We start from the raw sequence: 72,089 nt of genomic DNA on the forward strand, positions 1-72,089 counted from the left end.
GACTAGCCCATGTCATTATGAGAAATCTTAGCAAACTTCTAAAGGGCGAGCACATTTTGGGACTAATGAATATTACTTTTGAAAAGGATAGAATGTGTAGTGCATGTCAAACAGGAAAACAAATTGGAATGCCACGTCCCACCAAAAACATCATGATGACAACAAGGCTATTGGAACTACTTCACATAGACCTCTTTGGTCCTATCGCTTATATAAGCATAGGCAGTAACAAATATGGTCTTGTAATTATTGATGATTATTCTCATTTCACTTAGTACTCTTTTTACATTATAAAGGAGAAACTCAAATAACATTCAAGAAATTTGTAGAAAGAGTCCAAAATGAGTTCAACTTGCAGATCAAGAAAATTAGAAGTGACAATGAGAGTGAGTTCAAGAACACTCAAATTGAAGATTTTCTTGATGAGGAAGGAATCAAGCATGAGTTTTTGGCACCCTACTCCCCTCAACAAAATGAGGTAGCTGAAAGAAAGAACCATACACTCATTGAGATGGCAAGAACCATACTTGATGGCTACAAGATCTCTGACCGTTTTTTAGCGGAGGCCGTAAACACCGCTTGTCACACAACAAACAGGTTGTACCTTCACCGGCTCTTGAAGAAAACACCACATGAGCTTCTTACCGCTAACAAACCAAATGTCTTATATTTTCATGTTTTCGGGAGTAAGTGTTTCATTCTCAACAAAAAGGAAAAATCCTCTAAATTTGCATCTAAAGTTGATGAAGGTTTCTTTCTTGGTTATGGATCAAATGCTTATGCATACTATATTTTCAACAAAACCACCAGTGCTGTTGAAATCGCACGTGATGTAACATTTGATGAAACTAACGGCTCTCAAGTAGAGCAAATTGATGCTAATGAACTAGGTAATGAAGAAATTCAAAGCAAAGTGATCAAGAGGATGACCATTGGAGAGGTAAGGCCACAAGAGCCCAAAGAAAACTCAAATCAACCTTCTTCATCAGCACAAGTGGAGCCTCCAATATCGACTCACGATCATGAAACCTCCAGCACTTCTCTAGATCAAGATAAAGAAGAAGATGAAGTTAAACCTCAATCACATGTGGCACACCCAAGAATACATCAAAGTGTACAAAGAGATCACCCCACCGACAATATTCTTGGAGATATAAATAGGGGTGTCTCTACTACATCTCTTGAACACACAGAAGAGCTGCGCATTTTTGTATTAGATAGAGAAATAATGGACCCGTACAAAGATTATCCCTAGGGGGAGAAGCAACACACAAACGCGTGCATGCACACACAGAGGACACACACTCTCTAATTATGCCAAAGCTCGGCTAAGCCTTTGGCACTTGCAGTACACCAGAGTGGGATTTCTTCTTTAATTTCATGAATGACAACCTGTGACCGAGGGGTTTGCCCATTGAATACACAGTCATTGCGGTGTTTCCACAACCAACATGCCCCAAGGATGACGAGAGAATTGAATCCCTTCCTACAACATTTGTCCACTCGAGGATGTGTCCAATGCCACCATTTTGAGAATATGGTATGCTCACTGGATGGTGCAAGGTGCTGCAAGTTCACATGGGAGAGAAGCTCAAACCAAACTTCCTATGAGGAACCATCCAAATAGGATTCTAATTAATCATCAGGAGGATCATTTGCTTCATCACAACCTTAATGATTAACCGAAATACCATTTCGGTAGTCCCGACACGTGTTTTGCATCCAAGATCACAGCACATGTTGTTCCAACATATAACATCACAACAAAACTTAAGAAAGAGCGAGTATTTAACATTAGACTACAAGTTCTTAAACATTCAATAATTTACAACAATTTACACAAAAGATTAGATCAACTACATACCAGAAACAAAACTATAGACAACAAAAGAAGAGTGGAGCCACATGCCCTTAGGCTCCACCCAAACGCTTTGCCACTCAAGAGTAGTTGCCTACTCAGGCCCGCCACCAACTTCAGCGGGTATGAAGTAGCCAAACACCGCTTCTTCCTCACTAGCAGTACCTGAAAAAGCAGCGTGAGTATGAAGGTACTCGCAAAACTTAATCCACATAGAGCACATATAAATAGCCCAACTCAAAGGATTATGCATTGAAATATTAGCAAGAAAAGGCCACATGATTAAGTAGAACATATGCGACCGCAACCTAAAGATATATGTGTGAGCACCTATACTTAACCAAACAAACCTTTTCAAACCTATAAACAACATGAACATAAATGTAAATGGAACCATATCATGCAATCAATGACCATTGACAACCATGCCCAACAAAAATATACCAACAATCCACATTTGTGACTCTACGACCGATGCAAATAGACATGAGCATGCTCATGACCGAGAGCGCGGCAATTTGAATTGTTTTTACACCCTAGAGGGGGGTACAACTTTACCCACATGACACGAGGGATATACGGCTTGAGTGATCATATAGGCACACCCAAGGTAGTACCCGTGTCACCCTTTATCATACCCAAAACCACCCACTTGCAATGCCCCTATGGCACCAGGGTTACCGCGAGCATGTCCCGGACACCTCTGACTCCCCACCATCTTGCTTCTCCTTTTCTTTTTCTCTTACGTATCAAAGGGCTGCAAGGAAAGTGTCAGCACGGTGTATGATATTCGGCTTACCTTACCATTAGATCAGCATGTGGTTAGTATGGAAAGTGATAGAGCCAACTGCACCGACAGACGATGCTTAAACGATGCAAATGGTCTATGGTGCCTAGGCTCCTCTCCCGAACAACCCCAAGGGACTCCTCCAGGGTAGAAGACACCCCTAGCACCGCCCACATCTCGCCTCAACCTCACCACTCATCCAACCATCAATATCATAAGTAATATTTTTGAACAATAATTAAGCCCTAAGCTCGTGAACAACGGATGAACCATTGCTCAACTTCTACCGAGGACCTATGCATTGCTAAGCATTTTAAATGACTCTTAAGTTAGACATCGGCAATATTTTCAAGGCTACAAGGATATGGATAATCAACAACTCAAGGTAGAGGTAATACATCAACATAAGTTCTGTCCATAGACATCTGATATCGGCTCACTGTACATGCAAACTTACATAAAGCATAACCTATTAAGTTAGACTCCATAATTCAATAAAAGGGTGCAATATGCTTAGATGCTTGCCTTGCTACTCTAGGGTTTGCCTGATACTTTCCACACAACACTCGCAAAACTCTGGGAGGTTGGCATCGCCTTCAATCGCTTGGATTATCGGCGCAACGCTTTCTAAATGAAATAAGAATGCATTGCATAAATAATAAACGATGAAAATGTGTGCACATGATGCATGCTTGAATAATACTAGAGCATCGTGCTTCAAAAATATTTACAAAAGATCACTACGTGATTTGGGTTTTGAAGTTTGAAACCCCAAATAAGCTAACCTAAGTCCATCTAGCTTTTAGAGGCTGGTGGTCAGACCAATATTGAATTGGCAGTCAGACCACCAGCATACAAAAGGTTTTGGTCTCTGGGGGCCATACTACAGGCGTGCTGGTGGTCAAACCGCTACATGGCAGTCAGACCGGCCCTAGTGGCGGTCTGACCCCTGTATATGGTTTTTAACTCGGATTCTCCAGCCGTAACTGGCGGTCAGACCGAACCTATCGGCTGTCATACCACCAGACCTTGCCAACAGTGTCTTTGCTTAGTCACGGGTGAGGACTCCGGTGAAACCTTCGATGATGAAGGTTACCGAAATTCTCTATGGGATTAGTGGAGTGCTTCTAAAGTGATTTGGACAACATTCACTGAGCTAAACTCAAAATACCCCATAGATTGGATCTAGGCTAGGTTGAACTTGGGTCTAAACGATATGAGGGTCAAATCAAGTTTGGAAACAATGGAGAAATGGTAGGGGTTGACTCACCTTAGTGTATGGCAGCTTCCTAGCGAATCAATCCACTCCGGAGAAGCTCTGGTTTGGAGATTGGGCTCTGGGGTGGGAGTGCCGGCTTGAGCCTGGACGAGCGTGCCTCTAGCGAGGGAGAAGGGAGAGGAGCTCGGTGAAGTCCTCCGAAAGCTTGGGGAGGTTCCCACCGCCGATCTCCAGTCATTTTGGACATCAAGGTGGAGTTCTCCTTCTCTCTCTAAGGTGGAGTGGGGAAGAGAGTGAGGGAGTGAGTATGAGAGAGAATGAGAAAGAGAATGTGATCGATTCACTTAAGTCGAGCATGTGCCATTTGGCGGTCAGACCACCAATACTCCTGGTCAGACCGCGGTAAGTCCACATGGCAAGCCCATGTGGCTGCACACTTGGCGGTTAGATCGTGGGTAAGCCTGGTCAGACCGCGAGGGTAGTTTTTGCTGAATTTTCCTTAGTGTCCCATTATCTTTACTCTCCACCTTTTTCTAAGTATTTGGGGCTTCTCCAAAGTGCTCTAAACCATCTCTAAATTACTTGAAACACATTTCAACTCAACTCGATAAACAAATACGTATAATTACATGCGATTATGATCATACATGCTTAATTACGTAATTAGTATTTTGGGACATGACACTTCCCTCGTTAGAACACAATCGTTCAAGATATGCTGGGCTGTTTCATCTTCTTGATCACAAAGGGGACACCGGTCAGCATGAGACAACCCTTAATGTGCCAATCAATCCAATGTCCAGCAACAATTGTGAATAGCTAGCCATAGAAAAATTTTGCACTGTAATGGTGCCCACGAATGCCACAGCTGCTTCCAAGGTTCGAAAGTTACGATGCTAGTAAAGTAAGCCTTGTATGTTGATTTAGATGAAAACTGACCATATGAAGTATGCTTCCAAATGCGGATATCTTCCATATCGGGCCTCAGCACCACCTCCTCTAATATATCCGAAAGATGCAGATAATCCACTATGACATCTACTGAGATTGCACCATGAATAACCCTAATCCAAGTACGGTCTAGTATTGCATGTGCCACTATTTGCCGGTTGAAAGCTCTTTTAGGAATTGTTGCGACCAATGAAGGAGCAAGCTCGAGTAGGGACTAGCCAAGGATCCACCGGTCAGTCCTGGATAAAGCATTTTTTCCATTCCCAATCTGAGTTGTTATCAAAATGGCGAACATGGACAGCGTGTTAGCATGGAAAGAAAGCTGCAGGCGATGCCAAGGAAGATCCGAATCCATCTTTTGGAACCACAACCACCTCATGCGTAGAGCCTAGCCTAGGATCTCCAAATTATGAATCCCAAATCCTCCAAGATTAAGAGGCCGACATACTTTATCCCATGTCACAAGACAATTTCCACCACTCACCTTATCGCGTCCCTTCCATAGGAAGGCCCTTCTTCTCTTATCAATTGCCCAAACAACCCATTTCGGAATGTCTATAGCAATGAGCACATAAATGCAGATGGCTTTGAGCACCATACGAACCATAATTGTCCTTCTGGCTTTGTTGAGGAGAGTTGCCTTCCATCCTAGCAACCTATCTGCTACCTTCTCGATCAATGGTAGCAGTTCAGAGATTCACAACTTTTTTCCGACAATGGCAAGCCAAGGTACTAACAAGGGAAAGTAGCTATGGGGTAAGGGAGAGCATCATCAATGATATCCATCTCACTCATTTCACATTGAATGGGGATAACCGAACTTTTCTGTAGATTGGTATGAAGGCTAGATGCATTACCAAAGAGCTCGAGCATGGACTTAGCGAGACTCATCTCCTCATGTGTTGGCTGAATAAAGAGTACCACATCATCCACATAAAGGGATAGCCTGTGCCTAGGAGCTCTGTTAGAGAGTGGTTTGAACAGCCCCAACTTACCCGCCTTTGTGATACATATTCAACACATCCATCACAATAATAATCAGCATGGGTGAAAGGGAATCCCCCTGGCAAAGCCCACAACGGTGCTTGATCACCTCACCAGGCTCTCCATTAAGTAAACCTGGGTGGTAGCCAGAGAGAGAAGGTGGGAAATGAGGTTACACAAGAGCAGGCCAAACCCCAAGAAGCGCAGCACCTCCAAAAGAAAAGACCACGAAACTGAGTCAAATGCATTTGAGATATCAAGCTTAAGGAGCAATCGTGGTTTCTTTTGTCGATGGAGGAGCTTCATTGTTTGTTGAACTAAGACAAATCTATTGTGTATACAACGACCTCGGACGAAAGCACTTTGATTTGGAGATACCAAGGAAGATAGCCAAGGGGCAAGACAGTTAGCCATGAGCTTCGCAGCCAATTTAGCAAAACTATGGATGAGACTTATTGGTCTAAAGTCCTTTGCTTCAAGGGCATCAACTTCCTTTGAAAGGAGGGTTAAGAAGGCAGAATTAAGTAACCCCAATTTGTGCCCATCTCCTTGATGTAACACTAACAGAGCTTCCATCAGATCAACCTTGATCGTCACCCAACAACAATGATAGAACCAACTGGTATAGCCATCAGGACCTGGGGCCTTGTCCATGGCAATTGTTTTATTGTATCCCACACTTCATCTTCAGAAAAAGGCACATCCAATGAAGATAAATCCACTGACTCTTTGTGGAAGAAATCGAGATTGAGAGTGCTTGCCCTAGGAACGACAGTCCCTAACAGTCCATCATAAAACTCATGAATGACCCAAAGTTTGTCCTCATGTGAAGTCACAATGTGCTCCCCGTGCCGAAGCTTAGCAATGAATTTTTTCTTTTTTTTGTAGGCAGCATGGAGACGAAAGAAAGAGGTGTTAGCATTCCCTTCTTGCAGCCAACTTATGCGAGAACGCACCTGAGCCATGGTTCATTCGAGGGAGGCAAGCCCGAGACACTGCCACTTCAACTCACTACGCAGCCACCTTTCATCTAGAGAGAGGCAACGAGAATCTTGCTCAATCTTGAGATGATGTAGAATCTCTTTATCAAGCTGCAATTGTTTCTTGATGTGCCCAACTTGCCAGTGGCTCCATGATTGTAATTCTCTAGACAACCTCTTAAGCTTAAAGGAGAAGTGCTTGAGAGGGCATGAAGCATCTACTGTTTCTTCCCATGACATTGCCACCAACTTATAGAACCCAGGTAGCTGTGGCCAAAAGCTCTCAAAAAGAAATCTTCTTTTCCCCTTAACCCCGTCCCTGAGCCCAAGGATGAGAGGGCAGTGATCTAAAATCACAGTGGCATGGCTTTGGAGGTGACAATTGGGCAATAACATATCGCAATCTGAGGTACACAGGACATGATCTAGCTTGACAAGTGTGGGAGCCTCTCGCTCATTAGACCACGTGTAGTGACGACCAATAAAAGGCACTTCTTTTAGCTCAAGCTCATCCATAAAATTACAGAAACATCCCAACATTGCCCTGTTGATGTTTGAATTGTTCTTGTCCTCAGATCGATACATTAAATTGAAGTCTCCAATTGTAGCCTAAGGGCCAATGCAATGATCTCTGACCTCTCTAAGATCCTGCAAGAAAGCTATTTTCTCGTTGTCTCATTGGGGACCATACACCCGTAAGCCACCAACTCTACTACTCTGATTGCTAATACGGATGCTAACTGATTGATGATCGACCTGGTGAGCCTCGACCTCAAGAACTTTTCCTTTCCAAGCCATGAGAACTCCACCCCTTGTTTCATCTGCCAGGAGAAACACAAAGTTATCAAAGTCGGAGCCCAAGATGGAAATGACATCCTAGTTAGATATATATGCCTGCTTTGTTTCTTGTAAACACACGATAGCAAGATGACAATCATTAGACACTCCTCAAACAACATCCCACCGCACATTAGAGTTAATACCGCGGGTGTTCCAGATCAAGATGTTGGATAAATACATTAAAAGGTGAAGAAAGAGCAACCGGTTGTGCCACAAAGGGCTACATTTATGCGGCGACTATGAGCTCTACCGGCCATGCCTGTTCTTTTGGTGGTGCAACCCAGTAGAATATGGCTGTAAGGGCCATGATGTGTGCATGGCACTGAAGGCTTGAGCATACTCCTCTAGTGCTTCTGGATTTTTTCACTCCCGCTCACCCAGGAAATCTAGAGTGCACATTACTTGCAATGCGACTGCTCTGTCTAGGGATGAAATCAGTTAGCAAGGTCTTCTTCCTTATCTTAGGCATGGATGGAGGGGAGAGCACTGCCAAGATGGGCTTCAAGATGTTGGCAAGGAATGCCTCAGGTGTGATCCTCCCTCACTAAACCTGAGAGCTGCTCGTGGTTGTCACATGTTGAACTCATCCCTCAGGCATGGCGGGCACTATCTGTGCATGCTTGCATCTGGAGAAGACGTGTTGTAACAAGGTCGGTGCGAGCAACGAGCCCACACCCCGTCTACATGGGGTGCAAGGCCACTGAGTGGAAAAAATTTATGAACATTACTCTTTTGTTTCTTCTATTGAGCTATTAAAGTTAAAAGAAGCTCTTGAGGATCTGGATTGGGTGATGGACATGCAAGAATAGTTGAACAACTTCACCCAAAACAAGGTGTGGTCATTGGTGGAAATGCCCAACCAAAATGTGATCAGCACCAAATGGGTTTTCCGCAACAAGCAAGAAGAGAACAAGATAGTGATGAGGAACAAGGTAAATCTAGTTGCACATGGCTTCAGACAAATCGAAGGTTTGGACTTTGGTGAGACTTATGCCCCCGTTACAATTAGAGTCTATTTGAATATTACTTGCTTTTGCTACTCACCATGATTTCAAGCTTTATCAAATGGACATGAAGAGGGTATTCCTTAATGGACCCATCACAGAATTGGTATATGTTGCGCAACCAACCAGTTTTAAGGATCTCAAATTCCCATCTCATGCCTATAAACTCCATAAGATTCTCTATGGGATTAAGCAAGCACCAAGAGCATGGTATGAGTACCTCAAGGATTTTCTAGTCAAGAATGGTTTTGAAATTGGGAAGTCGATACTACTCTCTTTACTAAGAAGCTTGATAATGATTTATTTGTGTGCCAAATATGTGTCGATGACATTATATTTGATTCTACTAACAAAACCTTTAGTAAAGAGTTTAATAGGATGATGACCAAGATGTTCGAGATGTCGATGATGGGGGAGTTGAAGTTCTTCCTAGGATTTCAAATCAAGCAACTCAAGTAAGGGACATTCATATGTCAAATGAACTACATCAAGGATATGCTGAAGAGGTTTGGCATGGAGAATGCCAAGCCCATTCGCACCCCCATGCAAGTAAATGGCCATCTTGACCTCAACAATGATGGTAAAGCTATTGATCAAAAGGTATACCATTCCATCATAGGATCTTTGCTTTATCTTTGTGCGTATAGGCCCAATATTATTCTTAGTGTGTGCATGTGTGTAAGATTTCAAGCCGCTCTGGCACCTAGTAGCCGTTAAGAGAATTCTTAGATATCTTATTCATACACTAAACCTAGGGCTTTGGTATCCCAGTGGTTCAAGTTTTGATCTCATTGGATATTCTGATACAAATTATGCGGGTTGTAAAGTGGATAGGAAGAGCACCTCAGATACATGTCAATTCATGGGTAGGTCTCTAGTGTCATGGTCTTCCAAGAAACAAAACTCCATAGCCTATCCACCGCAGAAGCAGAATATGTTTCCTCAGGTAGTTGTTGCGCTCAATTGCTTTGAATGAGGCAAACTTTGAAAGATTATGAAATTTATATGAACAAAGTGTCTCTCTTTTGTGGCAATGAAAGTGTAATTAAAATAGCCAACAACCCCTTCCAACACTCTCGAACCGAACATCCGACACAACTTCCTTTGAGATCATTCCACAAAGGGAGATATAGACATACAACACGTAACGATGGAAAAACAATTAGCAGATATCTTCACCAAGCCTCTAGATGAGCATAGCTTTTGCGAGTTAAGAAATGAACTAAATATCCTAGATTCTCGAAACATGGCTTGACTCCTTGCATACATTGTTTGTTTTTGCCTAGGTGTTTGAACTAAGATGGTGAACATATCTTGGTAACGTGTTGCTCTCTCAATGAGCAAACACAAAACCACATGGTGTGAATAAACTAGCATTTTTGCCATTAGGTGACCCTTGAGTGAGTTTCGCACAAAATGTGAATTAAAGTCCTAAGGAATCTCGTTCTAAATGAATCTTGGTCCTAGTACAATAATGGATTCATACAAGTCTGATTCCTTGGTCAAATAACCATTTTTTGTTCCATTTGCTTCATTTGTCGTGTGTTAGATTTATTGGTCTATTTTAATACCAATTTATCAATTTTGATGTTCAGATCATGTTGATTTGCTTGTGATCATTGCTTTTATTGCTTGATTGTTCACTGATCACAAGTGGAAAGCCATCCAAAGTGTTCGACTGATCAACCTTTCTAAAAATCCATCCGAATCTCAAGTTCCAAATCTCTCTAGCTACTGATCTACTGGAAATTTACGCATATCAGAACATCTAATCTATTGAAGTTCGCAGATTAATTCCTAGAGAAGTCATCCCATATCGGAACATCCGGTATTTCAAACTGGAACATCCGATCTTCAGCACATTCCTGGACATTTCTACTTATCAGAATTTTTGATCCCCAGATCGGAACTTCCGATGTGAAAAATTTTACAACATCTTTATCCATTGTGAAACATCTTTCTCTTCATTCCTTTCTTTTCACCGTCAGCCTCTCTCCACCTCTCGCGACTCCATCGATGACCGGACCTTCCGAGAGACTGGAAATCCAACCTTCCTCTGATTTGGTTATCCCTCAGTTGGATACTTTGATACCCCTTCAGATCAAAGTCCAACTTCACTTTTGGACTCTTTCAAGGTAAATTCATCTCAAGATTTTCTCCCTCCAAATCGTAGATATCTTATGAATCCTTTCGGTGGAAGTCTAGCATGTGGTTCTTAGTTCAGAGATTTTAGACCTCCTTTCAAAGTTATTCTCAAATCTTGTGGAAATCTTGATTTTGGTGGTAGGTCATGAAAATTGGAATATCCGATCGGGATAATCGGAAGTTCCAACCATATCATAATTTTTGGTTAAACAAATCGGAACTTTCGATGTTCATTGATTTCATCACTTGAGTTAGATTTTTGTGTTGATTTTCTTTCTACTTGATCTTAAGCACTTTCATATCATCATCATCTCAGGATCAGTGGAAATGGAAGAAGTACATCACTATGATAGGAGGACAAAGGCTAGGAACGATCCGAGTTTACAGGGAAGCTCAAGGGGTGTCAATATAAAGAGGACAACTGGCAAAGGCATGAATCCAAATCCCTTGCCCATTCATGGCTTGAGCGGAATGCTCAAATTGCAAATGTTGGAAGAGGTGATCCTTTACCACCTAAAAGTGGAAGAGCTCAAGAAAGTAGCTCAAGTGCCCAAGCTAAGATTGAGGCAGATGTGTAGATGGGAGAACAAGGGGAGATTGGACCCCTAAGGATGGATAGGTCCGAAAGGACAAATGATCATGAAAGGCGTGTCATCAACTACAGGGGCAAGGCTGTTGTTGTGAAGAGGGAAAGGGAATCTGATCTACAAGAGTATGATAGATTCTCCTCTGACAATCATTTTTGGAACTTCTTCTAGTAGGATTTCTATGAGACAATGATCCTTCCCAAAAAGTATCCTACCTCTCTCATGTAGCGGATTGACAACGAGGTGATAGCTTCAACGAGGTGATAGCTACTTGTGATAATCAGAATCTGAAAAGGATCATGGCTTTTGAGTATCCTTTGTGCAATGAGTTAATTTCTCAGTTCTATGCCACCATGTACATGGAAAGAATGCTGCATGAACCATTCACTGGATGACTAATGGCGTGCGGTACAAGATCAAGTACTCTACTTTTGCTAGGTTTTTGAGTTTCATAGCCAATGAGCATCACAACAAGGAGAGAATTCATAATGAGGTGGTCCTGTCCATAGGTGACATGGAGTTCATGTACAATGAAGATGAGGAATATGAACTTGGCACCACAAAAGGTCTTCTTCCTTTATATGCCTATTTTAATAGAATGTTTAGGAAGACCATTGCTCCAAAGGATGGAGAACACAAGGTAGTTTGACATGTTCAATTTCATTTGGTAAGAGATTCGCCTCACCTCCATTGATCTGAAGAGAGGTTGTGGATATGCTTCTTACATTATATTCATGATTGAGAAGGTCACCAACCTCACATTTCAAAAGGAGCATAGGCACATAAGGATGCATGTGAGAATTATTAAGCCATCGTCCAGGAGATCGCGAGCTTCCACCTCTAGGAGAGAGAAATCACAACCAGTTGAGTCTTCTTTCTCCTCCACCCTACGGATTCTAAAGTCCATCTTTTGCCTTTGCAAAAATACTTCTATGAGGGATGGAAGAAGCTCACTAGGAGAGTCAAGGAGATTCACAGGCATCTTGACATTCAGCCACCTTCCTCTCCCGATGGCGCTAAGGTAGAGGACAATGAGGAGGATGTGATTGAGGATCCATTCCATGAAGCTCTGGCTCCCGCTCACACCTCCGAGTCTAAAGAAGAAGAGGAAGAGGGCGATGAAGAGGAGGACAGCAATGAGTAGTTGGTTCACTTGGCTTTCTTTCTTCCTTTTTGGTGTCTTGATGCCAAAAGGGGAGAGAAAAGCTTAGTCACATATCTCAAGATATCTTCGTTTCCTTTCCTTTGTGATCAGTCAGATATTGAATTTGTTTTATTTGGTTTTTAATTATTGAACTTTGTTTAAATACTATAAGACTTAAGTTATGCTACTTTGTGATGTTTTATTTAATGGATGCTATCTTTATCTAGTGATTGTTTGTTATGCCATGTCATATGTCATTTTATTTCATATTCTTGTGCGATGATATGCTTAAGCATCCATTTTTTTTCTTGCTCTGATCATATTGTTCATAATTCACATATGCTTTACACCCCATGAATGCTAAGATGTAGGGGAGTTCTCACACAATTTCTTTCAAGATGTGCATTTGTTTCTCAAAACAAATTTCTTACAACGCACACCTTTAGGGGGAGATCACCATATATGTTAGCATTAAAAAAATTCATTTAAAATTCTTGTAAGCTTTAATCGAGTTTTCATCAATCACCAATGATGGCATCATCCTCCCTTTCTTGAATTGAAGTCGTCCTCGACGGTAACTCAGCTCCTTCTTACAAATATGGCTTTAAATCTGTAACATTAAATGTGGGACTAACCCTAAAATCTACACGCAACTCAAGCTTTTATGTATTATCTTTAATCTTTCAATAACTTTAAAAGTACCATCAGCTCGAGGCATCAATTCAGATTTTCTCAAATCAGGGAATTTATCCTTTCTCAAATACAACCAAACAAGATCACTAGGTTCAAAAGTAACATGTTTCCTTCTCTGATCACCAGCAAGTTTATACCTAGCATTACTCTATATTATCCTTAGTTGTCTCATGCATTTTTAAGATCAATTTAGCATGTTGCTTAGCATCATAATTTACCTTCTACGAAGATGAAATAGGTAATAAATCAATTGGAGCATGAGATACGAAACCATAAACAATATGAAGAGGGCACATATTTGTATTAGAATGCAGCCAACGATTATGAGCAAAACTCAATATGAGGTAAATATTCTTCCCACATTTTCAAATTCTTTTTCAACATAGCCCTAAGCATTGTAGATAATGTTCTATTAACAACTTCAGTTTATACATCAGTTTGAAGATGACAAGTAGTAGAAAATGATATCTTAGTCCCCAATTGTCCATAAGGTTCTCCAAAAGTGACTAATGAATTTAGCATCACGATCTGAAACTATAGTATTAGGCACACAATGCAAGAAAACAATTTCACGAAAGAATAAATAAGCAATATTTGTAGCATCATCACTCTTATGACATGAAATAAAATATGTCATTTTAGAAAATCGATCCACAACCACAAAGATACTATCCCTCCCGTTCTTGTTTCTAGGAAATCCTAAAACAAAGTCCATCGATATATCTTTCCAATAAGTAGTAGGAATAGGGAGATGCATATATAAACCATGCGGATTAAGTCATGACTTAGCTTGATAACATGTAGTGCATCGAGCAACGAATAGCTTGACGTCCCGCCTCATCCTCAGCCAGAAGAAGTGGTTAGCAAGTATGTCCTCCATCTTCTTAACACAGAAGTGTCCTATCAGCGCACCACCGTGCACTTCCTGTAACATCAAAATACGAACAGAGCTATCTGTGATGCATAGCTTGTTAGCATGAAATACAAATTCTTCATTGATGAAGAACTTATTCTAAGTCCTTCCCTCTTTACAGTTTAGAAAGATATCATTGAAATATGCATCATGGGCATATTGATCTTTAAACATTTCAAGTCCAAAAATCTTGACGCCATGTTGTGAAAGCATGGTATGTCGATGAGACAATGCATCTGCAATAGCAGTTTATTTACCCTTTTTTGTGTTGGATGACATAGGGAAAAGACTCAATGAATTCAACCCACTTAGCATGTCTATGGTTTAGTTTGCTTTGACTTCTAAAATGCTTCAAAGACTCATGATCAGAATGTATCACAAATTCTTTAGGCCAAAGACAATGTTGCCATTTTTTCAAAGCTCAAACTAAAGCATATAATTCCTTATCATAATTCGAATAGTTCAAACCAGGCCTACTTAATTTCTCGTTGAAATAAGCTACTAGTTTGCCTTCTTGCAATAAAACACCACCAAGTCCCATGCCACTAGCATCACATTTAAGCTCAAATATCTTATTAAAATCTGGAAGCTGCAGCAAAGGAGCGTGTGTCAACTTATCTTTCAATATCGTAAAGGCTTCTTCTTGTGTGCCACTCCAAATGAATGGAACATCCTTCTTCGTAAGCTCATTCATAGGTGCAGAAATTGTGCTGAAATGCTTCATAAAGTGATAATAAAATCCAGCCAGTCCTAAAAAACTTTGCACCTAGGTGACCATTATTGGGGTTGGCTAACTCTGAATAGCTTCGATCTTGGCTTTATCAACTTCAATTCCCTACGGGGTCACAACATAGCTAAGAAATGATACTTGATTTGTGCAAAAGATGCACTTCTCGAGGTTACCAAACAAACGTGCATTTCATGGAGCATAAAAAAACAGCACATAAATTGTTCAACATATTTGCCTATAGATGTACTATATATCATAATATCATCAAAGTATACTACCACAAATTTGCCAATAAAATCACGCAAAACTTTGTTCATCAACCTCATTAAGGTACTAAGGGTGTTAGTCAAACCAAATAGTATAGCCGGCCACTCATATAACCCAAACTTACTTTTGAACGTTGTTTTCCATTCATCTCCTAATGTCATGTGAATTTAGTGATAGCCACCATGCAAAACAACATTAGAGAACACAACAGAGACACTCAATTGGTCAAGCATATCATCGAACCTAGGAATAGATAGGCTATAACAGATAGTAATATTATCGATAGCTCTCCAATCTACACACATACACCATGAATCATCTTTTTTAGGAACAAGAATCATAGGAACATCAAATGGGCTAAGTGATTCATGCACGTACCCTTTATCAAGAATCCTTTGTACTTGGCGCTGAATCTCTTTGTTCTCCTCTAGATTGGTTCGGTATGGTGCATGGTTGGGCAGCAAGGCACCGGAGATTAGATCAATTTGGTGCTCAATCCCATGTATCGATGGTAATCCTGGTGGTGCTTCTTTTGGAAAAACATCATTGTACTCCTACAAAATGTTAGCGACAAGAGGAGGCAAAAAAGAAATCGTATTCTCAAATGAAAATGAAGCTTCTCTGCACACGAAAGCATAGCAAACAAAATTACTAGCATCAAATTCATGCATATCAGATTTGCTAGCAAGGAAACTCAACCCTTTAAGTTTAGTCTCTTATTTACTAGTTGTAATAGGTTTATCTTTCTTCTTATGTTGCTCAAATTCTCTTGCTACAATCTGATTTTTACTTTTTGATGACTCCTAATTCTTCTCCCTACTAGCTCTAGCAAGATCATCTTTAACAATCGGTTCAAGAGTCATAGGATGTAACATAATTTTGTGTCCTTGATGCATGAGAGATTTTTATTAGTTTTATCATGATGCACACGATTTGTATCATACTAGCATGGCCTACCTAATAACATAGAAGAAGCTTGCATAGGCACAATATCACAATCAACCAAATCATGATATGAAGCCAAAGCAAAGTGTACTCTCACCGTTCATGTTACCTTAATCTTACTACTGTCGTTGAACCATTGAATGTAGTATTGATGCGGGTTTTATCATGTAGGCAGCGCTAACTTCTCTACTAAATCGATGCTTGCCAAGTTGTTGCAACTTCCTCCATCGATAATGATCTGAATCGAACGTTCCTTGATGACACCCTTGATTTGGAATAGATTGTGTCGCTGATTTTTCTCCGCACGTCTTGGTTGAGCACTAAGTACTCATTGTGCTATAATGCTCAAATATCAGTCGGCATCATCGACGTGGATGTGTTCCACATCATGATCAGTATTGTGACCTTCTTCTTCATTCGCAGCAAGCATCGCATAAGTTTCCCCATCAAAATTTATTGTTGAATCATACTCGCCATCTTCACGAATACTCATTACTCATTTACTTGGACATTCCCTCATCGTGTGACCGAAACCTAGGAAGCGACAGCATTGTGTTTCCTTTGTCTTCTCAGTAGAAGCAATAGAGGATGAAGAACTCTTGGCTGGTGCTACGAAAACACTTTTTGTCGGTGTTGATGCTCTTTTCTCTGGAGTGGTTGTAGAGGGAGATGGTTTGCAGTCTGTAGCATTTGATGTCATGGTACGATTGGACGGAATAACGGAACTGCTAGAAGTCTATGGCATACTCCGACCTACATAAATATTAGTTCGATTCTTGTTTTGGTGTCCCTGCACTTCAAGTTCAGCTTTACAAGCAAGATGGAACAAGCGGGTGATATTATTATATTCTTTAAAATCTAATATGTCCTGAATTTCACGTTTTAAACCACCCATAAAATGAGTCATCATTGCATCTTCAAATTCATTAAGACCATAACGAATCAAACCAATTTGCAACTCCTGATAATACTCTTCTAGAGAATTAGTTCCTTGATTTAATCATTGCAACTTATTTAGCAAATCACGAGCATGATAAGAAGGCACAAACCTATATCTCATTTCTTGTTTCAATCCTTCCCAAGTGGTAGGAATAGCATTAGGGTGTGCACAACAATGTTCACACCACCAAACAGATGCAAAGCTTGTAAATTCACTAGTGGCAGCTCTAACTCTTCTATTATCAGAGTATTCATGACAAATAAATTTTTGATCAACTAGAAGCTCCCAACTTAAGTAATCATCAAGGTCATACTTGCCATAAAATGGAGGCATTGTAAATTTTACCTTAGCAGAATCATCATTGTTATGTACCTCTCAACGTGGTTGTTCTCGTCCCATACCATGGTGATTTAAATGTAGCCTTCGACAATCACGATCGTTGTCCAAGTCGATGTCTTCCTCCTCCTTCGAATCTTTGACATATTCAACAGAGTTATCTCCTTTTTGCTCATCTCCTAGCACGCCCAAAGTGTTGGGGTTAAAGCTTTGTTGGATGGTCCATCATGGTGGTAGTTTGGAGCACCAGGGTAGTATGGGGAACTCAACAGGATCGCTGAAGAGGTTGTCCAACTGGTATAGAAGGTAAAGCAACCTGAGATCCTCCTGTAGGCACAGGTAAACGAGACAATATAGCTTGATGGGATGCATTAGTTGTGTTTTGAGAAGCTTCGATTGCATTAAGTCTATCTTCCTGCAAGGACAACCGTTCGTTGGTTAAACAAACGTCCTTTGTAAGGACATGGTGATCTTCATTTGACACTGAAAATGTGATATTATTCCCTTCGTCTAGGGTGAATGTTGTCGTGGATCCTCATCACCTGACATGGTTAGTAGAAACAAGAAAACAAAATAGCTAGTGTATTGTTCTATGTACTACAGTTGTGGTGTCAAGTTGCTCAAACTCTCAAGCTATTCACAAATTCTTACAAGTTCTTACCAAGCAAAAACAAGGGGGTGACAGCCGTTGGTGGTGTCAAAGTCCTTCCGAAGATTGGATAAAGTGATTGCCTGATGACTGAACAATCCATATAAGGTAGAATTTTGAGTAGCTAGGACAAGGCTTTCAATATGTAGCAAGGATTAACAATATTCAAATCAGCAATGCACGTTGAGAATCAGCTCAAAGTACTAGTCAAGCTTGCTGATCCTAAGCTAAATTGTGCTAGAGACGGGAGCCTAGACACAAATGATATAACGGTGTGACACGGCCCAAAAGAAGGCGACAATTTAGATTGTGGCAATGGTGTGAACAAATGATGCGAAAAGATGGTAAAACGTAGCATGGGGCAATCTGCACGATAAGGAGTGGAGGCACTTTCCAAACATATTACAACTCAAATTTTCAAACCTATTCGGATTCTCCTTCTTTTCTTTTCTTTTCTTTTCTCTTTTTTGTTTTTTGTTTTTCTCTTCTTTTTTTACTCTGAAACAAACTCTTTCCTTTTTTTTTTCCTTTTTTCTATTTTTATTCCAAAACAAATTATTTCCCCCTTCTTGTGCACAATATGATCAAATGAATAGCAAAGCACAAACAAGATGAGAACAGCAAAGTGTGGAACAGATTGTGTTGGGCGTTGCGCAGCAAAGATGTATGAGCGGAAGCAAACTTTAGAGTGGTGCGTTGAAGCGGTGATGATGGCGTGTGTAGCAGCGATGTGATGAAAATGTGACAAGAACTCAAAACTCTAAAGGCTAGACACAAAGACTAGTGACATGACACGACGATGCAACAAAAGTTCAACAATGCAACAACCAAAACAAAACTTCAAGACACAAAGGGTTAGGACTGCAGATGATCTAACACTATGTATTTTTGTTGGGCTTTTTCTTTTTAGACTGTAGGTAAAATAACAAACTAATTATGAGAAACAAAAATCTCTCACTGATTAACCTAGAAATTTGATACCACTTGATATGCGGATGGGTATCCTGATCTTTCGATGAGAAACATAAGTCGGTTTGGTGGAGATAACTTTGATGATCTAGCTACACTTGTACGATGATGGAGTGCTTTGGCAATCGCTAAACCAACTCCTAGAGGTAACTGATCTTGCCGTAGACACAATCAGTTTAAACATGAAGTTTTTATCCCTGCAAGCAACCCAACAACAAATGAGAATAATTGAAGGTGATCTGAAATTGCGAATATAGATGAAGAGCGATATATGGATATGGTGGAGTTATGTAAAAGTAGTCAACTATGTTATCGCAAGACACAACTAGAGACTGTGTTATTTGACCCTAGGAAAAAACTATATTTTAACAAAACTTTTGACCACACTTGGCCTCTATTTATGGGCATGTAACCCCTCTAGACGCTACCAAACAAACTAGGAAACAAAAAACGACTCTAACTCCGACAAGCTTCCAATAAGCTCTGCCAAGCTTCGACAATCACTGATAAGGGTTCCACTTGAGATGTCTTCTGCCATATTTCTAAGTAACAAGACATCATAATAATTATTTAGTAGCATCTCATCTTCATAAGTATGGTTACGAACACAAAGGAATGAGCTAACCTAATCATTTAATTGGCGTGCACGAGACCGTGTCTTAGAATCTTGCAGTAGCACACTAACAACCGATTATTGATGAGTACTTAGTACACGTATACATAGTCCTCATTCATGATCCAGGGACAAAGATGTGGCGCCCAATGTTGAACTAATGGTCGACTCCTTTCTCCTCACACCAATTTTATCAGGCTAAAACAGATAATTGGTATGTGGATGTGCACATGAGTATACACAAATAGAACAATTGGTTCCTGAAAATATAATCGCATAACTGGGGTCATAATTTCTTATTGCAGATTATCTAAGCATGCGGCTGAATCAAGGGTCCCGAACTATGCACTGACCGAGATCCCTCTTGCTTATGTGCAATCGGATGATCGGATGAACTGTGATAGCGCAGGAAATAAATTCTCAACGAAGAAATACTTTCGACAAACAGTAGGATCTCCTGATTGCCCAAATCCAACTCCTGAAACTAAATTTAAGAACCAAACATTTTGAACTCCTCGGCCCAAATCATTGCTCGTCCACAATCCACAAAATCCCCCCCCCCCCCCCCCGTCCATCTCACTGAAACTGAACTCCATCGAACAGGGGAGGGTTTGCGGATCAGTACACCACAACCCAATCAACCCACTCAACAGATCGAAGGATCTAACCATCCGCACCAAGTTCACCGAATGATCTATCACCCAAGAAGGGTAGAATGCAAAAATAATAATAATCAAGCATTCATTACACACATCACCACCACCACCGCATGACCCCAAAAAATCGCAGAACAAAAAAAAAAACAGGCTAACATGCCCCCGACACAAAGGTTGAAAGGCAAAGGCAGAAACATTTTGGCATACCAGACGACAAGAACTCCGACGATCAGCAGCAGCGGAAGTAGACGGCCGATCTTGCCGATGCTTCCCTGGCCCCCGGCTATATAATATATATACATGATGAGGAGGCAACACGAAACGGAAGCACGTGCCAGAGACGACCAGGGCCAGGAGGAGGAACGCCATGAGGAGGTGCATCTCGTGACGACGGACTGCATGGGCGGCAGCCATGGCACCGGAGCTAGGTCTTTGTCGACGGTGGCGGCCTAATGGGGGCAGCAGAGGGAGATGAGGAGCGGATTCACATCGTCAACAGAGAGGTAGGTGCGGAGGTGGAGGCGCCGCAACGGCTGTGGAGGCGATGACCGTAGAGGTGGAGATGGCAGCAACGGCGATGACCATAGAGGTGGAGATGGCAGCAACGGCGATGGTCTCGCTCGCGAGCGTCATAGACGACTCGAGCTAGCGAGACAGGGAGCATTGCCCCTACCTATCTAGATGGGGTGTGTTTCCCGTGGAAAACGAGTGGGTTGGGCCGAGACCCTATGAAGCGGGCTTCAAATGGGCTTGTTCTTTGACTCATGAAAAATTTCCGTACAGGCTTTCTCTCTGGGAAAAGGCCAGGAACCTGGCGAGGTTGTGGGCTTCTAAATATAGCCTTGGAGGATATGAACTCCTCCATTCCTACGGAGTATGGAGTTCCTCCATTCCATTGTGTAACCTCTATTAAGTTGCCAATAGTGTCCGTGCCGAGGAACGACCCTATATGGCAAGACCTGTAGCTTAGTAGGATAACCCCACCCACTGACCAATAATATAATACAATCAAAATGGATAACAAGGGATAAGTTCATCCATAATCCATTGACTGCACCTTGCATTTAGTTCAAACGCCCCCCAAATAATGAATCAACAGCGTTTATCTTATATGTATATGCCGGTTTAGACTATAGCACGGAATTTATAAGGCCCTTGAAACGTTGTATTTGTGGATTAATGTGTACCAACCAATCACGACTAATCCTCATGACGAACTATTTAGTACCATTCCTTTTCTATTTAAGAATGAACTAACTAACACAATCAGTAAACATCTACAGTAAAAACAAAAATAAATCTCATATGACATGTACCCCTGAAAATCAGATATGTGTTGGGATTGTAAAGATGCAAAAGACAAGATTAATGAATAAATATTTGGTTCTTGTTTTATTAATTTTAAAAAGAAATTTTGGTAGAACATTTTTCTAACCAATCAAATGCTGCCACATGGAGGATCGAGAAAGCTTTGAGATGATATTGTGTGCAATAATATATTTCATTGCATGTGATGCCCTTAACTTATTATTTACGCAAAAAGGGATGTAACTAGGGATGAAAACGGAACGAAAACGATTAAAAAAAAGGCCTAAGTCACTTTCAGTTTCGTATTTTCACTCGGAAATGAAGTTAATAATGATAATGCCAGAAATGAATACAATGTCGATAATACGAAAAAACCAGAAACGGTGTTATCGGGATGGAAACATGCAACCCGAAAACACCAAACTGTAGCTCTAAGCTGGCCCGTGTATCGTGTCATCGCCGGCTACTAGCTGCTCCTCGCTGAGCCGAAGCGGCACAAGCATCTTGACGACTAGGCACACCGTGCTCAATGCAGCGACGTTGAGCACCACAACGAACGTGATCCCAACCTAGCTGCATACCCACCTATCAGAGCCCCATGTTAGCGCAGCTGTTCCTGATCGAGTACACAAGACCGACGTATTGGGGGTCGTCGCCGAAGAAGAGACGACTGAGCTGCGTCTCCACTAGGACCTCCGTCAAGATGTTGCCGACACTACCAGCCACGCCGTGCATGTGGAGCATGGCAAGTGTGTCATCGAAGCACTTCATGAAGCGGCTCCACTTGTGCTACAGGGTCGATCATCAATCATTAGTCTAGCTTCTCGAGTGAAGACAATGGGACACGAGAGGCCAGGAGGGTGGGAGCCTCGGGCTAGGAGGCATGTTGCCTGTTGGGCTGTGGGTTGTGCCCTAGTTGAGGTGGACCATATGATGGAGAACCAGGAATTTTCGGCGGTAATTTTCGGTCGAAAACGGAAAACTCGAAAACGTTCAAAAATGGCCTAAATCGTTTCAGCTTTTATTTCCGCAGAGTTTTCTTGTTTCCATTTTAGTCCGGGATACTAAGATTTATTGTTTTCTCTTTCATCCCTAGGTGTACCACATAGATTTTGAAAGAAAGAAAGAAAAAAAGATTGGGTTGTCGGGCACCCCTACTATATATACATGGATTGATGGAGGTTGTGAGCTGCATATTGAGTTCATACCTAGCATCTAAGGAAATGCAAAAGGATTAGAGTGCGCGGCGGCGGCGCAGTGACCCTGAAATGAAAGCACACGACAGGCCAATCCGACTGCTCCGCTCAGCAACGTAGTGTCGACTGCCTGCTGGCTACGAGCCCCGCCATGCCTCCATGAGTTAGCGAGCATGCCAGTTCTTTGAAGTTGTGTTAGCGAGTATGCACGTGATGGCGTGTCCAACTTGGGGCTTTGTATCACCAACTCGTGTCTATGAAATGCATGAAACACGTTCATCGTACCTTCTTTTATAGTAAAACTGGGCTGGAATATGGTCTGGACCAGGGGATTTATCTCTCTAACACAACTTTTTTTTTTAGACAGGAGGAAAGACCCCTACTGTGATGTAAGAAGAGTAAAAAGTACTAACTCTATTCTTTTTATTTGTTGTCTAGGATATTGATACGGTCTCCGATACATGGTTTTTACCATTGCTTTTTCTAAGAATTTGCTATTAAAAGTTGCTGAAAATATAACCATTTGAAAATATTTTGCATGACAAATCTCCTAGTATCATTTTTATGGGAAAAATCTTAATACTTTTGAGTATATTAGTGATCAAAGTTTCTAAAATTTGATTGCACTTATACTAAATAATATTTATTTGAAAACAAAGGTAGTACAATTTACAAGGATGAGACATAGGTTCAAAGAGAACACCGTAAACTATATAAGCAAAAATCAAAAGAGAGACTCTAGCCAGGATTGGAGTTCAACTATCGCCACTGGTTTAGGCCTATGCATAATAAGGACTGCTTCATCTTTTAAGCTACGTACTCCTCCACCCCTCAAAGGACGATGATCATTGTTGAGAATTATGCTATTGCGGTGACTACAATAGTCCAACAAGCAATGATCACGATCTCCCTGAAAATTGAGGAATCAAACCGTTGCTTCACTTCCCCTATCATATTAACGAAACAAAAAGAGAGAAGCGCGTGCATGGGGGCAGGGGTCATAGAGGTACAAGTCCAAGTGAAATTATCTGCATGGGAGAAGGTTTCTTGTATTCAGCGGATCTGGCAAGAGGAGGCAGAGAAAGAACTTGTCTTTGCTGCTACAAGATATATATAACCATTTGAACGAGGGGTCTAAGCATTGGTGGGCCTACTGTAGAGACAAGAGTGTACATATATACACTAAAATTTTGTGCAATTTTTTTTTTCTATATATCAACTATATAAAACACAAGCTAGTTCACACGTCATCTTTCCTCTACTCTCCTCCCACATAATAAAAAAAATCCTAAAATTCAAATAATTTACCCACTTTTTCTATTCACTCTAGTCCTCTAGTCTCCCCGCCTCGTTACCAAGTACGGATATGGGGCATGTTTTACTAATGAAAATAACTGAAGAAATTAGGAGAGAAATTAGCGGATAATCTCATACTCCTTTTTTGAATCGGATCTAAAATCAAGCTACGACATTGCTCGTTTTTTGGGCCCGCGTGTGGCACCCTTGGCCCATGACACGACCTGTTAGCCATCGTGTCTGACTGGACCGGTCTGGGCACGTTTGCAGTCTAGTGGCATGGCTGGCCTGGGGGCATGGCGAGGCCTGCCGGCACTATGCGGCCCAAAGCACGGCGTGGCCTGGTGGCACGGCGCGGCACGGCTGGCTCGGGCACGATGGAGGGGTCACGGGTGGAGACAGGAAGCCAGACACGGGCATGATGGAGGGGTCATAGGTGGAGGCAGGAAGCCAAGCATGGGTACGGTGGAGGGGTCATGGGTGGAGTGGAGCCAAGCCATGGGCGCGAAGCAGTGCTGCAGTGGGGTATGAAGGAGATCCAAAAATAGAAAAAATAAAAAATAATAGCTATAAAATTCTAAAAAATAGATATTAAAATTAGATAAAAATGAGATTTATTAATTGGTTGTTTCGCTAAAAACCTTTATATTAGAAAGAAAAAAAAGAGTACAACGTATGATCCGAAAATTACATGATTTCATTACAAGCCCTAGAATTTTGCTTGCAATATTTAACATGCCTCCTCAAGTACCTGTGTTGTGTCGTACCTGAGCCATGCCAACAGTGATAGGCCTCATACCAGCCCAGTAGGTATGACCTATTTGGACAGGTTTGACTCAAGCCCATATCACCATGACTTGATCGGCGTTGATACAACCACACCTCACAACCCATTGCCCACGCAGCCATGCATAGCGGCCCAGACGCACTCAAGGTACGAGTGACGACTGCGTGTGTGTGCGTTGATTCCTAAGAGGCTGAGACCGTGTGTGTGACTGCGTGATGACCACATTCCTGAGATGAACAACGGTGGTGGTGCAGGCGCGAGCAAGGCGGGGGTCACAGTGGCGGGGTGTGGCGTGGGACAGGCTCAAACTTGGAGGGCAACGGCGGCAACAGCGCGGACTTGAGCTAAGCAGGATGCGGTGTGGGCATGAGCAAGACGGGGCGCACACAGCTACGCACCCAGGCATGAGTGCGACAGGTATGCACACCCAAGTTGAAAATACTAGACCCACTATTGGATCTCAGCAGTGACTGGATTATCTCTACGCACCTTTCAACGACATTTTCTGCTTTTCCTTATCACTTCTATATACACAACACCATATAGGTGCGTTTACCTTCTTTTTTAAGCAATCAACAGTGTAAATATAAGATTGATACCCAGTCTCGTGGCACTATTGAGCATTACCAAGCTCATTTTGCTACTGCTATTAGATTTCAGTACGAGTATGCCAGTGTGTATGGTACAACCTTTGCTTTTTGTTGCTAATACATAGTTCGTATTTTTTAGTGATGTTGCTTCCATTCACAAGTGGTTCATTTCAATTGGATATCACGATTGGCAATCTTTCACAGTAATAGACGCGACCACCTTTGGGGAATTCTAGTCATGGGTATGGGCACGTAGATGGTCTCCATAGACTAATTCTTGGTCTTGAACAGTAATAGACGCGACCACCTTCGGGGAATTCTTGGTATTGAACAAGTCGCTCAAGTGTCCCACCATTGTCACATCATCTCATGTCTTCTCGTTCAGTTATAATGATCGTCCTCTCTTCATTTACACCTCTCATCACAGTCAACCACTCCTTATGTTCATGATGTTTAATTTGGTCATCTTCACTATTTCGTGGGATTAATGTTTCTGTCTCATGGCTATTTTCTCCGAGCAGAAAGGAGTACGCTCAGATTATCCGTCATTCTGGTCTCAATGATCACCGTACAGTGAACTCCAAACGAGTTTCATTTCAGTTGTAAGCTATTGATGGTGATCCGCTTGAGATTCCTACTCGCTATTGGCACCTGAGGTACATCTTGGTACCACACCACTAATTTTTTTCCCACCTACGGTGATCTTCCTTGCCTTTTCCTCTTGTTGCCCTGAAAGAGACAAACTACAGTTCCCTTGATCAAGCGAAGGCTGTGTCGAGAGCTATGGCTTCAAAACCATACTCATTGGTGTGAAGCATCAGGTTCATCAAACATTGCGTTGCAAATGCTTCTACCCTCAATAGCGCAAGCCTTGCCTTCCTCCGTTTCGTATGCAGTTACTAGAGTAGCAGCACGCCAACTTCTCAATTGAGGTGGCAGCAAGAACTCAAAATGAGGGACGACGTTGTACCTGTATGATAGTGCATTGTACAGCAGGTTACACGGTAAATTAGGTAACCTGCACACTTGGGGCCATCAAATCCTCAATTTCACACGAAAACTGGGTAGTCATAACATTTTACGCACAAGTAACAACATCACAATTAGAAGGTTGGTGCACTTTATCCATAACGATTTTACAACCTCTTACCAGTAACCAGAACTGTAAATTATGCAACCCATCTAAATATTGACCGCTATGCCTAAATCATTGACGATTTTCAAGCCGGGCTGGGAAAAAAATGTATGCTCCACAACCAATCTCACATATTCCAAAAACTCTTAAGGGACAGCACCGCTTCATTCTCCTGCCAAGAAAGGTAATTGCCATATGTGAAAAGCCCAGAAAAGTTAATAAATATAATTAGCTTTTTCACTGCCTACCATCCTGTTCAAAATTGGTTAAGCTTAAAATGTTGGGTTGCCAGCAGGGGGAACTGCAACAACTTTCCCTACAGCTACTGTCTTTCCTGCAATCGTCGAGGTAAATGAGATGGTAAGTAATTTGACAAATAGTTGAACTATCATACAAAAGAACATGGTATGGGTCAAAAGAAAAAGGACCTTATAAAATAACAAAATACAAATAGGCAAGTTTTCTAATGAATTCAAACAAAAAGTAAAGGGCTGAAGTGGCTACCAAAAAGAGCAAACAAAATGAAAACATAGTATGTTTAGTTGCATCACATGCTCTTCATATTCATTCCAGATGGGAAATAAATTGCGCTTCCAAGCATGCATACTTTACCTTCAGTTCGAAGTGTAAACCTTCCAAGCTGAGGAAAATCAGAGAAGTTCTCTATGCATATCAAATTATTCACCTAAATCCGAAACACACCAGAATCAGTGAAACCTGGAATTAACAGTTTCAACACGAATGATGTTGATATGTTATCAGAGAATACCTGAATGCGGCAAACAACAACCGCACCATTCTTCACAAAAAGAGGCTTCCTCTTTGGCTTCTTCTTTGGACCTGCTTCTTTCTTTTTCTTCATGTCAATTTCCTCTATGAGATCAACAATCTCACATTCCTCAACAACAGAGTGGATATGCAACACTGCTTTGTAGCCCGCAGTGAAAATAGCCTAACACATTCAGGGGAGTGTAAAAAATAATCAACACTGGCTAAACAGATACTATCCTCAATCGTACCATAATGAATATGCATGGTATGGTGTAAAATAAACTTTCAAATACCCATTTTTTTACTCTAAAAATTTCAGACCATGGGCAGGAGGCAGTAAGACTCAATCATGTTAAAACATACTACCTCCGTCTCAAAATAGATGACGTTTTAGAGTTGCGCACAAGTATTAAGGTGAAAGATAAAATGACTATCTTACCCTCTTTAATATCATATATTGCGTGAGAAATGAGACTTGCATTAGGAAGGAAGTTACTTAATGGAAAGGGTAAAATTGGAAAACTTGGACTAAAGTTATCTCGAAATCGTAGAATGTCATGTATTTTGAACATTGTAAAAGAGGCTAAATCGTCATCTATTTTGAGATGGAGGGAGTACATTTTATTTCAAAGTCTAAATAATTTTAAATTTCCAAAAGATAACATAGTAGCCAGAGTTCAGAATAACAAAAACTGCTCAAAATGACAGTCCTGTACCAGCATCCCAACCAGAATTTCCAAACTGTGACTGGATGGTTAGTGGACTTTTTCAAACAAAATTTAGAGCTGATGTAAAAAACTCAAAGTACCAAATACTAAACAGTGTCATATTAAATGTGATTACATATAAACTTACAACAAGCATTTATATTGTACATTGAATATCCAGCAGTAAATGAATACAGAAATTTCTAGCAGAATAGCAAGTTACATGGTATAAGCCAGAAATTGAACAGAGATAGCCTCCAATATCAGTTTAAAAGAACTTCTAAAGTCAAACAAAAAATTGCATGAACAGTTTATGACATGCTATCATGTGTATCAGTATCCCAGTACGTGGAAAACATGATTCGACATATTGGCACCCAGCAAAAAGGATAACACACATCACATAAACATGACGAGTGGAATCAAGTTTTTTATTATACAATTCAAGAAACATGTGATACTTACATTGTCAAGCAACTCTAGAATCTGCAATTGAGCGTTAAATTCAGTCACAGCACCGACAGGATTAGCTGCATGGATAGACATCATAGAATGAGAACATGGCAAGACAAATTACAAAATGATCTAAAGCTGAACTCATACAAATCTTTGTAAATTCACAGGCAGCACATCAAGCAGAACTCATTTAATTATTGAAACATCACCAATATTTTGGAATAATAGAACATAACAGATAAAAGAAAAAGCTCTTTAATGCTAAATTTTGAACTGCCATTAGGTAACTGTATCACAAAATTCATTGTGTGTTGCCAGTTCATTAGTGATATCATACCACAAATTTATGACCAGCCCAACCCATTTCAGCCCTTTCATGACGGAGAAGGCACAGCCAACTCGGCCATTCCATTGTCAAGCCCAATATAAACCAGTCCAAATTAGCATGTTAATTTGTTAGGCTGACAACCCATTTGTCCTTAGGCTGAATGACTATCAAAGAAGAATTTGTTAGGCTGACAACCCATTTGTCCTTAGGCTGAATGACTATCAAAGAAGAATTTGACCATTATAACCAAAAAAATCAGAAATTACACAAATGTCAAGAGCTGTCCAGTTGGAGAATGTAATACTATATTAACTTTTCCTGAACATAAACTTACCAACACTGGAAAGTACAAAACCAGCCATTATATCCTCTTCTTCAATTCCCGATAATTTGACACGGACATTCTCCGCAGGTCCAGCACGACGTACTTTGCTCTCATCCAACATTATACCAATGACTTTCACATGGGACTGTTACAGCAAGAAGTATTGCAAAACAGGATTGGCTCGAGGAGATCAAGTATGCCAAATGTGTTGCAGCAAAAAAGAAAAGGAATGAAAAAAATATACCTTGTTTGGCATAACCAACAAACTGTCACCCTCTCTGATACTACCGGACTCTAATTTCCCCATCACAACAGTGCCCATATCTTTATACTTATCAATTATTGGCATCCTGCATTGTTACAAATATAAAAATCTTGCATCCGGCAATGAAGACAATAATTCAAGCAGTTTTCTCCATAAGATTGTACAAAACCAAAAAATAAAAAAGATTTTGCATTAATTGTTCATGAGAAAGACCTTTCAATTTCTAACATCTACATAAAGCCATAAATAACAAATAATAATCTAATCACTAACAAAAAACTGTTTATGTTGACAATGTGGAAATAATAGCATTAGATTTGCCATGAAAAGTGGTTTGACAATAAAATGTATTTGCTAACATAGTAATACAGAAATTTCATGGTTTGACAATAAAATGTATTTGCTAACATAGTAATACAGAAACTGATTTCCAGAGATACATACTCGAGACTATGTATCTCCAAAGCATTATATACTTTTGAATAGTGGGGGTACATACAGTATAACACAAAAGCATAACCATCTAACCTTACTGGACCTTTGGGGTCACGTAAAGGAACTTCGATACGGTCCAAAACTTCAAAAAGACATGGGCCATCCCACCAACTACAAATGCTTTTATCCATCCTAGTCTTCATATTTGTTCCCATAAGACCAGATATTGGCAAGAATTGCACATCTGATAACAAAGCCAATGAAAAATAGTTAAGAGATAACATTACCATATATTGTTCTACCTACATCAGGCGTTGTAATGGAAAAGCAAATCAATGTTCTGGTAGCTGGTTCCATGCCATAAATTTCTTATCAATGTACAAACAGATAATATAATAAGATAATAAGGCTCCTATGGGCTCTCTGAGTTGATGATCAGTGTGATCATAACATGGTTGTGAACTTATCACAGACAACAAAGTGATCAGTTTAGTTATTTAAACATGAAGAAAAAAGAGGCATCAATTGAGGAAACATCAATATTTAAGGCACAATCTGCAAGTGTGACTACTACAGAACTTCACTCGATAGAAATCAATGATAATATGAAAACAATGAGTTTCAAGCTTGAAAATGAGTGTTCACAATAATTTAGACTTCAAAGTACATAAAAAAAGTGGAATAATAACTACCTTTCTTAACATTGTACCCTGAAGATTTGAGGAAAGGAGCCATTTTTCCTTCAATCTCATCATATCTGTAACATATATCACATTTGATTATTTTCCACCAGTTGTGCAAGCTATAATATAAATTCATTTTTGTAGAATTTAATATAAGATGTCTTATCAAGCATACCTTTCCTTAGACCATTTTACAGTAGGTTCATCCATCTTATTGATGACAACTATCAGCTTAGCAACACCTAAAGTTTTTGCAAGTAGTACATGTTCACGGGTCTGCCCTCCTCTTTCATAACCAGTTTCAAATTCACCTTTTCGAGCTGATATGACCTTAAAAAAAAGGAAAGGATACGTATTCACAACCAAAGTAATGTCTAAGCTAAATGCAAGTTCACCAAACAATGCTAAGAATCAAATGGATACCAGAACACCAATGTCAGCTTGCGATGCACCACTTATCATATTTGGAACATAACTTTTGTGACCCTGCAAGCCCAAACCATCCGTTTAAACAAACACCATACAAGAAGCAAACATTCAGCTCAATCAACATATATAGTAAACTAGTCACATACGGAACAAGTACCAGCCATACATCAAGAATTTATGTAAATGGGAACAGCATATGTTTGCGAGAACTATTAGCTGGGCACAGAAAAAGTAACAACTACAATAAACATATTGAACAGTCACTTTCATGTCTACCTACAATACACATATTGAACAGTCACTTTCATGTCTACCTAACAAGTGTGAGATATAGAAGCATGAATCAGAATGGCAGAGGGTTACCCAAAATAGGGAAATGATCTATACAAAAAGATAAGGAATTACTCAGACTGACGATCCCTGGACTAATCAATGACATTAGTTTGGGAAAGTTAAGAGGTATCATGACATGTTTCTAAAAATAAGTGAAATCATTTGTTTCTAGAATTATGTTATGTCAATGTTAAGACTTAAACGCTCATCTAGACTCTAGAACATAGTCACCAAATGATGGCATGGTTTTTTTTTTTAATCAACACAAGCCCATTCAATGATAAGTCAATCCTATTTAACAATGGTGCCTTTTATGTCTACCCTCTAGTAAAAATTATACAAGAACTTGAAACTACAGAAGGATAGCCTTAAAAAAGGGAAGTAGGAAACTATCAGGTTTTCAGGTTGCTCCTGTCGTTAAACAGAATCAACCAAATGGATTCTGATCAACATTAAAACAGTTTGAATAAGATCAGAATAACGAGAGCAATGTCGTAAAAAATAATAAACTTCCACCCAAGTACATGGAGTATCATATGTAACATAGTAAGAGAACAATACCGGTGCATCTAAAATAGTGAATCGTGTGTTATCTGTCTCGAAGTGGGCTCTACCAACTTCAACAGTCTTTCCCTGAACACATGGAAAAAAAATACAACTGTCATAAGAAAAGGAACAAGCTTACAAAGACAAACACCTGGATAGAATTTTTATCTGCATTCAGAATAAAATACTATGTTGCTGTTGACTACAATTTAGAGAGTACATCAAGTTAGAGTGCATCAAGTTAGACTGAACTAATTAGATAAATCGTAATAACATTGCATTCTTCAATAAAGAGTGCATTAACACCACAAAAAAAAAGTAGAGATCTAATGCACTAATGATGAATCAGCCAGTAAAAATCAAATATGAAAAAGGATACCTTAACTCGCTCTTCCTCATTTGTGTCCATAATGTAAGCCATGTACCTGTGAGTATTTGGATTATAAACAAAAATAAGTAGCAATGTGCTGGATTGAAGATTATTTTGCAACTGACAGATTGAGATACAACTTAGCATAATAAAAACTAAAAAGAAGTGAAAAAATGTTTTTTATTCAGTGGCAAGGCATCTTATTTATATTTCTCAACATGTCAGGAACTGTGCAACATGGTAATATGCAATACTTTGAAACATGAATCGGTTACAGCTTCTTATTCATGGATGCATAGCAATAGTTAACTGCATTCTGAAGTTTAAAAAACATGTACAAGTTTGCAGAAAAAACCACAATCCTTAATACAGTTTACCATTTAGTTCGCTCCATAGCATCCTTCCATTATCGTTCAATTGCTTATTATTGAAGAAGAATATGGTAGGCTAAAGTGGCCTTCCATACAAACAGGTAAGAGCTATTGCTACATTTGAGGTTTCATGTAACAGCAACTGTACAATATGACACAGGATCATCTTGTTTCTTTTTATTAGCAAAAGTAAGATACAATAAATAATCATAAAACACAAACTTTCCTCTACTCTCAGTTTACCAGAACTAGGCAGTATTATTCATTTTTTCTCCTTATCTAACAATTTTAGATATTCCAAGCATGTCATACCAACATATGTATTTTTTTATACTTTTCTTCGAAAGAAAATAGATATTCAGAGCATATTTCCCGGCAAACAGCTAGTCAAATAATCTGTCTGCTCCCTTAGTCGTATTTTCTCTTTCTAGTTTTACATGCTATTTTTCAAAAAGTAAATATTTACATACTTATAAACGAAGCAAAAATTTAATGACATTGGGTTATTTACAATTCAAGGCAACAATCGATAGATATAAGTTTTTCTGAAGATTATTTTTCTTACTGTTAATACAATCAATGAATAAGCCAACATCGCATAAAAATAAGGTGGCAGACAAACTTAGGAAGCAGTCAACTCGAAAAATTGTTTGCAATACAACAGAAGCAGACACGGAAAAAGAACATCCATCTTATTTAGCAGTATAAACAGTCAGATAGCCCAAGATCAAAATGCGCTATGAGTAAACCTCAATCTTGCAAATAGGAACATATGCTTCAAGACCTATCTGCAACACAAATGAACTACTCACCAACTTTCTCGGCTTTTATCCTTCGCTTCCTTCTCATATTTCTGGATGGTCCTATCATCAACTTGACCACTCAAGAACAATATCTGCCCTCCAGCAGTTGATTTTCCAGCATCTGGAACCATGCAACAACAAAATTAAGGCTAACATGTATTCCTTAAGAGCCTTAAGGAAATGAAGTAAAAAACTCATTACCAGTACAATTCACTGAATATGCAAATATTTAAGAAAAATATGCAGCGACATAAATGAAGCAACTAGTATATGGTACCAGAAAAGCCACTCAAGAACAATAAGCCGGTGAACCAGTTACATGAAAATTTAGAGTAAGATGGAAGGCGTATGCTTTGGAGCTAAAAGTTAGGTACTCTAGACAGGCATATCAACCACTGATACTCTGACAAGAGAGTCTGAAAGTTAGGTACCCTAAGCAGCCCGCTTAGACGCCATCTAGGCGCCAGGCGGCAGCATCCTGCCTAGCCACCTAGCCCACCTGACCGATCAGGTGATAGGCGCTAGTCAGATGCCCGACTAGCGCCTGGCGCTTAGGGGATCATTGGTAAACATAGATTCAATACCTTAATATTGTTAAAGAAAATGTTCTCAGTAAATGAGTGTTTTCTTTTTTTTGGCCAAATTGTATCTGGTTAGTCATTGAGTATGTCTATGCTACAAACACCTTTTAAGTTTTAACTACAAAAGGTTGCACATGTTTTCTCTCCTTCCAAGTTCCCACTCCCCACCTGAATTGACTCGTGATGGTGAAGTACTCATAAGGTAAAAGAAAAAAGAAGCAATTGTGGCAATGTCATCTTGTTATTTTGATCAATTCAGAAAACATTCATGTACTTCTTTCGGCATGTAATTAAAAGAAAGTTCGACAAAGAAATGTTTCAGAACCCCGGGTTAATAACACAATTTATTATGCCACGGAAAATTAGGGATGGGTGCATTGAACAATCACTCCGCGATTGAGGTAACTCCCTGTAAGGTCTAAAGTTCGAAGACCTACCCATCACATACACTGACAGAGATTGTTGAGACACTTGTGTTATGGCTTGTGTTTTGTGGTAGGTTTCTTAGGTAATAGTCGTGGTTGATGGGAGGGCGAGGCCGGTACCCTAGCTTCCCTGTCGTTGTGGTGAACAAGACCGAGAGAGGGGGAGGTTCGGCCGAGAGAGAGAGAGAGAGAGAGAGAGAGAGAGAGAGAGAAATCAACAGCCGGGGTAGGGAGATAGGAACAGAGGGATAGGAGGATAACTCTTTGCTTGCCTTTATTATGAATATTACCTCTCAATATATAGGGAGGTGATTACAATCCTAACCTGACCCCAAATCTTAACTTACCTAAGTTATCTCTTATTGAATTGGAAACTAAATCAAACTCTGTCTCCTAATCAAAACAAATCCGATTCCTACCAAATTTAGCTCCTAATAAAAAGGAAGTTGTGATCTGCTGCTGCTGCTATCCTGCCAACCGGCCCTATTTCCAATTATGGCAGCTGTAGGCAAAGCTCATAACACTTGTGTCTTTCAATCTCCAATGAAGCATAAATACAGGAATTAATAGTCCCAAATCTAACCATCACTACATTTACATTCAATCATGAACCTCCAAAGAGCACAACTGTCATCAAGATTCAGGAATCGTTTAGCCCCAACAATCCAACACATACAACCCTATATCCGACAGTAAACTTTCAACACAGCAAAACACATCAATCAAGAACTTATCCTATCCACATGTCTAGCTAACAAATAAGGTTGAAAGAAAGCAATCAGTAAGAATATTGAACTTACCAACATGACCAATGAAAACCACATTCAAGTGCCGCTTTCTTTCCTCTATCACATCTTCTACCTCATGAGCATCTTCATTTGCAGCAACTGGAGTGATACAAGAGTAGAGTTACATAAGAGTCTATATTCACAAGAAAAAAAATACAAGCCCAAGAAGCAGTAACAATGATTTTGGAACTGCCGCAAGTTTCTGTGCAGCAACATGAAGCAATAATTAATGACATAATTAGGAAGAACATACATAAACATTAAAACCTCTAGAAAGTTGCCATTTATCTGAATAAAAGAAGAAAGAATAACTGTTTCATGATCATAAGAATCAGCTATTACAAGAAGTACATATTATCAAAATTAACAATGGTGTGATTGGAATTGCATCTTGAAACCACTTTTATCTAACAATTAGAGGTCATATCATTTGTGTCGGGAAAAGCACATTGCGATCTACCAAAATTCTCATGAAATGGAGGACAGGGCACAAAATTAGCAAAGGAAATAATTTTTTATTTGAGTTCTCAACAACAATGACAGGACTAAAAACCTGAACAAGAGTGCAATACATACCATTTGTCTTAAGCTCCAAGGACTGAAGAGATGACTGAATTTCCTTGACACCTGAAAGTACACAAAGTCATGGAAGGGTTAGCACATAGTGACGAAGAACTTGACCAAAGTGTATGGCACGGTGCCACAAAGGAAATCATCATGTGCTGGAGAAAAGAATTATTGAGTTCTCCTAGATACAGAGGGGGAAAAATGACTACAGCCTACTTACAAAATTCAGAATGAAATCTTGCAAAGATATATGAAACATGAGCAAGAAAAAAGACTAATCCTCTTTCTCCAGCTACTCTCTCCGTCCCAAAATATAGGGCGTATTAGGATTTGGAAAAGTCTTTGAAAGTATACTTTAACCATTAATTTATTTTGCAATATATTATCAATTGCTACAAAATCAATATCGTATTAAAAGATCTATGAAATACGGATCTATTGATACAACTTTTGTACATTAAAACATGCATATAATTTGATAAATTGTTGGTCAAAATTTACGAAGTTTGACTTTTCCAAATCCTAATACGCCCTATATTTTGAGACAGAGGGAGTACTATTCCAATTGAGCGTACAAAAATTTCATGTTCCAACAAAAGTATAACTACAAAAGCAGAAAGGTTCCATGAAAGATCCAAAACAATTGGCCCCATTTGATTAAGTCAAAAGCATTTCAGTCAACTCTCCATAACAATAATCCATGACAACAGGGATGTCATTATGTTGCCAAGTTAGACTTGACGAACTGAATAGAGTTGAACTTTCTAAATTTAGTCAATGAAAAAGAGCTGATGCAGCCCACAAAACAGCTTGCAACAGAGCAAGAAGACATTCAATATGGACAGTTGGTCACATTGTTGGACTCATTAAAACTAGCTCAATAATTAATAACATTTGGTTGAAGAACTAAAGCTAGTCAAAGTTTAGAAACCTTAGTGGCATATATATGTTGTGCATCATTTCTTCAAAGAGGTGAACATGGCTTCATGGGTGAAGGCACATCCAACGTAATACTAAAAAGCATAGGGGCAAGTTCCTCTGACTTAGGCCCGATGAGATTGTGCGTGAAAAGGGGAGCAAGCTTCCTACACATGGTTTCAGATGGATCCAAACTTGTTGGGTACACAAGAAACAGTGCCACATGGAAAGAACAAGGACACAACAAAAAGAGACCCTAGTTTCCTTGACGGATAAAAGGAAAAAAAAACTTAAACAAAGATTGTGCTGTCCACGCTAGGTCTTAGTTCAGTGCCAGGAACATGGCCTCCTATATTGTAATTTTTAGAGGAATCAGAAAATGTATGTGCAAGCAGTATTGGCCAACAAGAAACAACCAAACAGAGAACTTGTTCCCTTATGGGGTAAAAAAGGAAAATGTTAAGCATAAAAGGTGCTGCCCACACTGCATATTCTGTGCATGGAAACATAGAACCAGTGGATACAACAGAACGTGCATCAACCTGGACTAGCAGGACAGGTGTTCTTTCCATGTTTGTCAGAGCCTATATAAAGGTCCTACTGTGGCAAACTAGTAAATAAAAGTGTTTTCTACAGATGATTTGGGGCCAACCAGTGTTTTAAAAAGTAGCCTAGGTGGCCGCCTAGGCGCTAGGTGGCACCCTACCACCACGCCTTAGCCATAATCGGCAGGCTAGGCGCCAGGGAGTGGTGGACCGGTTAGGCAGGTGCTGGACAGTACTTGGTGGACTGGGCATCGCCGTACGGTGGGTGGGCAACAACAAGCTGTAGGGTGGGAGAGCAACAACAAGCCGCAGGAAAGAGCGCAAGGGGAGAACAGGATGTGGCATGGATGAGCACAGAGCTGTAGCGCAGAAAAAGCGCAGCAACGGCGACAAGGAGGAGCACATGGGCAGTGTTTGGGGAGAATCCTTAGAAAGACAGCAAGGAAGAAGCACAGCTGCAGAGGCGGGAGGAAGACCACTTGAGTGGCAGGAGGTAGTTCGTGTGTGGCATCGGGGAAGAAACACATCCAGATATGAACCACATGTGCAGCCCTGCCGCTTCCTTCACTGAACTCTGGGAGTGATGGCATAAGGGTGAGGGATAATAGGGTTCGGGAGGTGGTTGTCATACTACCTCCCTCCCTCCTCTCTTCATCTTCCCGTACTGCCTGCCATGGAGATGAGTTGGGATGCCTAAGCAGGTTAGCCGCTAGTCGCCCCCAACCGCCCAACTAGTGCCTAATGATTTTTCAAAAGGTGGCCACCTAGCCCGCCTAGGTGCTACCCACCACCCTCCCCCCATTGCTTCATTGCAACCTAGCCTGCCTAAGAGGCTGCCTAACCCCAAGGACGCGCTATGCACCAACCTGCCGCCTAGAGCTTTTTTGAACACGGCAAATCATTAATATGCATGTCATACCTGTTGGCTGACAAAGCACACGACAACAAAACGTAAGCGCCGACTTTACTTTTTCAGGGGTGGTTTACGGAATCACGAACCAACAAAGCAAACGGAAGCACAGTCAGTTAACATCCGATGGGTGGTCATCATCTTACTCATAGAGGGACACAACCACATATATCTATCATGTGAAAACAATGGATACTCAATCTAAACGGCCATCTAACTAAAGGAGCTAGCGTGAACTAGGTAAGATCCAGTAAGTAGCTCAATTTGTCCTTAAGCATCTTATAAACCCAACCGAACTAGCAGAGATCACCACGAAAAACTTAATCATCATCGTCCTTGCCCCGTCTCCCGCGGCAGCAAGCTACAAACACGAGACCCTAACCCTCATTAACCACAACTAGAACGTATTCGCGCGCGGAAACGCGACAGATCGGCAACGAAGAGGCTCAGATCTAAGCGAATAAGCCGTAAAACAGCACGAGCTAAAGAAAGACAGAGCGGAGAGGGCGATACCTTCTGCCGGGGGCGCGGGCGGGGCATCAGTAGCATCCGCTGCGGCCTCCTCCACGGGGGCAGCGCCGGAGTCCACGGGCATGGGCTCCGCGTCGTCGCGCGCCCAGTCATCGACGGTGGAACCCTCCTGGGCGGCGTGCGCGTCGTGCTCCATCCCGCGAGGCGTGGAGAGGGGAGCACGAGGTGGAGGCGGCGGCGGTGGAGATGCTGCTGCGCTGGGGGCCGGCGCCTAGGGTTTTGTGTGTGCGGTGGATTTGGATTTTGCGCTGAGCAAGTGAGTGGGCGGTGGCTGATGAGGAGGAGAAGGTTGTGCCGCTGCCGTCTGCCAGCGTGCTTTAGCCGCAAGTTTCCTCGGCGCACTGGATCCTGGACTCTCAAGTCTGGATCGACTCTTCTAGGATCCTCTGGGCTTTTAAACCCAAACCACTACAGCCAAGCCCAAAGTACCTTCGTGTCAACTCCTTTTCACATTTTTTAATATTTAATCTTTTTCATAAGATGAACACTTACCAATGTGGAAGATCTGGTAAATCGTTACAGGGTTCAATTTATCAATAACCGATCAAAATTCGCGGCTACCGATCTTATCGTTTCGGTACAGTTTTAGAAACCGAACGGTAATCGAATTTAAATTAAAAAATTGAAAAAATAAAAAATTTCAAAAAAATCCTAAAATACTATACACAATTATAAGACCTTATATGAAAAAACTTTTCAAAAATAATGTCATTTGCATCATATTCTATAGGGAGGAAGTTTGAAAAAAATGAAAAAAGTTGAAACGTGCAGCTCAATTATTAATTCATGTTAAGTAAAAGTTTAACATGCAAACACATATTTTTCTTACGTAAGTACGTGTCATAAGAGGATTTTTAAAATTGATTTCACTTCATTTAGAGTTTTATTAATTTCTCTATGATTTTTCAAAGTTCACAAACATAAAGTGAATATGTTAAGAAACAGCACTGTAATTAACTTTTTCATTTCTACTATTATTTTTCCTACATAAAGCATAGTATAAATAAACTAATAAAAGTGATTTCACTAATTTAAGAAGTGTGATGGGTGAGTTATGAATTAATCTAGTCGCAACACATTTACATAATCATACATGTTACAATAACTAATTCATGAGTTTATGTATTTTTAAAAGATATAGGATCATGTAATAAGACTAACAAAATTAGTTTCATGATTTTTGGATTAGCAAAGAGTAAACTATGTATTTAAACTTGGTTTAACAAATACATTTTCTCACAGAAAATTTTCAACTTTTTATGAGTATAAATACTTTTATCATGTAGATGATGTTACAAGGAAATCCAAAAAATTTGTTTCACTTGATTTAAAGCTTAGATGAATTAGTTATTGATTTTACAAGATTGAGCCAATTTTTAAATTTTTTATTAAACTTCACTGAAAATCGAGAAAACCGCTCGATAAATCGAGAAAACCGAGCGGTTACCGATAATACGAAAAATTCGAGAAAACTGCTCGATAAATCGAGAAAATCGCTCGGTAACCGGTTCGATTCGACCGGTTACCGAAAGGCGATCCTGACAAATTTTTGATCAAATTTTAAATTTTAGTAAATGAATTTTGTCTGAATTTTAGCCGAATTTTGAGCGGTTATCGCGATAATCGTGAATTTTCGATAACCTCCCGAGCTCGATAACCGACGGCCGATCGGTAAGTTAAACCTTGATCCTGACTCGTCTAAAAGAGTATTAGCACGTTTTATAAGAGCTTTGTTTGTAAGTTTCCTTCAAAGAATGTTATTACGTGTATTGCTACTCTTGTCTGTTACGTGAAAGGCAGTTGAATCCTTGGGCGTCCTCTGCTCTGGTTTCATTTACCTAGTGAAACGCTAACAGTTGAACACATAATGAATGTGGAAAAAAATTTATTCCTTTGTCGTTTTTGTATATTACATTTCCTGTTGTATCTTACTGATGTTTCTTCTAGTTCTTGTATAATTTGGCATAAAATAGTTTAGACTTTAGAACTTAGGAGTAGTTCTAACAATACAACGCAATGATTAGGTGTTAGTTTTAGTCATGTGAAATTTGGTGGCTCCCCATTGGACTCTTGCGTGCATAATTCTGGTGCATCTTTGTAATCAAAACCGCGTGCCTTATTGTCTTAAGTTTTGATTCGGCAATGCTGATTCTAGCCTATTCTATGCACCTGGCCTGGAGTTAGAATTGTTTAGGAGTAGTGCTATTTATTTTTTTAAGCATGGGACACTAGCTATAGAGGATTTTTAGTCCGTTCATTGTAAAAATATGGATGCAATAGACAAATTCTTTCTTCAGTTACATGTATGTTATTTTTCAAGTGTATAATTCAATGCTTTAGAGTTGAGTTATTTAAATGGTCCATATCATTATATTTCTTTTTTTATTGAACAAGTAATGTCATTATATTTCTTATTGCCAAAACTTTCAGTCAGGCATAATTGTTGGGCATGAAAAGAGTATTGCATGTTGTTTTGAATCAAAACATTTTTTATGTAGCTCTAATCGGACTTCTAATTCAAATCGCAGGCAGTCGAGTTTCTTTTGCAAAAGATGGCCAAGTTTACAGATTGTCTATTGCAAGACTCCCATTAGCCACACCATTTGTGTACATGATTCATGATGTCACCTTTTGTGTATGGACAATGAAACTCGCAAGAATGTTTCCTTTTGTGTTTGGATGATCGATAGATGGTGCCTTTTGTGTGCCAACAACCATTGAACGATGATATTTTGTTTACGGTTGTTCCATGTACATTGCCCTTTATTTTGCATGGATGATCTATCATAGTATTCATATTTTATGTTTTTAAGAATCAAGATATTTGGATATTGTTGTATTGAGATTTTGAGGCAGCCATAGTTGTCTCAGTGTGCTTGAGGCAGCAAGCTATAGCCTCAGTATACATAGGAGCATTGAGACAAAACCCGTGTGTCTCTGTGAGAATATGAGGCTGACTCAGACTGCCTCGACCCACTCATTTTGAGACCAACTTCAGATGGTTGCTTGAAAATACCCCTTTTTGAGACAGAGGTATTGGAGGTCGGCCATGCTAGCCTCAATGTTTTTTTAGGTTGTATTTGCTAGTTTTTGAGGTTGAAAAGCTAGCCTTTAATTCTCCACCGTGTTATAGTGTGGCAAGGTCATCATCATCCGAAGTGGCGAAGCTGGATGGCCAGCTATAGCATCGATGGGGCCGTGGGTCATGGGCAGGGACGATGGCGAGGTGGCAACCAAGGTGCTCGAGGACTATTGCCCAGGAGTGAGATCATCGGAATTGGAAGGAGGAATAATGGGTGGGCCACTGGGCCTAACAAGGATGTGGTAAGTATTCACTATTATTTTATAAATGGTCATTTGTGTACAAATCCGTCCTTTTGAATAGCTTTGGTTGCTGGATTCATAGGCATCTATTACATACATGTACATGTATGTATACGTACACATATTCTTTTAGGAAATTCCGAAAAAATAGCGAAAGGAATAATAGTTATATTGATAGATCGGCTGAAATAATCTAAAATGCACAGGAAAATATCTAAAACTCAAAAAATATAAAATAAATTTAGTTAGTTTAGTATTACTGTCGTCTACATATTAAAATTATATGCATACATGAAAGTAACACTATTTTTTTCATAATTAAATGGATGTGTTAAATATTGATAAATCTATTATATATATTAAAGGGGCTAGAGTTGTAGGGATTTTAAGAAGACAAGTTACTGTAGCTACTGTTTATATAGGTCCCCCCATATGTGTACATATATAAATGAATGTGTTAAATATTGATAAATTCATAAATAAATATTAAGATGTCTAAATTTGGTGAATCTAATTTTTTTAGTCTTTTTTTGTTATCCTCTGTATAACAAAAATTGGGTGCTTGGAGTAGCCTTCAAGCCTCATGCTTGGTGGGCGCGAAAGTAATTAAGAATCGGCTAACAGCCGAAACAAATTACCTTAGGGCCCAAGTCTAGTAGGTTATGGAGCATCGGTTAGCAGCTCTCACGTACTCATGTTTCTGATTTAACGCGCTTTTGCATTGTTATTGCAATTATTATTTGTTACCATCCCAAATTATATATTTGGTTCTCAAGGGTTGATTAAGTCGGCTCTTTTTAAATACTCAAGGACATGAGTATTGACCACAAGTGCTTGGAGTAGCCTTCGAGCCTCATGCTTGATGGACACGAAAGTAATTAAGAATCGGCTAACAGCCGAAAAAAAATACCTTAGGGCCCAAGTCTCGTAGGTTATGTAGCATCGGTTAGCAGCTCACATACTCATGTTTCTGATTTAACGTGCTTTTGTATTGTTATTGTAATTATTATTATTTGTTACCATCCCAAATTCTTAGGATCCAAGCCTGGTAGGTTGTGGGGGCATCGGTTAGCAGCTCACATACTCATGTTTCTGATTTAGCGCTCTTTGTATTGTTATTGCAATTATTATTTGTTACCATCCCAAATTATATATTTGGCTTTTAAGGGTTTACTAAGTCAGTTATTTTTAAATACTTAATTTTTAAGTACCAAGTTACACACCGCATTCATGTCTACACACATCAATGTCGGTGCATCCTAATACACGTTGTACTATTCCATCCTAAGAATTAATTCTAAGGAAACTATAAACACACGTACCGAGTCTAGGACTATAACCCAGATGGACAGGTTATGCCATAAGAATTCTAACCAACTAAGCTACACCTAGTTTATTTTTAAATACTTAAATTTTCATATAGAACAAGAGGGGCACACAGTACGATTAATAGATATATAACTAAAAGAAACAGGTCTGAGAAAATACAACAAAAGGACAAAAAAGGCAAAACAAATTCAACTGATCGAAGTGAGATAGGAACGCATTTGTTGGTTGATGCTATCTGCAATTGCGGACTCTTGGGTCTTTAAATGTGAAGGGTCAATCATTTCTTTCATTCCAAATACTCCATGCCATCACGATAATAACGTCCATAAAGAAAGGGACTGTCAGATTTCGTTTAAAATGAACGATTAGTTTGGAAGGTTGAATACGTCTGGAGAAATGCAAGCCTATTGATGCTAACAAGATCTGGCAAAGTTGCAATGAAAGAAAAGGTGAATTAATGACTCTGAGGAGTGCAGATCTCACAAGTGTAAGACTCTAAGAATATATTTTTACACCAAATGAGACTTCTACTGTTCAGTCTGTCTTTCAAGAGCAACGGAAAGAACACTTTCTGTTTGGGCTGACAAGAGGAGCTCCAAAGCCACTGAAAAGCTGGGATGACTATTGTGTGACCAATGAGAGTTTTTTAAGCTTTGGAAGAAGAGCAGGTATTGTTACCCCAGATGTATCTCCATTGGTCCTCATTTTCAGTCAAAATAAGATGATGAAGAAGATCCTCCAGCTCAGTGAACTGCTAAAAAGCTTGCGTAGTTAATGGCAGGCTAAAGAGTTGTTGTACATGCTCCAAGCTCACAAAGTTACTTAAAGTGATGTTTTTGTTTATTGCAAATGAGTGCAACTCAGGGGATCTGTGTTCCAATACCATTCCAAAAGATCTTGCCAGAAAAGAACTATTGTGCCATTTTCAATATGAGCTATTGCAATGCCTTTGAAAAGATGAAGCAATTTGACTATGTCCCTCCACGAGAAAGATATCTTATTTTGAAACCCAGGCAATTTGCCATTAGAGTAATAATTCTGCCATAAGAGATGAAACAAAGGGAGATCAGCCGTGTTAAAAATTTTGTGCAGATTCTTTAAAGAGATAATTCCTCATATGTCAAAAAAAAACTTAAAATCCTTGATATGCTACTATCAGTGATTAAGGCGGGCCCATGTCATAGACACACTGATGGCATATCCGGGTATTTTGAGTTTTTTTAGTGATATATAAGGAAATACCTCTTCTTTAAAAGGAGAACATCACTTTGTGTTCTCAAATTAAGGACTCCCAAGCCAACTTTAGATTTTTGTTTACATACCATTTTTGAGGCTACCAGGGGTGGCTTATTGTTGTTGACATCAGAGCCTCCAAAAAAGACAATGTCTCATATAAGCATCAATTTGTTTTACCACAATAGAAGGGAGCTTTAAAGTGCACATCAATTAATACATATGCACTTTAAAAGTCCATATGTTTCACGGATGTATTAATAGACTATCATATGTATTAATTGATAATCATGTTTTATACGTCATAGATATAGAGATATCAAATGAATAATGTGGATATTTGTTAGAAAATATGGTATTGGATAGACCTATCTTGAGATATTATTGGGATTATTATATGATGTGCATCAGTTGTAATCTCAAATGGTATACTTACATAATCCTTAAACCTGAGATCACCATTGATCCACTAAAAATATGTAATGGCATACTTAGGAGCCACCAAACGCTACTCCGTAACTGGCTAGTTATAAAGGTAGTATTCGAGTTTGCTATAAAATATGTCATGTGGTGTGAGCAATCGAGATAGAATGGGCCCCTCCTATATAAAAAGAGATATATCTCTGGCCCCCTCAATGTGGTTGGATTAGAAAGTGCATATCCATGCCAATATGATTAAAGAGTTAATCATAAGTTGAGTAAAGATTGAGTGAATGGTTGAGCTATCACTAGGATGACACGTCTCATCTTGAGATTGATTGATATCGTGAGGCAAAGGAATTGGTGCATATGTATATCAAGGTTTAACCGATATGATCTTTATTTATATTCGTGAGTCAATAAGGCATGCTAGGGACCGCTATTAATTTCGGTTCGAAAAGGGATTCCGAGGCGTAGCCGTTTTGTACATGAAAACCTAACGGGTCACATACTTAATGGGTTGAAACATGACACACAGATTGGATTCGTAAAAGGTTCAATTGGATTATGATTCGTGGGGACTAGAGTCCTGATGGGATACCAACATTGGAGCCTATAATATGATCTATATAAAGAGAGGCATACGGTTGAGCCACTCTAAAACCCTACCCGTGCCCTCTCCACCGACCTTTTGAAACCCTAGTTGTATGTGCGGTGCTAGCACACTAGCATTCAACGGTTCACCCCAGGACGTATGGATAGTGTAGATGCATTATTACTATTGCGGCACTAATCAGATCTACGATAGGAGCTCGAAGCTTGTTGGCGAGTTGTCAGAAGTTGTCAGAGCTTGTTAGAGTTTGATGGTTGCTTACTCTACATCGACGAGCATGGTGTTGGACCAGTCTGCTCCAACCCTTCTTCCGATACACTGCACATCAAGTAGTAATGATTCATGATCCTCTACTCATATGGTTTCCTGGTTGAGTGTGGTAGAAAATTTTATTTTGCGCTATCGTAGCATACCCTTTCCCAACATTAGGATGTCGGTTTTGATTGTGATGAGGCAAGGAATGTGATCAGAAGTGTCTTTAGATAGAGCCGAGGCTAGGGTCCCGGGTAATTAGAATTCCAAGAATTTGAAGTGAAGAACCAATCTAGATGCTCCAAGAGGGGATTTTGCTACATATTCGACCAAGTATACACGCGGCCTTTAAGAGGAATCTTGACTAAACCGAGCTGACTAATTCCTCTATTAAAGGCAAGCATTTCATGAACATCCGCTCTTGGCTTATTTCTATCAGTTGGAGATCTGATCAAGTTGATGTCTCCAAGAACAATCCAATCTTCATCACTAGGCATTTCAATATTTTTGAACCATTCCAGAAAGAGAATTTCCCCACTTAGGGTGCATGGAGCATAAATGTTAGATAAGAACTAAGGAGAACCAGAGATTAGGGACCCGAATTCAACCGTTTGCACATACTCATTCTGAAAAAATAAGTGACTACAGAAACGAGCTCCCTTCCAGATGATAATGGTACCTCCTGAAGCTCCAGAAGAGGGCAAGAATTCAAAACTATCAAATTAGGTGGGACATAAATTTTTTTATATAAGAAAGATCAAAGTGCTCACGCTCTGTTTCCTAGAGACAAACAATGTCATAGTTTGATTTTGCAATTTTGCTATGAATTGCATTCCATCTTCTATCAGAGTTATTCCCTCTAACATTCTAGCAAAGAATATTCCATTCTCTTCCCCCCTCTATTCTTGATAAAATCCATTAGTCCACAAGTATAAACAAAAATAACCCCACATACATAATATGCAGGTAAGCCAACTGGAAAGAGAACCAAAGGATAAGCAAACCATTAAGGCAATCAAGCAGGAGGAGAAAGGGACCCAAATAGAGTCCATGCACTTGAGTTTCAAAGTAATAGTACAACACAAAATATCCACAGTTTCATCACTACTTCCATAAAAGGAAGATATATAAACGTTCTGAAGAAAGTAATAATCCTAGAAAGGGAGGAGGGATTGGCTTCACTTTTTGTTCTTTTTTTGCTTGCTTCATCTCCATTGATTGACTTCTTCTGTTGGTTATTATTTACTACTTTCCCCTTCTCAGAAGTTTTTTCTCTCTTAGCGGTAGCACTGGCATGACATATTGTAGGATCCTTAGAAGAAACAAAAGCAGAAGAGACAATTTGAGTGGAGGACTTGGAGCCGATTGTTTCTTTTGGAGCAAGCTTTTTGGTCAACGCTTCTCTGATAGCTGCTTAGAGCTCAGTTTGTAGAAGGAGGATCCTAATTTTTTATCACCTAGGTGGAGACTTTTGGCAACTTTGTAGAAAAAGAAAAAAAATTGTCAGGACAACTTTCATATTTGAATACTTTATTCATCTCTCTGATTCTTAGGCTACATCTCACATCAGTTTCTACAAGAGAGCCTTGTTTCATTCTCTTTCTTTTGAGATGTAGCATAGATGTACTTGTTGAGCAAGCTGTCTGATTAAAACCAAGGGCTTTGGGGGTGGTTGGTGGGGAGCAATCTAGAGACTAGGGGCACTCAAAATCTACTATGAAAGACCGAGAAGAAGAACAAACAGGGAGGGCATTCTGGGGGCATGTCTTAGGAGGGCAGACTTTCATTGGAGGCCCATTATTAGATAGAGAAGAAATGATCATCCAAGCCTTAGAAGTTAAGAAATTTTTGGCCCAATCAAAGTGGGCCGATGAAAGGCGCATCAGGGTGAAAAAAGTAGCTCAATCAGAAGGAATGTCAACTGTAGAGTCTGCATGGCCTGCAGGGGCAAAGAATTTGGCCTAAAGCCTGATACTATCATGATTTTGTTTTAGCGCCCAGGGGGATAGATCAGTACAGAAGGACTAAAAAACTAGGTCAGCATCATGTGAATCTATAATTTGAATTGGGCCTAGCTGACTATTTTCAGGAATATGACCCATAACCTTATCATCCTTATGGACAAGGGCATCTACATTTTCCATCAGAAAACCATGCTACTTCTCAGCCTAAAGAATGTGGTCTGGGATTTGGTGCCCAGCCAAATTGAAGTGAAGCTGCTGCACTTCATCAACAAAGTCCTCCTGTTGAACCTCAAGAGGCACAAAAACATTAGGCATTGGTTGAGCTATGGGAAGGGCTAAAACAAGAGGGGCTTCTGGTACTATGTTGATGTCTAAGACTGGTTGCCCCTCATTAACAGAGATAGCAGATGAGGCAGATTGAAATAAGAGAGAAAGGTTAATTTGATCTTCCTATTATGGCCGAGGGAGATTAGGCTCAGGCCAGTTAGCATCATCTTCCACCATATTAGCCAGATCCTTGTCAGCATCAAAATCTTGATCTTCCTCCTCTGCAAGATCATCCATCTTCATGTTAGTAGCTGGCTCATTTAGATCAACTCCTAATCCTTGCCCATGATTAGCCAAAGAATCACCATGTTTTGCTTTGTCATTCCACTGTCCCCAGTTTTGATTGTTTTGACATTCTGATTATTGAGGGTTTCTTGTTGCCTATCTTCTTGTAGGGCTTGAATTCCATATGGTAATTCTCCTGGTTGACCAAAACCAAATGGACCATTAAACAAGATATCAAGATTGCTACGCATGGGGTCTTCATCAAGGGTAGGGCACCAAGAAACTATTGTTTGATCACCTCACATTGAACAGTCTAACTTTGACATTGAAAGCCATGACTAATAGAAATAACAATAAATTATGGTATAAACTCTAGATCAACTACTCTTGCTTCAACAAGGACTCTAGCCAAATAGTAAGGCTTTTGCTCCAATACAAGTAAACTGCTAAAAGAATTAATCGCAACTTCAATAATGTGTTTACTCATATAGTCTAAGGGAAATCCTAGCAGCATTAACCATCACTCATGATTAAAGAATAAAGATGTCCAATTTGGCCCTTGGTTTTGTCTTTTGATAGTAAAAGTTAGATTGCCAAAGTCGTGCAATGAGGCCTCCACCAGATTGTCATGATCATAAATGGTAGAAAATCTCACATAGGCTTGGGCAAAAGGATGTGGTTGAATGTCCACAATATCAACCCACTTGTGCTCAAAGAAATCTTCAATAACCTCCCTAATATTATGAAAAGAGGCCAGACCTTACGGCATCGGATGAATGAGAATAATGACCATGCCCTCATTTCTTAGCTCCGCACGACCAACCATAAGCGAGCCTTAAAAGTATGCCATAGGGATTGACTCATAGACGAAGCCATGGGGAAGGTGTGGCTCTGAATTAGCATGCCTAAAAGCCATTTCTGGCAACTCGCCTTCCTAGGCATGATCGTCACCACAATTGATTTAGGAAAGGTTCACTATAGATGGAAAATTAAGCTCTAGACAGAGAGAAAGGGAATGATAACAGTCTCGTTCTACTGGCAAAACACCCAAGATGGCCCGTGAAGTCAGCAAAATTAGAGAAAATTAGAGGTCCACTTGAACTAGCTTCATTTGTCATCAGGAGCATGTGCTAGAACTAGGTACTGATATACTCTTTGACCCAACTAGACTAAACTAGTTGATTTGAGAAATTCCATAAGATTTTTGACCTAAAGATTAGCTGCTAGTATGAGGACTTGAAAGCTTTTGATATGTACCCCCATATTAAACAAGAGCAGCAACTGATTCTGTTACTGTAAAATTTGCGCACATCATTAGTTGCTAAATAGCGAGAACATCTACTAAAAGAATGGTGGGACCCCATATCAGATTGAGTGCTCAAGACATGCTTTGGCTATTGAGGGGGAACCAAACTTGGTCTAGAACCCAAGATATCGGTGTGGTTTGAATTTTGAATCAGAGAGTGGGCGGTGCTTAAGTTGTCAAAAGCCAGACGATCAAACACCGATTTCTTAGGAAATTGGAGATGATCAAAACAAATTTCCCTGAAGATTGGTCAAGGTGAGAATCCACAGTCTCCTTTAAATTTGGGAACAAAGTTTTGGAACGAGCAAGAACATATGGAGAATAGTTACCCATAGGATCAATATATTTTTCCCTGATGAAGATTGTCACGAACAACGATACAAACAGAAATAGAGTTAGCACCACTAAGTGTCTGCTGCTACAATTGATTGTGAACTATATCGGCATAAGAAGCCTTTTTGTTCCTCTAGTTGATAACCAAAATCCATTTAGATGTATGCCTTGCTCCCAAGAAATGGATTCACGAAAGAAATTCGGCCCTCCATTGCCCCAGAGGTGGAAAAGGACTTTGTAATTGACACACTTAAAGCTCTTGGATTTGTAGATATGAAATCCAACCTCTTTCAAAGAAACTAAGAATTGAAACACCCAATCTTCCAATTGCTTAACATTAAAAAGATACATGAATCCACTAATTGCAGCCTGCAAGATCCAGGCCACAGAGTCTACCAACAACCTATACTTGCATCTTCCAACTGCAAGAACCAATACGAACTCTCGAGATCCAAAACCTGGAAGAAAGGAGATAGGACGACAAAGAATAGAACGCACTTGAGCCACAAAGGACTTGCCCAACTCAAAATCCAGGTCTGGAAGGTCCATGTGGCCAAAGATAAGAGGGATCCATGAAGGAGGGAGAGGCGAGGGTGAGGTTGGGAGAGAGAGAGCCATGAGACGTGAGAGCCATCATTGTACCCCACTTTGGTTGGGCGATCACAGTCAATTATTGTTGGTCATTAAATACTTACTTATTGGCTATTCATTGTGCAATGCATCAATCTCTTTTGCCATACAGATCTCAAACTCGACACACATTCAGCTCTACATCATTCTAGTTCGACTCAACATGGTCTAGTCTTTTTGCTGAGGTTTTGTGCAGGTGGATGATTTTTGTGTTTTTTGATGTAAAAAAGAAACCACAAGTGGATTGTAGGCCTAAGAGAGGATAGTCAATGGATCGTGCTCGACGATGGGTACAATAGTTGTTGTATGTTGTGAGTCTGTGACTTTTTGCCTAACAAAGCAAGAGGAATGAGAGGATCCGCATCGTCAAAATCATCCAACCCAAAACATAGCATGGAATGTATCCCTGAGCCTGGATCGAAAGATAATTTTTCTTTTACTTGAAAAGGGATAATGAATGACCTAGCCCAAAACACAGCAGCCCACCCTAGGGGAAGCAAACATGATGGGGAGGCGCTATTTAATGGTTGGCCTCCATGGCCTAAGCCCCCGCCCCCCTTTGGGTTGACCACCACATGTCCATTCTCGTCCTGCATCCCTCTATCTTCCTCCTCTTGACCACTTCCTTCTCCACTAGTCGCAGCAAGCAACCACAGTTCCACACCAATTTGTCCTCTCTCCACATTCCATTCCTCATCTGTGTGGCATTTCCTCGCCTCCCAGTTACTCATCCTCACACATTCTTCTTCCACCATCACTAGCCATCGTCGTCCACCCCTCTTACCTCTTTCCCAAACATTTCAATTCAGGAACAAAACATCTCCATTGACTACTGAAAACTTTTGATTCGCAACAAAAGGTTTTATTTCAAGTCAATAAAACTTTCGATTCACAAGCAAAAGCCTTTTATTCATGAGAAAAACTTTGAATTCATGGTGAGGGGAAAAACTTGGAATTCATGGTGAGGAGAACTTTTGATTCAAGCAAATAAACCTTTGAATGGTGAGGAGAACTTTTGATTCACAACTAAAAACTTTCAAATTGTGACATAGAAACGTAGGATTCACAACAAAACACTTTTGATACAAGAGCAATGCTACATTTACCATCACCTAGTGATGAACCGCTCCTGTGGTGGAAGAACCAGCTCTGGGATGAACTGTTGTTGTGGTGGAAAAAGATGTTCGAGTAGGAGATGGAGGTCGCCAGTAACGAGGTGTTATAGGGGTGGGCGCTCAGGAGCAAGGGTGTCAGTCACACTTGAGAGGACAGGATTGACAAAAGAGAACAGGTGTCAGTGCGGTCATTGTGAAAGGCAAGTAAGGGAAGGAGTGCTTCGCCCATGTGTTGGCAATCTATGGATTGTAATGGACACATGTTGTGTGTGGGAGCCTGACCGCTAGTAAAGAAGGTAGAGGTTAACCTCAAAAGAAGAAATCCGAACATGATGAATCACTTTGCGGATTTGGGCCATATTTGGCTTAACCACTAGGATCATAGCTAAGTTCTTATTATTGGACAGTGCCTACCGGCCACATAAAAATTAGCTCAATGTGGGGAGCTATTTTGGGGCGCCCTGTGCTGCAAATACTCTATTCCCCACATGCAGTTTTCACTAGTTACCACATATCATTGTCATCCTCCACCTGACACCTCTCCTTTGTCTTCCTCTTGTAATGTCACCTTCTTCCTCGCCCCTTACCTCCCACTATTGCTGCACACCTCCTCCGCCATGCCACCTAGCCCTGCTACTGCCACTAGCAAGTTAGGGCTCAGGTTAGGGTTTCAGGGTTAGATAGGGTTGGGTATTTTTTGAGGGGTAGGTTTGGAGGAAATCCCTAGGCTTCACCAGAGGTGGTGGGCAGGAGGGTGGTGGGCTAAGATGACGGCGAGGGCATCATATCAATTGCCTAGATTGTCATGTTAGTGTGGCAGCATCAGATCCGGTGGCTCCCAACGATGGAGGACGAAGGTGGTAGGGGTGGAGACAAGATTGGATGATAGAGGAGCTGTCGGAGGGTTAACTCATGTCGCAGGGATCCTGGGGGACCCCTTTTTAGAGATTCGGCCGGGGGGATGATCCTGAATATGTTCGCCGGAGAAATAAATGGGTATGAATGCGATGGCCGATGGGGTGGAATGATCTAATGTGGAACGGAGTAAATGCGCTGGTGTTTAGACAGGTTCAGGCCGCACGGAGGCGTAACACCCTACTCCTATATGGATACTATAAATGCCTTGAGAATGTCCCTCAAGGATGTTGCTGGTTACAAGAATATTTGTCTATCTCAGAGCCTGGGGCCCCTTGTTCTTCGGCCTGTGTGTAGCCGCCGGCTTTGGGTGCTCTCGATCTTCTCTGCTTTGCTCGTGAGCAATTGCTTCCTCTTCCAAAGCTCGTCTTTCTTCCCACTACCTTTCACCTCTTTTTCTTCTGTGCTGCCGGCTGCTTTAAATACCTGCCGGCAGCAGCGTGCCCCGAACGGGAGGGGGAGCACGAGTTCCGAGACACCATAAATGGAAAGGGCGTCATCATTACCTTTGGGCAAAGTGACCGGGGTGGAAAATGCGTCCCACGCCTGGTCGTCCGTCGCCATAAATGCACTTGCAACGGGCGCCGTGGAGAGGGCCCACCGGGCAGCCGCAGAGCGGCCCGGCGTGCCCGCCCTGTCTTGTTCCCCTGCCACAGCAGCGCGACAGACGGAACGCCTCGGCCCTTACGACGTTATCCCGAGACGGGCCGGATGGGACAGGATGGGACCCGTGCATTTAATGACCCACGCCCTTCTGCCAGAACGTGGCAGGAACTGACACCGAGCGTGGCGGGGGCAGTTGGAGGTGACAGGCCACGCACGCTCTTTAAATACGGCCTTGGGCCTTTGACTGGCTGACACCTCATCGGTGGGCCCCTCGGGGGCCACTGTCATGGGGCTCTCTGGGTCGTCGGGGAACCGAGTGCTCGGGGGTTACTATACACCTCCCCGAGCATTCTCTCCCGAGAATGCCCTTTCTTGATCCTCAGAGAACCGAGTGCTCGGGGGTACTGTTCACCTCCCCGAGCACTCTCTCCCGGGCGCACTTGTACGAATCCTCAGGGGACCGAGTGCTCGGGGGCTACTGCACACAGCCCCGAGCACTCTCTCCCGGAACTTCCTTCAGTGGGTCCTCGGGATACTTGGGCGTCCAGGGAGCCACCGCTCGCTGCCCCGGGCACTACTTCTCCCGGCACTTAGCTTTCCTGACCGTCGGGGGACTCGGGTGCTCGGGGGTCACCGCACGCAGCCTCGAGCACTCTCTTCCCGGCACTTAGACTTCGTGGATCATTGGGGAACTGGGGTGCTCGGGGACCACCGACTGTGGCCCCGGGCGCCCTCTCCCGGGACTTAATCTTTTTTACCTTGCGGAGGAGACTCCGCGGGATGGCGCCATGTGGCGGATTGCTGGCCTGGCCTCAGGATTCGGGGACCCCCGGTTCCTGATACACCGACAGCAGCCCCCGGACCCATTGGCAGGCGATGGCCCAGAGATTGCGGATGGGCCCTTCGTCGTTAACGAGGCCGAAGCCAGTACTGACGCCACGCGGCGAGCTTTTAGACGGTGGCCCTTCCGGTCTGGGCTTCTGGTACGGCCCAAGGGGAGCCGAACGGACGCGCGTCCAGACGACTCCCGAGGCGTGTGATAACGGGATGGGCGGCGCGTGATAACGAGGTAGGCGGCACGCGTGGCAACCGCGCAAATCGAGGACAATACGCCTGGCAACGGCTGACGCCCGCTCACCCTGAGGGAGATTCGCCTGGTGGTTGCGCCGCGGCAGGCAACGTTTGAATTTCCCTGGGGTATAAAAGGAGGAGGGGAGCGAACCGCCCCCCACTTTACGCCATTTTGCGATCGAGCTCTTGCCTCCCTTGCGCTCCTGAGCCCTAGACCTTCCTTAGGCGATCGGAGCACTCTTCTTCTCCTACCGTCCGGATCATCCCCCACCCTGACGAGATGTCGAGAGCAGGAGGAAGCCGCCGCGATAGGACCTCCGACAGCGTGCTGCCGGAGTCCTGTCTTGTGAACAAGGAGGCGGCGGACAGGGTGCGGAAGCTGATGGTTCCCGAGGGCCAGCGGGGGGCCTCGGTGGTGACGCCGGTGAGCTTCCCGCCGGTGACAAACCGGCCGGGGCGCATCATTCTTTTTACTTCCTTCGTGGCAGCCAGGCTGGTGTCGCCATTCTCGACGTTCTTTCTTCAGATCCTTGACACGTTCAGGATCCAGTTAGTGCACCTCAGCCCCAACTCCGTCGTCATCCTGGCGACCTTCGCCCACCTCTGCAAGATGTTCGTGGGGGTGCCACCGTCGGTGACGCTCTTCTGGCACTTCTTCATGCTGCTGTCGGCCGGGAAGAAGAGGGGCCTCCCCACCGCGGACGTCATCGGCTGCTGCAACTTCCGGCTGCGGGACGGCCTGGGGGAGCAGTACATTCCCCAGGTGCTGCAGAGCAAGTGGGAGGACTGGCGGCGTGACTGGTTCTACGTCGACGTCAGCCCCCACGACCGTCTGACCCTGCCGGAGAAGGCGGTGGAGCCCCAGAAGGCAACCTGGGAGGTGCCACCGCAGGCGGACGCGCGGATGGAACCGGTCCTGGAGCGCATCGACTTCCTGTGTCCGGCCGGGCTTACCTCGGTGATGGTGGTGGCGGACTACCTGTGCCGCTGCCTGGCACCTCTGCGAGAGCGGGCTAGGCCCTGCTGGTTTTACACCGGCCCTCAGGACATCACCAGGGCCCAGATTGGAGCGGAGTGGGACCTAGACAGATCGGCGCTGAGGGGCCTGCTCCGGGTGGTGATCGGGGTGGACGAGCTGAGTCAAGCGGAGCTTCCCTGGAAGGAGCTAGCGCTCTGCGCCAACCCGGACCGGGTGGCACTGCAAGCGAAGTTGCCGGAATTCCATGCCCAGGGGCTGGTCGACCGGCCAGGGCACCGGAACCCCGGGACCATCCAGATCCCTGGGGTGGACGAGGCGGCCGGCGAGGAGGCCGCAGGCGATTCGGCGCAGACCAGTGGCCCAGGCGCCGCGAGCGGCGAGCCGCAGGCCAGCGGTGGGGCTGCTGTGGACAGCAGCCGCCAGGCCGGAGAAGGGGGCACCGCCGGTAGCGCCGGTGGACAGAGGGAAGCGCCCCTGTACTTTCATTCCTACGCCGACGTCCCCGCCATCGCCGTTGCCCGGCGAGCAGGTGGGAGGTCGGGACGGCCAGTCGTCTAGCGCGGGGCCGTCGGTGGGGACGGCATCTGCGGTTCTGGAACCAGACTTTGATCCGCTTGGGCCTGGTCTGGAGCCCGGAGATCGCGCGACGGCCCCGTAGAGCCTCCCGCAGAAGAGGAGGAGGGAGGATTCCGGGCCGGGGCCGTCGGGCCCGGGGTACAAGATCCCGAAATCGAGGTGGCAATACCGGAGACCCAAACCTGCATAAGTTCCCCCCTTTTTTTCGTAATATGCCTTGCCCGGAGAGAGTTCGGAGATTGACCGTGTTCTTCTTTTGCAGGCCGCCTATGGGCGTCGCTGGAGACCAAGGGCGGTCAGAGGCACCGAGGCCGGCTCTAGCCCCCGAGCCAAGCGCGCCAGTGGAGCCAGAGCCGCTGAGCGGGCCGGCCGAGGCAGAGCCACAGGTGCCGACCGAGCCTGCCCCGAGCGCGTCGAGCGTGGGACGGACTACCTTGCCGTCGGCGGCGCCTGCATGGCAGTTTTCGGGGACCCCGAGCCCGCCGGAGGGGGCTCGCAGGGGACCGAGCGCCCGGCTGTCGCCCAGCCGGCCTGCCGAACCTCTCCCAGTCGTGCTGGAGAGCGCCCAGAAGGTAATCGGGCGGTTGGAGGTGGCCGTGGCGGGGGAGGTGACGCAGCTTGAGGCGAGCCGCACCGCCCTTGCTGCAGAGAGGGAGCGGCTTGCTGAGGACAGGCGCCTTTTTGAGGCCCGCATCGCCGCGGCACGCGCTGTTAACGAGAACGAGCGGCGCACGGTGGACGAGGTGCGGGAGGCCCTAGAGGGCATTCGCACAGAGGCCGTGCGGGAGTAGGAAGAAGCCGCCCGTCTGGCCGAGGCATCGCAGCAGCAGGCTGCCGAGGTGCTCGCCAGAGAGAGGCAGGTGCAGGCGTGGGAGGAGACGGTCCTGGCCCGCGAGAGGATGGCAGAGGCCTCCCAGGCTGACTTGGCCTGTTAGAAGGGCGAGGTGGAGCAGAGCCGCGGTGAACTCCAACGGCAGGAGGAGGAGCTCCAGCGCCGGGAGGAGGACATCGCAATCCGCGAAACTAACGTCAGCATTACGGCGATGGACCTGGACGCCCGGGAGGAGCTGCTGGTCCACCGGGAGACGGAGGTTGCCGAGTCGTTAGAGGCCTCATCCGCTCGAGAGGAGCAGGCCGCCAAGTGGGAGGCAGAACTGACCACCCGCGAGCGGGCCCTCTATGCCCTTGCAGAGCGAGTGAAGCGGGCTGAAGCCCAAGCGCCTGGCGCTGCCTCCTCGGGCGCAGCCGGGGAACAGAGCCTCGAGGATCGGCTGTGGAGCATGACGGAGGAGCTCGAGGCGGCCAAGACCGAGCAGGCCAATGTGAGGCTGATGATGGAAGACATCCTTCGGCGAGCACGGAGGTCTGTGAGGGTGGCCAGGCTCGGGCGAGTCCAGGTGGGGGCGAAGGGGACGAACATCGGCCACCTCGCCCTTGGCTTCAAAGATGTCAGCCAGCGCCTCGAGGCGCTCCCCCAGGCCATCCAAGAGCTAGCCGCCCGGGAGGGACGTGGCTTGGCCCAGGCGGTGGCCGAGCACGTCCTGGCCTGCTACCGAAGCCGGGACCCGAACTTCCCGCTGGGACCAGCTCGGGAAGGGGTGGTCGAAGCCGAAGAGGAGGCCGCCCGAGAGGCATTTCAGGGCGCCTCCGCTGAGGTGGCGGCCTGCTTTACGCGAGAGGCGCTGCCGATTCCGGACCCGAGGAGCAGTGGCGAGGAGGCCCCGCCATCCTCCGAGGGCTCCGACTTAGATTAGGCTTTTGTAATTTTTTCTTTTTCTTTTTCTCAATGTAAATATGGGAGTGATCCCTCAGAATAGCTGTCCTTTTTTTGTGAATATAATGGAGGCCTTTCTTTGGGATCGCAACTCCAGTGTTCTTCTAAGTGCTCGATGAAGTTTCTGCTCGTTTCACTTGATGCCCCGAGGAGTACTTAGTCGGACCGAACCCGACCTTTCCCTCCCCGAGAGTGAAGTCGCCCCGACCACTCATCGCCCGAGCAGTGAGGCCTTCTCGGTGCGTCCAGCCCCCGAGCCCTCGCGAGTCCGCAATGGCTAAGTCAAAAGACAAAGGCACGAACTCCCTTGCTCGGGAGATAGATCAATCCAGCACGGAGCACGCCATGACCAGTGAACACCTTCCCACTACGCGACCACTCGGCAAGTAGACTGGAGACACGTGCGGGCGGGAATGCGACCAAGAGTCCCCATGGTTCGGTGGTGCCCGGGCTTAGGACGGACCGAACCGAGCACCGACAGCCCGCCCCCAGGGTCTAGGCTCCCGACCGCTCGAGCAGCTCGAGCCGTGAGATAACTCGAGAACCCTAGAGGCTCGGTAGTGCCCGGGGCCTTTTTAGTGGACCGAACACCACGACCACCATGAAAGACTTCGGTCAGACATTGCCGTACGTACGGTACACCTTTCTACTGACCGTTCTGTCATTCCAGGAAAAAGTGGGCACGTGGCAGGGTTTTGTGCGCGAGGAGACCGTCTCGCCGAACAGATTAGAGTACGAGGGCCCCCGAGGACAACTCGGGAATAACATATTACTGAATGTAAATTTGTCTGAATTTAACCACTCACCAGACAGCTGTCTGGTTTCTGACCAACCGATCCAGGAGAGGGATGCGCTCTGAGCTCGTGGTGCCCGGGAAGCTTGGTTCCCACGGTTGGGGCGCTCGCGAGGAGCAAGGGGGCCCGGATCAGGTGATCCCGACCACTCATGCCTGAGCAGTAGGACCACCCGAGGACCCTTATGGCCGAGCAGCGACCTGGGCATCGAGGCCCTCGCGGTCGAGCTGCCTTTACTTTTGATTGTCGATCTGTGACTTGAGAAAAATAGAGAAATTCTTTGCTTGGTGCACTCTGTTAGTGCGGTACTCATTATAGACTGCTCTCATTTTCGACCCGAGACCTCTCGAATGCCCAGACTGGCAGACAAGAGCAGGCAGAGGCATAACCTAGAGGTCCTATGGTTCGGTGGCGCCCGGGTATGACAGACCAGACCGGGCACCAATAGCCCACCCCTGGGGCCTAGGCTCCGGACTACTCGAGCGGCTCGAGCGATAGGATTACCCGAAAACCCCAGGGACTCGGTAGTGCCCGGGAGGTTGCCACGACACCGAACACCACAGCCTACCATAACAGACGTAAGTCAGCGGCAACTGCCCGCGTGCATACTGCTTTTATCAACAGGAAAAATGAGAGAGCGAAGTTTTCTCGCACAATCGAGCATCTCACCAGACAGATTAAACATATGGAATCCAGGGAAAAGAATTTTGACATAAGAATTGCTCATTGATACACGTATTGTATTGACAATTTTTACAAGGTTGGGCGACTTACCCGGTTAGTGGTAGCCCCCGGTCAACTTAGGCGGGGGAAGCCCCCGGCCTGGTTGACCTGAGCCTGCAAACATGGCCATCTACGGGAAGAACTTGCGCATGTGCTCGATATTCCACGGATTGGAGAGTGGTTGCCCATCCTCCGCAGCCAACCAAAAGGAGCCTTCTCGCGGGACACCGATCACGGTAAAGGGGCCTTCCCACATAGGGGACAGTTTATTCCTTCCTTCGCGAGACTGGACGCGTCGGAGAACTAGATCCGCCACCTCGAGAGACCGGGCTCGGACGTGACACTGATGGTAGCGCCGCAGGCTTTGCTGGTAGCAGGCTGCTCAGACGGCGGCACGCCGCCGGCGCTCTTCCAAATAGTCAACGTCGTCGCGCCTTTGCTGCTCCTATTCGCCTTCAGAGTAGGCATGCACCCGAGGGGAGCCTAAAGTGAGCTCAAAGGGGAGGACCGCCTCAGCGCCGTACACAAGGAAGAAAGGAGTCTCCCCGGTAGTGCGACTTGGCGTGGTCCAATTGACCCATAGCACGGCAGGCAGCTCGTCGATCCACCCTTTCCCGTGCTTTGTGAGCACGTTGTAGGTCCGGGTTTTGAGCCCCTTCAGTATCTCCGTGTTGGCGCGCTCGACCTGCCCATTGCTCCGAGGATAAGCGACGGAGGCGAAGCAGAGCTTGATGCCGAGGTCTTCGCAGTAGTCCCCGAACAGGGCACTTGTGAACTGAGTGCCATTGTCGGTGATGATCCGGTTCGGGACACCAAAGCGACTAGTGATACCATGGATAAACTGGAGTGCCGTGTTCTTGGTCACCTTGACGACTGGAACCGCCTCCGGCCACTTGGTGAATTTGTCGATGGCGAAGTAGAGGTACTCATAGCCCCCGATTGCTCGGGGGAATGGACCCAGAATGTCCAGCCCCAGACCGCGAAAGGCCATGACAGGGGGATGGTTTGAAGAGCCTGAGCTGGCTGGTGAATCTGCTTTGCGTGGAACTGGCATGCCCTGCAGCGCCGAACCAGCTCGGAAGCATCCTGGAGGGCCTTAGGCCAGTAGAAACCTTGCCAGAAGGCCTTCCCGACCAACGTGCGGAACGATACATGGCCACCACACTCGCCCTCGTGGACCTCAGTGAGAAGCTCGCCGCCTTCTACCCGAGAGATGCATTTCAGGAGGATGCCGCCTGCGCTACGCTGGTAGAGATCCCCATCTACTATGGCATAGCGTTTGGACTGCCGAGCAACTCTTTCGGCAGAAGCCTCATCCCCGAGGAGGAAATTTTCCTTCAAGTACCTTCGGATCTTGTCCATCCACGAGGCATCTTGAGAACAGTCAGCAAGCGCAGCGCACTCACCGGACGGCGGCACCCTGTCAGGGCTTCCCACTGAGGGCGCCGCCGGGGTCCCCTGAATTGAGCTCGAGGTTTCCCCTTCGTCCTGTTCGGCAGGCAGGATGGAAGGCCGTGTGAGTCTTTCTTCAAAGACTCCGGTAGGGACGCGCGCACGGGAGGAGGCCAGGGGAGAGAGGTTGTCATCCAGAGTGTTGTCGTGGCGGGAGATGTACCGTAGCTCCAGGCTGTCGAAGCGCTTCTCCAGCTTCCTGACTGCCGCCACGTATGCCGCTATTTGGGGATCCGTGCACTGGTACTCTTTCGATACCTGGTTGACCACCAGCTGAGAGTCTCCCTTGACCAGGAGGCGACAAATCCCGAGGCCCACCGCGGCTCGGAGGCCGGCGATGAGGCCCTCATATTCCGCCATGTTGTTGGATGCGCGGAACTGCAGCTGCACGACGTACCGGAGTTCTTCACCCGTTGGGGAGGTGAGAACCACTCCGGCCCCCGCGCCTTTCAGCGTGAGGGAACCGTCGAAGTGCATAATCCAGTACCCGGGCGAAACGTGCCCGGGATATGTGGAGATTTCTTCTAGAACAACCTCAGGGACGGGCGTCCATTCTGCCACGAATTCAGAGAGCGCCTGGCTTTTGATCGCCTGGCGGCTGACAAAGTGCAGGTCGAACTCCGCCAGCTCCACCGCCCACTTGACTATACGCCCGGTGCCTTCTCGGTTCTGTAGGATGGGCCCCAGTGGGTACGTGGTAACCACCGAGACCTTGTGCGCCTGGAAGTAGTGGCGCAACTTCCGGGAAGTGATGAGCACGGCGTAGAGCAGCTTCTGAGCCTGGGGGTACCTTATCTTGGCCTACCGGAGGACTTCACTGACGAAGTACACCGGTCGCTGTACCCGGCGGGCCCAAATTGTGGCTTCACCCGAGGGCTTGCTACAGCCCCCGGGCTCAGCGACATGGTCGGGGCTGACCGGGTGCTCGGGCTCTACTCCCTGGTCGGGAGGAGCCAAGTGCTCGGGCTCGACCCCCTGCTCGGGGGGAGCCAAGTGCTCGGGCTCGACCCCCTGCTCGGGGGGAGCCATGAGGACGGGGGAGTGCTCGGGGGAGGCCGGGAGCTGGGACCCAACACCTGACCCCGTGCACTCATCGCGCTCCACCACCAGCACCATGCTCACGACCTGAGGAGTGGCCGACACGTAGAGCAGTAGTGGCTCGCCTTCGGACGGGGCCACCAGCACGGGTGGTGAGGTGAGATACTTCTTCAGATCGCGGAAGGCCTGCTCGGCCTCCGGCGTCTAGTTGAAATGACCGGTCTTCTTCAGAAGCTTGAAGAGGGGGAGTCCTTACTCCCCGAGTTTGGAGATGAAGCGCTCGAGGGCCGCCATGCAGCCGGCGAGGCGCTGAACCTCCTTGAGTCGAACCGGGGGTCGCATCTGCTCGATGGCCCGGATCTTCTCTGGATTCACCTCGATCCCTCGGCTGGAAACCAAGAAACCGAGGAGCTTGCCTGCAGGCACCCCAAAGACGCATTTCTCGGGGTTGAGCTTCAGGCGGGTGGTGCGGAGACTATTGAAAGTCTCGGTAAGATCTTCGAGCAGGGTGGCGCGGTCTCGGGATTTGACCACGAGATCATCGATGTAGGCCTCGACGTTGCAGCCAACCTGCGAATCAAGGGTGATGCGGATAGCACGCTGGAAAGAAGACCCAGCGTTGCGCAAACCAAAAGGCATCGACACATAGCAATAAGTCCCCACCGGAGTGGTAAAAGTAGTTTTTTCTTCATTCTCTATGGCCATACGAATTTCGTGATAACCAGAGTTTGCATCTAAAAAACACAAAAGATCACATCCCGCGGTTGCATCTACAATTTGATCTATGCGGGGCAAAGGAAAAGGATCTTTGGGGCAAGCCTTGTTTAGATCGGTGTAGTCCACGGACATGCGGAGCTTGCCGTTGGCCTTCGGGACGATAACTGGGTTTGCCAACCACTCGGGGTGGAGGACCTCTCGGATAAATTCGGCGTCAAGGAGCTTGTTGACTTGCTCCCGGATGAACTCCTGGCGCTCAGGCGCCTGCCGCCGGACCTTCTGCTTCACCGGGCGTGCGTCCGGGCGCAAAGCCAGGTGGTGCTCGATCACCTCCCTAGGGATCCTGGGCATATCGGACGGCTGCCATGCAAACACGTCGACGTTAGCTCGGAGGAAGGCGACGAGTGCGCTTTCCTATTTGCCACCCAAGTCACTGCCGATTCGGACGACCTGGGAGGCGTCTTCACCCACAACGACCTCCTTCGTAGGAACGGAGGCATCGTCAGCGAGTCGGGGTTTGGATGAAGAGGGTCCCGGCCCCCCTGGACGACCTTCGACCTCGGCTCGGGCTGAGACCAAGGCCGAATATAACTGTTCGGCGCAGGAGACAGTGCTGCTGGTCTCGGCGGACACGGAGATGGAGCCCGCTGGGCCCGGCATCTTGACCGTGAGGTACGCGTAGTGCGTAACCACCATGAACCGAGCGAGTGCCGGGCGCCCGAGGATGGCGTTGTAGGGGAGGGGAGCTCCGCGACGTCGAAGATGACATTCTCCGTCCGAAAGTTGTCCCGGCTCCCGAATGTCACGGGCAACTCGACCTGCCCGAGGGGCAGGGAGTGCCCGGGTGTCACCCCGTAAAACGGGAGCGACGGCTTTAGGCGCCTGGAGGGTACCTGCAGCTTCTCGAAAGCCTCCTCGGAGAGGAGGTTAAGGCCTGCACCCCCATCGATCAGTACCCTGCTAACCTTCACATTGCAGATGGTGGGGGACACTACCAGGGGTAGTCGCCCCACGCCTGCAATACTGGTGGGGTGGTCGGCTAAGCTGAACGTGATCGGTGCGTTCGACCACTTCAGGGGCCTTGCGGCCTCTTCACTCAGGATCACCGAGCACACCTCGCGCCGCATGGTTTTGACACTACGGCGGGAGGAGGGCGTGTACACGCCTCCGTCAATAAAGGCGACGGTGTGCTCAGGCTCCTGGAAGCCGAGTTCTGTGTTGTTGGGGGCGGCTTCATCGTTGCCACCCTGGCGGGGCTCCTCGCGGTCCCTTTGGCGCTGCTCGATGAGGCCCTTGACCGTGCGGCACTCCGTGAGGTCATGCCACCTGGTCTGGTGGATCGGGCACCACTTCCCCGCCTCGGGCCCCGCGGGAGCAGGGGCCCTTGCCGGAGCGGGAGCCCTTGCAGGAGTCGGAGCCCTTGCAGGAGCCGGAGCCCTTGTGAGAACCGGAGCCCTAGGAGGGGCTCAGGCCGAAGCCCTTGCGGGCGCGGGCCGTCTGTCGGCGGCCGCCCGGCAGGCTTGCTGGCGGTCGGGCTCCTGGGCTGGCCCACAGGCGGGGCCCTGGGCTGGCTCGACGGGGACAGCCTCACGCCTCATTCTCTTTTTCTTTTCCCGCCTGTCGGAGCGGGAAGGACCTGGCTGATCGGCGGCGGGGTGCTCAGGGCACGGGACGTGCCACGCCCGAGCTCCCGCCGCCTTAGCGCACTTGTCGGCCAGCACGAAAAGCTCTGCGGTGGTTTCGACCTCGTGCGTGCCTAGCTTCTCGAGCATCTGCTCGTCGCGGACGCCTTGCCGGAATGCGACAATGACAGCGTGGGGGGTTATCCGTGGGATGGTGTTGCGGACCTAGCTGAAGCACTGAATAAAGCGCCACAGCGTCTCCCCCCCTGCTGCTTGACGACATGGAGGTCGCACTCCAGGCCGGGGTGCGTGAATGTGCCCTAAAAATTAGCCACGAACTGGTGGCAAAGATCATCCTAGGAGCAGATAGACCCTGGGGGTAAGTTCATAAGCCAAGAGCGGGCAGAGCCCCTCAAGGCAACATGAAAGTAGTTAGCCATCATCTTTTCGCTGCCACCAGCCGCCTGGACAGCGGTGGTGTATATCTGGAGGAACTTGACGGGGTCGATAGACCCGTCGTACTTCTCTGGCAGCTCGGGGCGGAACTTGGTGGGCCATTTGACCCGGCGGAGCTCGCTGGTGAAGGCACGGCACCCGGTGCCGTACCCTGTGGCGCGGGCAGTGCCCTTGGGCGGCGAACGCCGGCGAACCGGGGAGCCCCGGCGATCGTGGGCCGGCAAAGAGGAGGCCTGGTCCTCGGCTTCAGCCTCCTACCGGGTCTCCCGGTGGGGCTCGAGAGTGACGTGCGCGTCTTCGATGCCCCTCCGCTCGTTGAGGTGTAAGCGGAGGTCTTGGGTTCCGGAAGTGGCCAGGGGGGCGGCACTCCGCCTGGAGGCCCCCCTGCCAGCACGACCGCCACCTGACGATGGGTCGGTCCTAGCGGCGCCACGTTGGGTGGTGGCGCGGGAACTTTCAGCTAGCACCTGGCGGCGGGCCGTGCCGACCAGGGCGGTGACTTCCTGGAGCCAGCGGCCCTCTGGGGTTTCCCCCGACGCCTGGACCGGCGGATGCCTGAGGAGAGCATGCGCCGCAAGCAGTGCGCTCCCGAGACTGGCCTCGCTGAAGGCGAGTCTACGCCGGAGAGGCGCCCGGCGCGGTCCAGACGCGGATCTGGCGACAGGAGTTTCAGCCGCCTGCTGGGGGTTGGGTGGTGCGCCGGCGATGGCAACGGCGGCCCTGCTGGGCCCAGCACCCTGGTCCCCTTGAGAGAGGAGCGCCGCGCGTGCAGATCGCTGCTGCTGCTAGGACACAGCAGCGACTGGGGCCTCCTGAGCGAGGGGCTCCATTTCCCCACTGGAGCTGGAGCCGGAACGCTGGAGGCGATGACCACCGGCCATTTTTTCTGTAGAAGAAAACAAACAAATAAATTCAGGGATGCTTCCCTCCTACCTGGCGCGCCAGCTGTCGGAGGGTTAACTCATGTCGCAGGGATCCTGGGGGACCCCTTTTTAGAGATTCGGCCGGGGGGATGATCTTGAATATGTTCGCCGGAGAAATAAATGGGTATGAATGCGATGGCCGGTGGGGTGGAATGATCTAATGCGGAACGGAGTAAATGCGTTGGTGTTTAGACAGGTTCGGGTCGCACGGAGGCGTAACACCCTACTCCTGTATGGATACTATGAATGCCTTGAGAATGTCCCTCAAGGATGTTACTGGTTACAAGAATATTTGTCTATCTAAGAGCCTGGGGCTCCTTGTTCTTCGGCCTGTGTGTAGCCGCCGGCTTTGGGTGCTCTCGATCTTCTCTGCTTTGCTCGTGAGCAATTGCTTCCTCTTCCAAAGCTCGTCTTTCTTCCCACTACCTTTCACCTCTCTTTCTTCTGTGCCGCCGGCTGCTTTAAATACCTACCGGTAGCAGCGTGCCCCGAACGGGAGGGGGAGCATGAGTTCCGAGACACCATAAATGGAAAGGGCGTCATCATTACCTCTGGGCGAAGTGACCGGGGGTGGAAAATGCGTCCCACGCCCGGTCGTCCGTCACCATAAATGCACTGGCAACGGGCGCCGTGGAGAGGGCCCACCGAGCAGCCGCGGAGCGGCCCGGCATGTCCGTCCTGTCTTGTTCCCCTGCCACAGCAGCGCGACAAACGGAACGCCTCGACCCTTACGACGTTATCCCGAGACGGGCCGGATGGCACGGGATGGGACCCGTGCATTTAATGACCTCACGCCCTTCTGCCAGAACGTGGCAGGAACTGACACCGAGCATGGCGGGGGCAGTTGGAGGTGACAGGCCACGCGCGCTTTTTAAATGCGGCCTTGGGCCTTTGACTGGCTGACACCTCATCGGTGGGCCCCTCGGGGGCCACTGTCATGGGGCTCTCTAGGTCGTCGGGGAACCGAGTGCTCGGGGGTTACTGTACACCTCCCCGAGCACTCTCTCCCGAGAATGCCCTTTCTTGATCCTCGGAGAACCGAGTGCTCGGGGGTGCAGTTCACCTCCCCGAGCACTCTCTCCCGGGCGCACTTGTACGGATCCTCGGGGGACCGAGTGCTCGGGGGCTACTGCACACAGCCCCGAGCACTCTCTCTCAGAACTTCCTTCAGTGGGTCCTCAGGATACTTGGGCGCCCAGGGAGCCACCGCTCGCAGCCCCGGGCACTACTTCTCCCGGCACTTAGCTTTCCTGACCGTCGGGGGACTCGGGTGCTCGGGGGTCACCGCACGCAGCCTCGAGCACTCTCTTCTCGGCACTTAGACTTCGTGGATCATCGGGGAATTGGGGTGCTCGGGGACCACTGACTGTGGCCCCGGGTGCCCTCTCCCGGGACTTAATCTTTTTTACCTTGCGGAGGAGACTCCGCGGGATGGCGCCATATGGCGGATTGCTGGCCTAGCCTCGGGATTCGGGGACCCCCGGTTCCTGATACACCGACAGGAGCCAAGTCACAAATGTTGATAACAATTATCTGATAAAAAGTATGACATGATGGTACATATGCATACGTACTGATTTAACATAGATAACAAGTATATCAATATATATTTTGTGATACAAAAGAACGTCAATTGTCTTGTCTACTAATTAGCTAACAAGTATCTCAAATTTGAAGGCATTTACCTGGGTTCCTCTCAAATGTTGTAGTTATAATTTTTGCTTGATGATATTGTGGTGGTGCATGATTATTTTGATTAGGAATTTGCATATCAACTAGTTTAATAGTTTAATCAATAGTCGCATTAGGATTTTCAGCACAAACAAAACTTGAAACAATTGGCTTATAAAAACTATTGATTGTCCTTACCCTCTTTATCATGGCTAACACAAGTCAACGTGTAAAGGCTATCAAAGCATACTAAAATTGGAACAAAAGGGGAATTAGATTTTTTGTAGCATCATCAATTCATCATCGCAACTAAAGAATATATAATCCTACCTGAACCTGACTAATCTAATTATAAAGCAAAGTTCCATATAACAATTGGAGATTAGAATGATTGGGAGGGAGCTCGAGGCATACATTTCAAGAGTTTGTGGCTTCGCATCCCTAGTACTATAGCAACAACCAGTAGCGAGCGGAGCACACGCACCGACGCACGGACGATCTGCAGGTAGTGACAACACGATGAAACAGAGGAAGTCGAACGTGCGGTGCGAATCGAGCATAAATTGCTGATGATGGACAAAAATCTTATTTGGTTGGGTTAATTTCCTTATTAGGCTTAGAAGTGCAGGGGGCATGCTTAATTAAACACTTGATTATGCATATTATTAGCAAGAAATTAGTGTGTCTCTATTATTGGTTGGGGGCAGGCCCCTAGGCACCCCTTGTCTCCGCCCTTGGAAGGCGGCGTGGGGTCAAGGGCACCAGGAAAACCTCGCTAGAGATGAGGAAGAAGGGGGAGGCATTGGGGTAGTAGCAAGGACTAGCAACAGGGGATGGGCTTGTGGTGAGGTGGTGGTAGATTAAGTCATTGGGGCGCTTATGGATTGACACACATACAATATATACCCCCCTTGTGAACATTCCCACCTCGTGCCATCCCAAATCTCTAAACATTCATCCCATCCACATTGGCCTTTTGCTGTTGTGAGGCCCCATGCTGTAGCCCCCCACCATCACCTTTGCCACCATCATTGGTGTCTTCTCCGGCACCAACAGGACCACCAAGCAAGCTTAGGCATGAAACTATTCTAGGACTATGATGGAATAGTTCAAACCGTGAAAAAATGCTTCACGGGTGAGAAAAAAATGTTCCGAGTATTGTACTAGCTACCGGAGGCTTGCCAGCAAGTGAGGCACGACCTCAAGGCTGCTGGGGTGTGAGGGAGGATGGAGGGGCACACAAATGAAGTCTAGGAGAGGAGACGAGTGGGAGATGGTTTGGCAATGGTGGAGAGGAGGGTGTGAGCGTCGTATGTGACATATAACATTGTTGACTTGATGCCATCTGAGGTGGCATTTTAAGAGGTGGAAAGCAAAGTAAGGGGCGATTGTGTGATCCTGTGATGGTTTGTGCGAGAGGGAGGTGCCCTTGCATGTAGGTGGCGATAGTTGTAATGAGAGAGAGATAAGCTTAGATCCTCTGATCTAGGCTATTGGATTCCTATCAAGTGGTTGGAAAAAAACTTTTAATTGGCACAAAAAATGGCTGAAGCGTGACTGATTTTGTAGAATGGAAATGGTGACATATCATTTTGTTATGGAGATACTGACATACAAAACATTCCAACTAAATATTAGGTCTGCGACCTATCGTCATCCAACGAAGAAGTAACATAATGATGAACACTGCAAGCACTGGCACACCATGAGAGACCTGATCGCATATGATGTATGCTCGTTAGAAGTTCACATTTGGTCATACATAGCAGAGACTACGCAGCTGAACAACACGCTAGCTACCAAGAGCGCACAACACAGTGCTAGCACAAAATCGGTACACTCCCGACTCCCAATTAGGCAATTACCCATAACCAAAATTAGGCACTTGTGTTCATGATTAATCGGTAGATTACCAAAACATCGATGTCGATTGATGGCGTCGCTGCCCTCAGGAAGTAGTGGCAGCATAGACCAGCAGGTCGTTCTGCTCGGTATGTCGCTGGTTTGAGGATGGTGTCTTTCTCTTTAACATGGTTGGTTTGGTACGTACGAAACAAATAAAAATTTAAGGTTCATTCCAAATGCAAGAATATTGTGGGGTTTTTAAGAGAAAACAATTTAACTTCCTGCATGATTTGGAAGAATTTCCCTGTTCCTGACGGGCCTCAAGAGGTTTTCAGCTTTTTTTTTTCTATTTATACTGCATGATTCTTTTTTATGATATTTGCAATATTGATTGACGATAGATAGTATAAAACTACCATATGAGAGTATCTCATACGTATCTAAATCCGTTAGGATTTCTTATATTCATGGAGTATATGTCAATGTCTGGGCAATAAATCCTTAAACATATGGAAACTGCCCGCAGGTATCAAGGTATCTCGTAAATATGGAAGTTTATATCTAAAGATAACATAATTGTACTTGGAAAGAAGTCTAGAGACCATACGGCAGCCCTCATATATATACAGAGCCAGGAGACCTTATGGAGGACAAATCCAAGCAACAAGACATAAGCCTTATTGCCCAAGCATACAGAAGCCTCAAACCATTGAGCCTTTTGTACTCGTGATCTACATCGACATCTCACCGAGACTACACACAAAGAGCCCTCAACTAGGTTTAGATCTATTTAGACTAGTCAAGACTCTCCCTTGTAATATGTCTCGAAGATCAATACAACACCATAGAATGTAGAGCTATTATCCTTCAGGAGATCTAAATCTGTATAAATCTCTGTATTTTGATGTACGATTCGGCTACAGAAAGTTTTCCCTACTTTATTCACATATTCATAAGATTGATGGTTCATGAATCGGCGACATTGATCCCATGTGTATTGCCACTACTGTAGAAAAGGATCAAGTCCCACTGGCGATGAACCATGAAGTGTTAGTTTATATCCGCTATTTGGCTATGCTGGAATAATATTGTACTTGATAAAAAAGGAAATCACATTTTTTATACAGGTACTTTCTAGAGATACGTATTGTCTAAGATTCTAGAAGAAAGACGAAAAAGAGGACATCCTCGTGGCTTGCCAAGCATTAGATGACTTATTCGCTAAGAATCGGTGGTAGTTTAGTAATAGGCTACGTGGTGATTGATTACCATGTTCATGTAATTTATGAAGTTATTTTCTTTTCCTCAATTTCATTCATGAGTTGAAATGATGTAATAAAAGAACAAGGTTGTATACATCTCATGATACAAAAGGCTAGAACAATTTCAATTTTGTAAAAAATATCTGCTCGGCATCACTAACTAGTGCTTGTTCAAGATTCATTGAAAAAAAAATTAAACTTTTGCGAAGGAAAAATACCAACTATGTAGCATGCATTTGGCTTATATAAACACAACAAATTCAAACTTTACCGAATTTTTTTGAACGATAACATATTTTGTTCACGGGTGGAAAAAAATAGAATTCACAGAATTTGAATGAAGTTTCTCCGGATTTGGAATCCCTGATGGCTAGTGGACTATTCAGCGTGAGTGGTGGCGTTGGAGAGGCGGCAAAGGCAGAGCCATATTTGCGACTGAGGAGATCGTGGGTGAGAGAAGCGCCCTGTTTCGCGTTAGATGGCGGCAGTCTGAAGCAAAGAGCCATCAGCTTAGGTGCCATGATCTAGGATAGATATTATATCCTAATCCTCGACAGATGTAAATAACTAGCATGATGATGAACAGTGAAAACTTCATCAATTCTCTAATACTAGGGATTCCAGATTTATAGGACAGACCTTATCACAAATGATATGCTCCATGCATTAATTAGAAGTTCACATTGGGCCATACATAACAGAGATGATGTAACTGCACCATATACTAGCAAGCAAGATCACACAAGTCCACTAAAAAAAGACGAAAGATCCCACAACAAGGGGCTCCAAATTGGTCCAGCCCCAACGCACGATTGCCCATAACAGGCACACACTTCCACGACCAATATAATCGATGGATGCATGTACCAAAATATGCATCACCGCCGATCAATGTCGTCGCCTCGATTAGGCAGCGGGAGAGGCGCAGACCGGCAGGTGGTTCTCCTCGGTCGGCCGCTGCTTGAGGATGGGGTTGCTCTCGAAGAAGTTGACGGGCTTGAGATCGAAGCTGGAGGACACGGTGGGCATGATGGGGAAGTCCTCTTGGCACGGGATGTGGTGGAACCCTAGCGTGTACCACAACACCAGGTCCTTATTCTTGATCGGACGGTCCCTGTTCGTCCATGTCATCACAATGTTAGTTCAATCGGACCATTGTACATCACTTGTGCAATTGGATGGACCAAATGAATTGTACATGTAGCACCCGTGTACGTAATAACACACCTGTCAGACCAAGTAGCCAGTGTGTCCTCCCCTTTGCTCTGGTACACGAACAGACCACCGGCCCATTCCTCGCTTTTGTTGTAGGGTGTCACCCATATCTGTGTCACAGAAGTAGATCAAATACCACATAATAACAACATACATATTCTTAGGTTATACACCATTTTACATATATGACTCCTCGGCTTAGGGAGAGGTCGAATATCTCACCTGATTGTTTGTGAAAGCACCCCTCTTCTGCGGTGGATCTTCTGGGTCCAACATGCTAGCAGCAGTGCCGGCAGGGACAACCTTGTATCCGACCGGGTTCCCAACCCGTGTCTTCTTCATAGGGTTGACGACGTGGAACTCTGCCGGCTCATAGAGCTTCAGGCGGACCTGGGCGTCCTTCTCGGTCTGGGCGACGTGTCGGGTGGCCTTGATGTAGCTCTGCCGGGGGGATTCACCCGGCGCGGTCTCCTGCCGTGCCATCTCGACCCGGACGAAGGAGTTGTCGGCGCCGTCGACGTCCATGTCGAGGCGGAATGTGACGTAGTGGTCGTGGATGACTCCGATGACGTTCTCCGAGAGGAGGGTGCCGTGCATGTCCTTGTTCTGGCGGACCTGGTTCATGTGGGAGTAGGGAGTACCCTTCACCATCAGGATCCCACTCAGCCCAACCTGTAACAGTGCAATTGCACCAAACCAAGATTAATGTGTCCAGTAAATCAAACAGCACCGCCACATGTACAAACAAACTGCAAAAAAATATGACGATG

The 72,089-nt window shown here is 44.7% G+C and overlaps 2 protein-coding genes across 3 annotated transcripts in view; both read right to left on the bottom strand.

Annotated features, from left to right (window-relative positions):
* Nucleotides 1-26,396: 26,396 nt before the first annotated feature.
* Nucleotides 26,397-38,966, bottom strand: LOC133888086 (uncharacterized). Its single transcript, XM_062328200.1, has 17 exons — nucleotides 38,592-38,966; nucleotides 35,715-35,765; nucleotides 35,151-35,237; nucleotides 33,354-33,465; nucleotides 32,180-32,225; nucleotides 31,816-31,887; nucleotides 30,916-30,978; nucleotides 30,668-30,822; nucleotides 30,502-30,566; nucleotides 29,903-30,053; nucleotides 29,354-29,459; nucleotides 29,119-29,254; nucleotides 28,466-28,530; nucleotides 27,292-27,474; nucleotides 27,135-27,207; nucleotides 26,771-26,856; nucleotides 26,397-26,694 (listed from the first exon to the last, which is right to left on the bottom strand). Exons 1-16 carry the CDS (start codon nucleotides 38,743-38,745, stop codon nucleotides 26,795-26,797), a joined length of 1,581 nt encoding a protein of 526 aa, XP_062184184.1. The 5' UTR covers nucleotides 38,746-38,966; the 3' UTR covers nucleotides 26,397-26,694; nucleotides 26,771-26,794.
* Nucleotides 38,967-70,744: 31,778 nt separating this feature from the next.
* LOC133888258 (amine oxidase [copper-containing] gamma 2-like) overlaps nucleotides 70,745-72,089 on the bottom strand; it is a 4,977-nt gene continuing 3,632 nt past the window's right edge. For both annotated transcript variants that reach the window (XM_062328429.1, XM_062328428.1), the window contains 3 exons: nucleotides 71,542-71,991; nucleotides 71,332-71,429; nucleotides 70,745-71,218 (listed from right to left, as the gene is read on the bottom strand). In XM_062328429.1, coding sequence (XP_062184413.1) covers nucleotides 71,011-71,218; nucleotides 71,332-71,429; nucleotides 71,542-71,991 — 756 coding nt within the window. In that variant the 3' untranslated portion in view covers nucleotides 70,745-71,010. The remainder of the gene's footprint in view (nucleotides 71,219-71,331; nucleotides 71,430-71,541; nucleotides 71,992-72,089) is intronic.

This window comes from Phragmites australis, chromosome 13, assembly GCF_958298935.1.
Source record: "Phragmites australis chromosome 13, lpPhrAust1.1, whole genome shotgun sequence".
Classification (NCBI taxonomy): domain Eukaryota; kingdom Viridiplantae; phylum Streptophyta; class Magnoliopsida; order Poales; family Poaceae; genus Phragmites; species Phragmites australis.

Excerpts from the sequence above, each read along its gene's own strand:
- LOC133888086 (XM_062328200.1), bottom strand. The coding sequence starts at position 38,745 with ATGGAGCACGACGCGCACGCCGCCCAGGAGGGTTCCACCGTCGATGAC. Across the intron at positions 31,888-32,179 it reads ATGAGGAAGAGCGAGTTAAG|GGAAAGACTGTTGAAGTTGG; the intron begins GTATCCTTTTTC and ends CCATGTGTTCAG. Across the intron at positions 27,475-28,465 it reads TTCTAGAGTTGCTTGACAAT|GCTATTTTCACTGCGGGCTA; the intron begins GTAAGTATCACA and ends TGAATGTGTTAG.